This window comes from Silene latifolia, chromosome 8 (genome assembly GCF_048544455.1).
Source record: "Silene latifolia isolate original U9 population chromosome 8, ASM4854445v1, whole genome shotgun sequence".
Lineage (NCBI taxonomy): Eukaryota > Viridiplantae > Streptophyta > Magnoliopsida > Caryophyllales > Caryophyllaceae > Silene > Silene latifolia.
Window position 1 is genome coordinate 71,301,998 of NC_133533.1, and position 72,089 is coordinate 71,374,086.

At 38.5% G+C, this 72,089-nt stretch overlaps 5 protein-coding genes across 5 annotated transcripts in view; 2 read left to right on the forward strand and 3 right to left on the reverse strand.

Annotated features, from left to right (window-relative positions):
- Positions 1 to 40,174: 40,174 nt before the first annotated feature.
- On the reverse strand, positions 40,175 to 42,101 carry LOC141595348 (protein FAR1-RELATED SEQUENCE 5-like). Its single transcript, XM_074415312.1, has 2 exons — positions 42,045 to 42,101; positions 40,175 to 41,158 (listed from the first exon to the last, which is right to left on the reverse strand). The coding sequence occupies exons 1-2, from the start codon at positions 42,099 to 42,101 to the stop codon at positions 40,175 to 40,177; spliced, it is 1,041 nt and encodes a 346-aa protein (XP_074271413.1).
- LOC141596953 (uncharacterized) lies at positions 41,948 to 46,854 on the forward strand. The gene is made up of 11 exons (XM_074417235.1): positions 41,948 to 42,278; positions 42,391 to 42,429; positions 43,189 to 43,280; positions 43,396 to 43,645; positions 43,736 to 43,855; positions 43,931 to 44,006; positions 44,125 to 44,333; positions 44,486 to 44,594; positions 44,825 to 44,917; positions 45,182 to 45,342; positions 46,116 to 46,854. The coding sequence occupies exons 1-11, from the start codon at positions 42,117 to 42,119 to the stop codon at positions 46,644 to 46,646; spliced, it is 1,842 nt and encodes a 613-aa protein (XP_074273336.1). The 5' UTR covers positions 41,948 to 42,116; the 3' UTR covers positions 46,647 to 46,854.
- Positions 46,855 to 47,861: 1,007 nt separating this feature from the next.
- LOC141596954 (uncharacterized) lies at positions 47,862 to 49,621 on the forward strand. The gene is made up of 2 exons (XM_074417237.1): positions 47,862 to 49,007; positions 49,096 to 49,621. The coding sequence occupies exons 1-2, from the start codon at positions 47,961 to 47,963 to the stop codon at positions 49,417 to 49,419; spliced, it is 1,371 nt and encodes a 456-aa protein (XP_074273338.1). The 5' UTR covers positions 47,862 to 47,960; the 3' UTR covers positions 49,420 to 49,621.
- Positions 49,622 to 50,032: 411 nt separating this feature from the next.
- LOC141596955 (protein LYK5-like) lies at positions 50,033 to 52,209 on the reverse strand. The gene has a single exon (XM_074417238.1). The coding sequence runs from the start codon at positions 52,049 to 52,051 to the stop codon at positions 50,786 to 50,788; it is 1,266 nt and encodes a 421-aa protein (XP_074273339.1). The 5' UTR covers positions 52,052 to 52,209; the 3' UTR covers positions 50,033 to 50,785.
- A 16,914-nt stretch (positions 52,210 to 69,123) lies between these two features.
- Positions 69,124 to 72,089, reverse strand: part of LOC141596956 (transmembrane 9 superfamily member 1-like) — a 7,199-nt gene continuing 4,233 nt past the window's right edge. Inside the window, exons 10-12 of the mRNA XM_074417239.1 lie at positions 71,468 to 71,841; positions 70,281 to 70,554; positions 69,124 to 69,540 (exon numbers count right to left, since the gene is read on the reverse strand). Of these exons, the coding sequence (XP_074273340.1) occupies positions 69,473 to 69,540; positions 70,281 to 70,554; positions 71,468 to 71,841 (716 nt within the window). The 3' untranslated portion in view covers positions 69,124 to 69,472. The remainder of the gene's footprint in view (positions 69,541 to 70,280; positions 70,555 to 71,467; positions 71,842 to 72,089) is intronic.

Here is a 72,089-nt window from a genome sequence, read left to right on the forward strand (position 1 = left end):
TATTCACCCGAGGAACGAGCTTGGTGCGCAATTCAAGGCCCAAAAGACAAGTCCACGAGTTTATAGAAGTCAATAGCGGCTCAAGCGATCGATCGACCACTTGCCATCGATCGATCGACCAACCATCGGTTCGAAGCTCCATTTCATCGAAGACGATCGATCGACCGATTCTAGCGATCGATCGACCCAATTGCTATTCCAGGCGAATTAAAAGACTGAGGAAGCATAAGCCCAATAAGTTTTAGGTTTTGATAATAATTGTTACGTATGTTTGCTATATAACGTAACATAAACATTCAGTTTAGAGGCATCTCGATTTAGACTCAAGTTTTCATACAGTAATATTTAGTTTTGGAATTAGGGTTTGGATTATTGTTAAGAATTGGATCTTTGGTTCTTATTCCTAATCTTTCCTCTGCAATTCGGTATTCATCTGCCCTAATTTCAGTTTATTGTCTTATTTCATCATTAGTATAGAATTGCTAGCTAGACTCCCGCAACCAAATCATTGTTTATGTTAATTGTTTACTTTATCAATTCAAGCATGAATTCAGTAGTTAGTTTTATCATCGTTATTATTGTTTTTACCCTTAGCATGAGTAGCTAAATCAATTGTGCTAGGATGTAGGCGAGTTATAGCATAGGCGGCAATAGATTGAACATGGCCTGATTCGCGTGTCAGTCGATCGACTGACATTCTTGGTCGATCGACTGACCTCGTGAGGTTACCCTTCGTTTTAATTGATTTTAATGTTGTACTTAACGAATCGAATGCATGCGACCGATTAGATGCTTAATTTATGGTGACCCATTAGATCGAAAGATAGGGAAAGTTATTTGATCACCAATTAAGATGACTAAACTGTGTTGAGATCGAAAGATAGGTATAGTTTAGACCGTTAGTCACTCTTCAGGACGAGAGTCAGTATTAGTGATATTAGGGACCTATAGCGAGATCGAAAGATGCTATTTGTTAAGAATGGACCAAGAGGACCTCTTGTTTCCCGCCTCACTTGTGTTCGATTTAGACCTGTTTAGTATGCTGCCGCCGAAGCTTTAATGAACCGACCATCCTAGTACCCCTTCTTTATTTGTTTAATCCGTCTTTCTAGTTTATTATTTACTCTTAGCTGTAGACCAATTCAAATCAAACCCCCCACTTTATCGTTACCTTAGACTAGAATTAGACAACTAGAATTTACATCTGCCTCTCTGTGGTTCGACCCGACTGCCGCTAGCTATAGTTGTAGTTGGAAATTATAAATCTTATTTTTGACACCTCACGACGGGTATCACTCTCTCCGCCGCCGCCGCCGGGTCCTCGTCTTCCTCCTCCTCCTCCGCAGACTCCGGGTACCCCTCAGCTGGGTACCGGTAAAAGGAAGGGTGTGGCCAACCCTCTGGGATCGGACGGTGTCGACTCAAGTGGTACTCGTATAGAGGGAACAAAGTCAAAGCTAAGTCCCGCTCCATACGAGCCTGTCTCTCTGCAATCTCAACTAACAAACCGTCACGACGCCCTTGGTCCATGACCGAGGACGCCTCAAAGGGTGGTGGAGGTACAAAATTAGCCGGTAGGACCGGCTGTGTCTGTGTCTGGTCGGCGGATGCGGAAGTAGGAGTGGAGGTAGGGATCGGGGTAGGTGTAGGAGTGGCCGTGGAAGGCTGGCCGCTCCCAGAAGGTGTGGACCCCTCTCCGGTCTCAAGTCTACGCCGCTTCTTAGCGGCGGGTAAAGTGGTAGGTGGGCGGACCTGGAGGTGGTAGTCAGGCAGTGGTGGAAGTCGGGTGCCCCGTGCGACAGTAGGCAAAGGAGCTAGACGGGGGAGAGTGGTTCAAGGTAAGTCCACGGACAAGGAACCGTCTATCTTCCAAGTCCGGAAGTCTGTGGTCAGCCAATGCCGAGAATGCATGGCATCTAGGCTCGATACCTCTCTCCGGGAGGTACGGTAAGTCACGAGGCCATACGGGGAAAAGGAACAGGCAAGAATGGTGGCTATGCCACCGCAGACAATAGATCCAGTGACCTTCTCCCCCGGGCCTGGAAATCTTGGGCGGTCAGATAGGCAATGTTTAGGGTAAAAGGACCCTCGCAGTCAATGTTCAGGTAACCGCCTAAGATGGAGAGCTCGTTGTTGTTGATGTTGTTTGGCTCCCTACGGCCAAAAATGGTGCTCCCCATCAGTCTAAGAAAGTAACGGGCAGGGGGAAGGTGGACCTGTGCGAGCTTTCGCTCGGGAAAGGTGGTCTGAGCCAAGGTCCGCCAAAGCTGACGAATGACCTTCCTCGGGGTAGTAGTGTCGCCCGTAAAGGAAAAGTCGAGTCTGGTACCAAACTCCTCCAAAGTCATCGAAAAAGTCTGGTTGAACAACCGGAATGACACGGAAGGACTAGTAGGGGCAGCGTCGTGTGCCCCGGAGGAGAAGGTGAAGGAGCTGAGGAACTCAAGACTCAGCTCTAGAAAGGTGTGGCCACTCATAGTGATGAGTCCGGCCATCCTCGTGCCCCGTAAAAGCTCACAAACTGACTCGTAGAAGCCGAGTCTCTCAAGTGCCGGTCGGTCTAAGAATCGGGTAGGGAAAAACTCACGGCCAACTAAGTGATAAAACCTCTTACGATGTACACCGTTAACGAAAATTACCTGCGGGTACTCGGGGTGAGAGTCAAGGGAGTTGTCCCCTCAGACAGTGACCATGCCAGAAGGAGCAGAAGAAGTAGAAGTACTAGGAGCTGGCGTAGAACGGGCACGTCCACGACCTCGGCCCCGGCCTCTAGAACCTGAGGTAGAAGCCCGTCTAGTGACGGTGCGAGGAACTAGAGCCGCCAAAAGCGGTGCCACCGCAATCTTTGGTGAGTCCGCCAGTGTGCTCACCGTGGTGAAGTAGAGGATGTGGGCGGTTGTGACCACCACGGAGGAAGAAAGACTAGCGGCGGTGCTAGCGGTGGTGGTGGTGTTTATGGAAGTGGCAGCCGAAACAGGGCTAGCAGCAGTGCTAGCAGGTGTAAAAACTGTACCAGCAGCAGAGACTAAGAACACAGGGGCTGCGGTACTAACAGAAGTGGAGGCGGTGGCAACAGCAGGGGCCACCGTCTCAGGCAAGGATGGACTAGAAGTCGAGTTAGTCGAGGGCAGAGAGCTGGAATCCATCCTGAAAAAAAAAAGGCAGGGGAATTTCATAAGAAAAAGCATGAAAACAGCATGGTAATCAGCCTGAAAACAACAGAAAACTCCCTTAAACAGTCGAAATTTTCGACTTACAACACAAAAATTCCCAACGTTCCTCAAAAACTCGAATTACAGCGGGTAAGCAGCGATAGGGGAAGGGTAGCAGGCATCAATAGCAGCAATTAGGCAACAACTGAAGTAAATTAGGCATATGACAGCATGAAAACCCAGTTGACACTCGAAAATTTCGACTAAAAATCACCCTTATCGCAAATTCCGCGCAAAATTCGAACTTGGCAAGTAAATATCAATGAGGATACGGGATTAAGCATCAAGTAAGCTAAATAGGGCAAACAAGTACAGTCAAAGTCGAAAAACTCGAGTAAATAAGGGATTTCGAACCCTAATCCTAATTCACCTCATAAAAATGCGAAATTAGTGAAATTAAAATGCAAAGAGGTGTAGGAGACACTTACTTGATGAGAATGAACCTACAAATTGCAATTAATCGATAAACAACAAGCAGAAATTGCGATTTTTTGATCGAAAAACCGCAAACCCTAAAATCCCCAATAGACCGAGTAAAATAGCGAAAATTAGAGGGAAAGTAGAGGGCTTTTGACGATTAATTAGCAGGTAACAAAATGTAGGTGACGGATTTGGCAAATGGGCAAGAAATATGAGGGATTTGGGGTGTTTTTTTTTATCGCAAATATGAAGGGTGTCGAAAAATTAGGGAAAAATGAAATAACAATCAAAAAGAAAGGAGTTAAAGAAGACTCCCTGTGTGTCTTTACCCATTTCACTCGATCGAGTGGTTTAGAACTGCTCGATCGAAGACTTTTTGGATTCGTCTGCTCGATCGAGTAAAAATTTACTTGATCGAGAACTCCCCTATTCAGCTTTACTCGATCGACTAAAATGGAATCACTCGATCGAACACATTTCACTCGATCGAGTACAAAAAGTACTCGATCGAGCTCTTTTCCTCGTGTATGCTCTTGAATTCGTCATTCTTCCTTTGAATTTACGTAAAATTCCCCAAACCTGCATAGAAACACTCGCAAAAGTATCCCAAAATACCAAATACGCAAATTAACAGTCTATATTCTCTAATCTACGCTAAAAATTGTCTAAATTCTAATTGTCCTAATTAAAAGCAATAAATAAAGTTCAACGGAAAATTTAAAAATTGTTTTTACAAGTTGGTACACGGGGCATTTCCCTGCTCACTTCCCAAGGCAATTCAGTAGCCCCTTGGAGAGCTCCTGACTGGAGGACGTCATCTCAGCAACATTGATTGTCCTCTTTAACTTCCATGAGCTTGAACTTGAATCATTAGGAGGAGAATAGTTGACATCCACATATGCGCGAACTTTTCTCACCCTTGCTCCTTTCTCACCGGCTTTAACATTGTCACTCCCACCTTGACTGACATTAATTGCACAATGCCCTTTTTGACTCCGCATTATTTTCATCTGTACCTGCAGCAAGGAAAACAGACGAACTTTCCTCCTTTTTGCTCTCAACCTGTGGCGGAGGGGTCACAATAGCAGCACAATGATCCAAATTTTCATTTGGAGTATCAATAATAGGGTTAACAGAAGAGAGGGCATTGCAAGGTTGAGCTTGCATGGGAGCCCTCCGGAACTTAGACTGATGGAATATCAGCTCCTCGTCCCCAACCTGAAAAGTCAATGTCTTGCCCCCGACGTCTATTACTGCACGGGCAGTAAATAAAAATGGTCTCCCTAAAATAATAGGGGTATGGGCATCTTCGGGGATGTCAAGTACAACAAAGTCAACGGGAATAAAGAACCTCCCAATCTTAACAGGTATGTCTTCTATTACACCTAGTGGCCGTGATATGCTACGGTCGGCCATCTGAACAGTCATGTTTGTGCAATTAAACTTTGTCAAACCAAGTCTCTTAGCCAGAGACAACGGTAAAACACTCACGCTAGCGCCAAGATCGCATAACGCGTTATCAATCAAATGGGTACCAATATGACACGGAATCGAAAAACTACCCGGGTCTGACTGTTTGGGAGGTAACTTATTCTGAACTAGGGTCGTCCCTACCTCGGTCAAAGCTACCGTCTCATAATCATTAATGTGCCTCTTACGCAATAAAATTTCTTTCATGAATTTAAGGTAAGAGGGTACCTGTGTCAGCAGTTTGGCGAATGGCACAGTGACCTGCAAGCTTCTCAGGATTTTGGCAAATTTGCCGAATTGTTGATTAGCTTTAGTACTTTGCAAACTCCTCAGGAAGGGAACCGTGATGGGTATCTCGAGTCGCTTGTTTCTCTCTTCCAACGTGTCAGCCGGATCAAGCTCCAAGTCCTTCGGACGGTTCTTTCCTCTCGAACGAGGTCTTTCAGGTGATTTCTCACTCGATCGAGCACTAGCAAGCTCTCGATCAAGCTGTTCCTTATCCATACTACTCGATCGACCAAAAATCCCATTCGATCGAGTAGTTTCTTCAACAGAGTCACTCGATCGAGTAGAAATTTCACTCGATCGAGTAGTCCCTTTTTCCTGTTCACTCGATCGAGTAGAAATTCCACTCGATCGAGTACTTTCTTCAGCATTTTTACTCGATCGACCCCCAGAAACTAGTCGATCGAGCACTTTCGTTGCCGTCGGCTCCTTTTCTTCGCCAAAACACTGTTCATCAGCAATATTTTCCTTCCTCGTGTCTGATTTCAACACTTCCGGCCCCTCATATGAACGACCGCTCCTCAAATTAATTAAATTTACCGTCTCATGTGGATTTTTGTCAGCTTGTGACGGTAAATGACCCGGTTTCCTTGCGGACTGGTTCGCGGCTAACTGGGCAGCTTGAGTTTCAAGTGCCTTGATTAATGCATCTTTTTGTTGATCACTCAGCTGCCACTACTTTGTCAAAGACTGCAGCATTGTCTTCAACTCACCTAGTTCACTTACTCCACCAGAAGAGGATGCACCTTGATTAGGTGTAGGAAAGGAAGAAGGCTTCTGAAAGCCTTGTTGAGTCTTATGTGGAGGGACATACGGCTACTGCTGCTGCGGAGGATGGGTAGGATTGAGCACATTTTGACTAGTCCACCTCAAGTTGGGATGGACTGCCTCTTGGTTGTTATAATAGGAACCCCCTCCTTGCCTGTATTGTTGAAAAGCAAGGACCCTGTTCCTTCTCTTGTAAGACAGCCAACGGCAGTGTGACCGTCATTGCTCCCACATCTCTCACATGTGACGGTCTCCCCTCTAGTAAGCAGATGAACCGTCTGAGGCTCCCCAGCAGAATGCAGCTCCAACTTATCAAACCTAGCATTCATGGCTTCCAGCTGAGCCACAACCTGCTTATCGACTGCATGAACTGTTCTAATTCCATCCCTCGGGTTTCCATACTCATCACAGTGATTTGTCATCTCTTCAATAAGGGCCCATCCCTTATCATCGTCAGTGTTCTCTTGGAATCTTCCGTTAGATGACGCATCAAGTATGGCTCTGTGATCATCATATAGCCCATTGTAGAACTGGTTAGACAGAAACCACGGATCAAAACCATAGTGAGGAATAGACCTCACCAACTTCTTGAAACGGGACCACGCTTCATATAAAGTTTCATCAAGTGCTTGCTTGAAACTTGTGATCTTTGCCCTCAGCTGATTGGTGCGTTGTGGAGGGAAATATCTCTTGTAAAAAGCAAGAGCAAGGGTCGTCCAGTTGCTAAACCCTGCGGCCGTGCGGTCCAAATCAGTCAGCCACTCCCTGGCTGAGTTAGTCAAAGAAAAAGGAAACAACACCTCCTTAATCTTGTCTTGAGTTACCCCCTTTGTGGCGGGGATAGTAGAACAGTAGTCAGTAAAGACCTCCATGTGCTTCCTTGGGTCTTCACCTACCACACCTCTATAGAGATTTCTCTCCACCAGATTGATATAGGAAGGACGGATGTCTAATGTATTCCCATCCTCAGTCTGGAGATTGAAACCCTTTGGAATTGATGCTGCTTTAGGCTCCGAGTGACTAGCAATGTTCGGCATCTTTACTGGTTGGCTTACAGAACTAGAAGTATCTTCTTCAAAAGATGGATTTTCTGCAAATAGAAAATGTTGAAGCTCTGGTTCGAAAGTACTCAAGTCTTCCTTTCGTGTTCTCTTTGCAAACGAAGTCTATGCCTAAATAGTCTCTCTGGCTCAGAATCAGCTGCAACTAACTCAAACATGTCTGACCTGGGCATACACAACACTAAAAGAAAATAAATAAGAACTGCCTCAAGGAATAAAAATTCCCTGAGACGGATAAAATAAACAAAACAAAGACAGATAGGGCAATTGCCTCCCCGGCAACGGCGCCAAAATTTGACAGGATTGTCGTATACCTATCAAAAATAACTAACTAAACTAACTATATAGCTAGGAAAGTCAGGTCGATCTCCTCAGGGAGGCAAGATATCTGTAAGAGTCCGTCTATTTGGTCACAAAATGGGGGGGTGTTTAAATTGGTTTTCTAATCTAAAAGGTTTAAAGGAAGAGAAGCAGAGAAAAGAGCAATAAAGACAGAAAAAGATGATAAACTACCAATAGAGAAGGGACATGTCAGGATTTCGGTTCACTACGGTAGTCCAGTGACTCAACTGTAAACAACTTAGATAAATTACTGCGAGACGGATATGGAAAGGTCCTTCCGATCCACTTTTTATTCTAAACTTCCACTAACTTAACTTCCGTCCTCGTCAGGGTAGTCTACTGTTCATAGCAGGTCTATTTAGTCCAATCTTCCGATCCAGGATTAAATTTAACCAGATTAAAAAGGTGACTCAGAAGCGTGCACTCAACTAAGTCGGTAAATACAGTTATATTGCTATGGTGACAGAATCTCACAATTAATTCATCTAACTTATTCACTACATCGTCACATTTCTACCGTAGATCCCCTAATCCCAACATGAATTAGATTTAGCTACTCATATCGCTATTGATACTATCAAAACTAACAGCAGATAAATAACCCGCATTCAACATATTAAAACGATAATTAAATTGCATAAAAAGATAATTAGGGCAGAAATTAAATGAAGTAAAACGAAAAATTAAAGCAGATGAAAGAGAGATTATTATTAAGAAAGGAGAAAGAGATTACAACCGTGAGAATCCGGCGTAAAGAACGACAAAATTCGAGCGAAATAACCTCGAAAATAAAGTTACAGTGAAGTATGAAAACAACGCAGTCTTGGAAAAATGATAGATAATGAATTAGATGAAAGATTAGATGCTCATGACCTAGTAAAGTTGCGTTTAAATAGAAAATAAACTAAGTTCAAAAGCTAAAACAAGTTCACGGGCTAATTAAAGCCACGAAAGCCTAAACCACTCGATCAAGCAGTTTGAAACCACTCGATCGAGTAAAACTCCAGATAAGTTACTCGATCGAACATAAATGTTACTCGATCGAGTAACTCCACTTTCCAGCACTTCTTGATCGAGTAATAATCCACTCGATCGATCAACCAGGGCGACAGAAACCACTCGATCGAGCAATAAAACCTCTCGATCGAGTATTCTTCCTTCAAATCAGCCCAATTTCGTACCTGACTGCCTCGTAAACTGTGCCTTCATGCTTCCCAATGCAGGAACTCACTCCGGAAAATCCCGTCTCCTCAAAATGCATGCAAAAAGGACAAAAAATGGTACTATTCCACTACTTCCGCGTTCATTTCTACAAAACGGACAAAACGAACCAAAGTAGCCAATTCGGGGGCAAAATGCAATATAAACAGTATGAAAGTGCATAGAAATACGTGCAAAAATAGGCTAAAAAGACTATACAAATTGCACGTATCAAAAAGATGGCACGACAAAAGGATCTTACCTCGAGAATTTCATGTCGGGCAGAAGGTGTTACTGTTTAACGCCCGACTGCGATTATTTCCTTGCAAGCTGAAGTCCAGGTGGAGTGGCCCTTATACAGTGATAGCTGTCACTAAATTTGGGTCTGTTGAGCTAGAAGGTCCCGAGGGAAATAGGTTCAAGGTGAATGGGCAATATGTGAAGCATTACCACGAAGCAAATGATGCAGACAACCTTGTTGAAGTCTTTTACTTCGACGAGCTTGAGGAGCCAGTTAATTGAAGCCAAAAAGGTCGTGCGGGACCTCTTAAACCTGCGCTTTCCGGGAGGCAACCCGGACTGTTTTTGTTTTACTTTAGTTTAAACTTATTTTCTTTCTTTCTTTTAGCTGTGTGTTGAACTTCGAACGCCGAACTATGCGTTTCTCGTATTTCCTATACTTCTTATATACGTTTTGCAGGTGTTGTAGCTCGATCGAGTGGTTTTTCTACTCGATCGACTACTTTTGCTAAGAATTTCACTCGATCGAGCCTCTTCTTCCCTCGATCGATATGCTGCAAAACCGTTTCTCTCGATCGAGTAATTTATCTTCTCGATCGAGTCCTTTTGACACCCAAACTTCTCGATCGAACTACTCTGATCTGTTCGATCGAGCGTTTCCGTGGTCCAGCTGCTGTTTTTCGTCTTTTGAGTTGCTGCGTGGCTACCAATGACCTCCCATGTTCATGGTCGGTTTGGGGAGGTCCCTCCTTACGCCGTCTTGTAAGTTTTCCGACTCCCGCTATCCTTTTCTCCTTAGTTTGCATTTCTTTCCCTATTTTTGGTACAATGAGGGCATTGTATGGTTTGGTTTGGGGAGGTATGCATCCATATCTGTGTCTGCATGTTTTTTTGCATTTCTGTTTGCACGTTTATTCATTTTCGCATGAATCGTTGTTTTTAAGTCGAAAAATTACATAAAATTCAAAAAAAAATCACGTTTATTTTGAGTCGGAACGTTTGAACTTTGACGCTGCAATGAGTCTTTACCCTTGCCTTGCATATTCTTAACATTTTGTTGGCATGGTAATGTGCATAATCTACGAGTTTTTGTTTATCTCTTATCTGAACGAATAGACTTGACTCACGAATTGGCAAGCTACATTACATTCTGAGGTCAGAGCTTATTAAACTGGTGACATTCATGACCGGTTTCATGTAGGATTTGAGTAGTACTCTCTATAAGGCATGTAACATCAATTTGCATAAGCATGAATCTAGTCTTCTTAATACCTGTATGTATTCAGTCTGTGGATGGTGACACATGTTAGGAGAGGCAGTTCCCTTTATTTCATTCTACCCATGAGCCTCACATAACCAAATTGCCTTCTTTGTCCTGTTTAACTACAATCTATAATTATGCCTACCCTAGCCGAGCTAGTAATCAGTAGTTATTGGGAATGTTTCATTGCTGTTTGGTTATATATCTAATTTGAAGAAGTTGGTGGATATGTTGAAGGGAATGGAAAGAAGAAAATACGAAAATAAAAATTGTGTGGAAAAGAAAAAAATAGAAAAAGAATTGAAAAAGGAAAAAAGAAGAAAAAAAAAAGAAAAAAATTATGAAAAAAATCATGAGCTGAAGTTTAATTCGTTGTGATTTTACTCCCATGTCTTATTTGTATCTTATGGGGAGTTGACAAGTTATGGTGTATTGTGAGTTGAGTGCATACAATTTGCACTGTTTTGTATTGATATATATTGAGTATGAAGTTGGGATGTAGTTTCAAAATTTGGATCCGTTGTTGCTAGCCTGGCTATTCACTCCACATTTCCAAATTCATTTTAGCCCCTTCTTACCCATTACCTCACTTACCCAAAATTAAGTCCTCGGCATGTGTCTTAGTCATCAGTTGGTGGGAATGCTTATGTACGGTCGTAGAGATTCTATTCATGTTAAACTGCATGCATGCTCTTATAGGTTGAGTTAGGCGAGTGTCTTTAATTCTTTCTATCTTTCACTTATATACTCGCCCTGTGCCCGATTTGAGTGATGAGCGACCAGTGAGGGTCCGATATCTATGAGTCTTGCAAGGTCGACGGTTCAGTAAGTTTGAGACATTTATTTAATTCGTTTGCACTTATCACTAGCCACTTTGTTAGTTGTTGCATTAAACTGGTTTTGGTGGATGATTTTTAGTTGATAAGTTGGTCCCGTTCCACTATCTGTTCTTAGTTGCATTCATAGTTTGCTTGGGGACAAGCAAAGGTTTGGTTTGGGGAGATTTGATGCGTGTAATTTATATAAGGTTTTTACCTCATTTTTACACGCATTTCTGTACTATTTATGTAGCATCTAGCTGCAAATACCCCCGAATAGTCTACTTTGATTTGTCTTGTGTAAATTGCTGGTACGGACCAGAAAGAAGATAAATCGAGCCTAAACTAGTCTCATTTGCATGCATTTGTGGAGAATAAGGAATTGAAGCTTGGAATCTATCACTTAAAAGACGCGTGAGCTGACCTCGGAAGGTGTCAAGGAATCCTACATGCTAATATAGCTCGATCGACCACTTATTAGTCGATCGAATGCTTTATCCTTTGAAGATTCGCTCGATCGAGTTGTTTTGATACTCGATCGAGAAGGCTGATATAAGAAGTCCTCGTTCGAATAGTTTTTCTGTTCGGTCGAGAGGGATTGCTGGTTATGTCCTCGATCGAGTGGTTTCATTCCACTCGATCGAGAGGTTTCACCTTGTACGTGTGTTTTTGCCTTATTTCGTGTTGGGCTTTGTAATTAGTTTTAAAATTACGTTAAGTACTGCGTGTTACTACTTCTTCATCATCCCTGAGACTACGATACTCTCTTGATAGGCTATCGCACACCTATGCAAAGATAAATTCCCTAAACACAAGTAAATGTAGTAATAGGGGTCGAACCACAAGGAAACGGGAATTGCGTCGTGAATTGCTATGGGTAGATTTTCATCAAGGTCGACTTCGATTTGGGTTTTGTTTGTTGGTTGATAATTAATAAAAACTATGATGTAAGTTATATAATTAAAAGGAGAGTCTAAGGGGTTCGGGTCACACATGCAAGGGTAAAAATACGATCATGATAAATTCGGTACTAATAACATTGTCAATTGCTTAGGCTTAGAGACACCCATCTTACGATATTAGTGTCAACCATATACCGGGTCCTAGAGAAACTCTCGTCCATGACTAGGTCGTCCTACTATACATGCTTAGTCTAATTCAATTTCGTGCCTCTCGACTTATAGAACGAATGAACAAACTTAATCAATTGAATAAGGCCTTAAACAAAGATTAAACGTTATGGCATAAGCATGTGATAGAAGCAATTTGAACAATATTATTATTAACCTATTTTATCATGTTATGTACTTGATTTCGCATGGCTCCCCTAGCCCTTAGACTAGGAAATTTAGCTACTCATGTTGAGGTATAAATTGCAAACTAAATTATAAGAAATGTTAAACATGGTTATATGATTTATATAAATTAGATGATATAACATGTGGAAAGAACAATGCTAATGTAAAATAAAATGCTTGATTATAATAACTATGTGGTAACTAAAATAATAATGTAAATTGCAAACTTGAAATTAGAAATACCTTATCAAGGAGAACTTGTATGGAAGAACAAATAACAAATAACCAAAAGCTTGAATATCAAATGCTTGAGAATATCTTGAAGTACAAAATGTTGAAAGATTAACTATGGAATGCTTAACTAATTGTAAACTAAAATGAGAAAACTAATGAGAGAAATTATAATGCTTGAGGCTATTGTAAGTATACTTGGACGTAAAATTGGGATCTTAAACTTTGGAATACCTCTCCTATTTATAGGAGAGGAGAAAGAAACGTAAACTCGCAAGATGCATGCGGCCCCGATCGGGGTTGGGTGGCCCCGATCGGGGTCGTGTGTTTCCGGGTATTTTCTCTTAATTCCTCACTTAATTGCTTGAGGAATCCTAAGAGCGTGATTAATGACCCTCAATGCACCCGGGTAAAAGCTCCATCTATCATCTTTAGAGCTCCCAAAAAGCATCCTAAGCATGTTGGAATCTTATGCTTTCCACCTTGACTTGGACTTGAACATTGGGCTTTGACTTTGATTGTTGGCAACATTTGCATTACACATATTAATCCATCAATTTCTCCATGCAAAACCCAATCCAATGCTCCATGCTTAGTCCAACACTTGGTCTTGATTAGCTTAGTGAACTTGGTGTATAAAATGATAGGAAAAAGCCTCTAAATGCTTAGATTCCTACAAAACTGTAACAAACACAACAATACACCTAGAACACAAGATTAGCTCAAAAATATACTAATTAAAGTATGATGAACAATAGAAACCGAGCTAAAATGAGGGGTAAAAGTATGTAAATTATGCACTTATCATCTCTCTTCCTCTCTACTCTCTCATACTCTCACTTTAGAACTATTGCTTGGATTAAATCTTGTAATCGGTATCTCTTTATTTTATCTTAATCTTAATCTTTTGCTTCTCTTTAATTCTTTCTCTCTTTATTTGTGATTGTTAACTTTAATCTTCTTTTGCTTATTATCATGTTCAATCCCTCTTGTTTATGTATGATTGTTGCTATCACAATGATAATGCATAGCTAATTTCCCTTGCTAGGACATAGGGGAGCCATGATTTTAAGGGAATTGTAAATCGAATTACTAGGTTTAATGTTAGTTTAGTTTATGTTGTTAATCGCTACAATTAATTGTTTTTTCCTAATTGAGTCGACGCAGTTAGTCGTTAAACCGCAGTAAACCCTGACCTAGATCGGAAGATTGTAAAGGGTGAGACATGTAGCGAACATTAGGGCACGTAGTGAGGGCGGAAGCTAAGCTATCTGTGCTTTAGGGCGAAATAAGACCAGAAGGAGATATTCATTGCCCCATAGACCATACTTGCATTGACCTGAGACCTAGATTGCATGACTGAAGAATCATGGTGAACCGACTGTCTTAGCTGTTTTCTCTCTATTTGCTTAACCTTTATTCCTTTGTTTTTCCTCTCTTTCTTGATCTCTTGTAGATTAGAGCAAGCAATTAAAAACCCCAGAACTGTTACCTAGACGGACTTAATTAAGTTGACATTTTTCCATCTCCCTGTGGAGATCGACCCTACTTGCTGCTAACTTTTGTTAGTTGTATCTAGGTATTTATTTTCGGTACCTGACGACGGTATAAAGGGGCGGGGAGCAAGTTAGTAGGGGGCCCTGCGTCAATGTTAGACTGGAAGACATGGGACGTTAGCGGCGGGTGTCGGACGAGAGTTGTAGTAGCATCGTGACTCCAAAGAAAAAGAAGTCGAGCAAGGATGTCTCTTGGATGATTACCAAGCGTGTTCCTGGTGGGCCATTGTTTCCTTACGCAATTACTAGCTTTGGCGGGTCATATTGCCTACACCTTGTGGTCGACTCATAATGAGGTTAGTCGATCAGTGCTGACGGGTTACTACCGATTTGGTAAGACGAGGGTGTTGAGTAGTTGGCGGCTACCTTCGGGTGTCCAGTCTACTTTTGATAAAAGTGGTCTTTCGCATCTTCTAGAGTTCACGCTTGAGCACTTGAACATGCCTCTTATTTCTACTTTCGTTGAGAGGTGGCAGTCCGACACCAACAGCTTTCACATGCTATTTGGAGAGATGACCATACTTCTTCACGATGTTGCACAGATCTTAGGTATCCGGGTTGACGGTGACATTTGTTAAGTGGAGAATGATGACGGGACTTTGGTCAATCCCCTTATGCATGTTTGTGGATTCTTTGGGAAGTCAGAGGAGCAGTTGAGGTTGCCTTTAGATCCTGTGACAAACGCCACTATCTACAAGAGTGGAGATATTTTGGTAGACGTGGTGTGTTAGGTGGCGAAGGTCGGTGATGATGATGAGCATACTCAGGGGTTCGTCGCTGTGTTCTTAGAGTCGACACTTTTCGTCGAGAAATCAGGCGAGAGGATACATCCACAGTTGTTTCTCTTGGTGGCGGATACCGCGAGTATATCATCTTATGATTGGGGTGCCGGTACACAAGCTTACATGTACCGACAGTTGGGTGTGTCTTCAAGTGCTAGTGTAAAGACTATTGGTGGTTGCTTGTCGTTGTTGCAAGCATGGATCTATGAGTACTTTCCTCTTTTTAGACCCGGTCAACCCTTGGATATTCTGTCTACTTAGCCTCGGGTGTGTTGTGGGAGATCTGTTGGTTCTTTTTCTCAGGCTGCGGAGAAGTTGCTGGACTATCGGAGGCTGTTATACGGTCTTACTATTGTTTCTGTTAGGTGGGAGCCGTACAGTCCGGCTCAGTAGAAGTCGTACCATTTTCTCCGGTTGTGTACGGTTCATGGACATAGTCGAGCCGTACCTACCCGATCGGTGTTTACATCAATTTGGGTACAAGCATGTGGTTCTGAATCCTACTATGAAGAGGACGGTGCATCGTTCGGCTTCGGGAATAGGGTACGACGTAGGGATCGGGCCGGTGGCGGATCATTTATTGGACTGTTGGGACGATCACCGAGTAAAGATTTCTGATAGATCGACCCCTGTTACTTTTCCGGGGAAGTCTGCACCAGACTACAATGAGTGGTATCAAGGCGTCTCTCACCCGCTCATCTTTGATCCTGATCATCGACTAGCCCCCTTACCACGTGACGATGCTGATGTCACTGCTGAGATAATTATATGAATGTTGTTTCATTTGTTATATTTTTTTTTCCTTAAATTTCTCAATCATGTCTAATGCGTTAGTTACTTTTTTATTTTGTAGACCGCACACTCTTTGTTTGACCAGTTTGTCGAAGCTGGGAAGATTGTGGAAGACAGAGAACAACTGTCGTTTTTCTGCAACATGATGAACAAGGTACGGCCATTGATTGACGCTCGGAAGAAAAAAAAGTGCGCGGGTCCTCGTCAAACACCCAGCGATCGAGTTCAGCGTAGAGCGGATGGTAATGATAGTCTTAGTGAGGGTGATGAGTAGTAGAGTGGGTTAGGGACTATTATGTTTGTAGAGTTTTATATTGTGTGTTTTTAAACTCTTTTTATGAATAATTCCGCAACAAATTAATCGCTTCGTTAATATTTTAAATTCAAACTTAAAAATATAACCGCTATCAAATTCAAAATTAAAACCGTTATAAATTCAAAAACCGTTAGTTATAAATTCAAAAATATAGCCTTTATCAAATTCAAAATTAAAACTGTTATAAATTCAAAAATATAACCGTTATCAAATTCAAAAATATAATCGTTAAAAATTTCATTATAAATGTAATACCCTGCATTTATATATAGACTCGACTTGACCAAGTAGACGATTCACTCGGCCGAGAGGAGCCCCACTCGACGGAGTGAAGGACCGAGTGCCACTGGACAGTATTCTGGAAGCCTGTAAAGTTGGTCACTCGATCGAGTGACCATCCACTCGACCGAGTGGACCTTCCACTCGATCGAGTGGACTGGCCACTTGACCGAGTACCGGTCGCGTGCGGCTTATACGAGAAAATTGTTGGTGAGATGTAGCTTTTGGAACCTTATCATTTCAGATTTTCCACACAAAACCCTTCTCCAAAACTATTCACACTACTCTCTAAACTTCCCCATTATCTCTCTAAATTCTTCACCAACAAACTCTCTCAAAACCCCAATCCTCTAGAGGAGATTCTTGCCTCCCTTGTTCTTCCAATTGGTTGTAAGTTGATCTACACTTCTTCTTCCCTTTATTCTTGTCTTAAAAATCTTATTTAGTTAGTAGATTTCTCTATACTTGTTAGGTTGTATGAATTAAAGGGGATATTTAAGGGGGATTTAATTAGTATGGTTATTATAATAGATTTTAGTATTGATTGTAGTAATTAATATGTGTAGGGAGCTTCATTGAGGAGCATTTCTAATGAGTAGCTTGTGGATTGGTGAAGATAAGCTTTAGGTAGGGTTTTCCCTACTTAGCTATGGTGATATTAGTGTTTAATTGTGCATTTATTGTCAATAATTGCATTTGTCTCATGATAGTTGCATTATAACATGTTTTGGCAATTAAGGTTTATCATATAAGATGACTTCATGGTAATTAAGTTAAGATGAGAATGGTAAATTATCACAAGGATGATTACATTGCATTATAACATGTTAAAGAGCAATTAAATGATGAGAAATGAATTAGTGGAGAGTTGAGCATGATTATACTTGTTTTACCTTCATGGTTGCATAGTCGTGTTATTTCGACTTGTTGGTTTGTTCTTGGTTTGGTGGACATTGGAGGATGTTGGAGGATCTTTGGTTCCGATTTTGGAGACGTAAGGCGGTTGGGAAACCGTCTTCCGCTCAAGTCACCTTTGGAGCTTCCCCCTCCAAGGGGGATGTGAACATTTAGTACTTGGATTACGGAGGGACTCGTGTGGTGAGGCACGACGTCTGGCAGGGGACTCGAGTCGCACTCGGGCCCAGTACCACGGACGTGTTCCGAGTACCTTGTGTGTGTTGGTGACGTCGTGGGCGTGTGATACGGTCGTTTCTGTACCAAAAATAAATACCTAAGTACTACCAACAGAAGTCAGCGGTAAGTAGGGTCGATCTCCACAGGGAGGCGGTTTACTATCTACTTGTCTATCCTATCTGTCTAATGTCACTATTTGGGGGTTTGATTGATTTGGACTAACTAAACTACTGAAGCTAAAGGCAAGAGAAAAGGGATAAAGGAGATTAACAATAAGAGAGAGGAAATATGCTAGGAGTCGGTCCACCATGGCAGCTATACTATCGGGTATACTGAGACGATTAAACTGTTGATAAAAAGAGCTATGGTCGTCACCTTTCGGTCCTTAAACCACCCTAGAGCGTAAATAGCTTAGCTTTCGCCCTCACTACAATACCCTATTGTAATTAAGCAAGCCTTACCTTCCAATCTTTCGATCCAGGTCGGGGTTAACTAGATAAATTGGTCTCCTGCATGCATTCATTCAACCTAATAACAATTAAATTGCCTAATACAATTCTTATCGCAAGACTAATCTATTCAAGTCAATTATAACATGTTACTACCACGGCTTCCCTAATCCTAACATATTACGGAATTTAGCTAGACATGGAGATAAGGGAAACAAGAATAAAAGAAATAAGAACAATAAACATTAAATTAAAGAGAGAAGGGAAGAAAGAATTACTAAATTAAAAGATCCGAAAATGAAGAACAAAAGTAACAGTAGCAAAAGTAGCAGTGTATTAAGTGTAATTAGAGAGAGCCGAAAAAAAAGAGTGAGTAAATGATGTCCTAATCTTCCTATTTATAAGAAAAATAGGATTTATTAAACCTAATGACGGAAATAAGCTTAAAAGGCCCAGCCCATAGCAAATCCACTCGATCGAGTGATTTAAAACCACTCGATCGAGTAACTAAAGCTTAAACCACTCGATCGAGTAGAAAATCTACTCGATCGAGTAAACCATAAATTGAATCTACTCGATCGAGTAGAAAAAGGGCTCGATCGAGCAAAATTCTACTCGATCGAGTACTTTCCAGAAACAGTTTCCTGCTTTGCGCACTGAACTTCAAACGGCTGCCATTTCTTCGTTATTTGGGAAAACAGGGTGATTCCGGTGGCATTGGAAAGCTAAAAGGACAAACTTTCATCTCCAATTGGAATAACCTGAATATCTGTTGTAGAACTCTAGATATGGCTCTCCAAAGTAGGCACTATCAATTTGAAGTTCTTCCTTTGCTCGCCTAGCTATCTTTCTTCTTTGCGCATCTCAAAATAGCTACATTCCCGCTCCAAATTCACTCTTCCTCAAAATGCATGCTAAAAGGACGGTAAAAGGCTTGATTTCACTACTTTCTGGTTCATTCCTGCAAATAAGACAAAACAAACCAAAGTAGCATATTCGGGGCATTTTGTAGCATAAAACTACGATAATAGCATAGAAATACGTGCATAAAAAGGCCAAAAAGACTATATAAAATGCACGTATCAAATATCCCCAAACCAAACCTTTACTCGTCCTCGAGTAAACTAAATGCAAACTAATGGAACGGAGAAGATAACTCAGAGCTAGCTACAAATGCCCACTTAAGCCAGTTTAATGCAAGCAAACTAACACTTATAGCAGATAGTCAAATGCAAACGAGTTGTAAGATGTCTATAATAAAGTTGAACCGTCGACCTTGCAAGACCTTTAATAATGGACTCTCACGGGTCACTCTTCTCTCATGAAGCAAAGGGTGAACATATATATGTAAAAGAGAGAAAGAGGAATAGTCGCTCACCTAGACTACGACCCACATAAACATGCATGCAACTAATATGATAGACAATTCCAGCTACCGTTCACACATTCCAACCAAACAAGGTCCTGTCACAGCCGAGGGCTTACAAAAATATGGTAAAGTGAGGCAATGGGTAAGAAAAGGCAAAACATGTATGGGAATGTGGAGGTATAGGTGATCAAGCTAGTACCTAAACAAAACCATATGACAACATCCGATTCCAACTCAATTATGAAATAAGCACAATGCCCTTCATTTGGCATAAAACTTCACCAAACCAAACTGAACTCACTCCTCAAAAGATACAAATAAAGCATAGGAGCAAAACCGACTAATCAAACAACATCTTTTTTTTTTCTTTCTTTTTTTTGTGTTCTTCTTTTCTGATTTTTTCGGTTTCTTTCTCTTTTACATTTTCGAATTCCCTTTTTTTTTTCAACTTCTCTTTTTTTTTCTTTTTCATCATCCTCCTTTTCTTCATAAGTTACCAACTCCGAATCAATAGATGCAAGCCAAACTTGATACAATAGACAATATACCGTAGAACAATCTAAACTAGCTTGACAAGGCAGGCTAAATTTGGAATGTAGCTAAGGGTCAACAGGCAAATTTGGCTAATGTGGAGTTTAATGGGTAAAAATGAAAGAAAGGGAAAATGTAAGCACCTCCCTGCATGTGACACCAACCACTAACCCGAATGTATGAAGGCAAAAAGCAATTGAATTTCATATACGTGCAAATTAATGAACATGCTATGCAAGGAGTAACTACTCACAATCCTACATGAAACTGGTCACAAATGACACCAGTTTATAAGGCTCTAATTTCTTAGAAATTATAAGTAGGTTGCCAAAATTTCAGGTCAAGTCTATTCGTTCAGCTAAATTTTAACATAAACTCGTAGATATGCAAAAGACAAAGCTAAAAGATAATAGTTCATGCAAGGCTTAAGCAAAAAGACAATTGCAGTGCAATTTCATCATTGAAATCTACCGTTCCGACTCAACCTATATGCTAAATTAAACGTGAAATTTTTTGAATTTTTAACAATTTTCTGATTTTTATTGAATTTTTTGAATTTTAACGAAAATAAACAACAATGCAAACATAAATTAAATGTGATAACTGAAATGCAATAAAAACAATATGCAGACACAGATATGGATGCATAACCTCCCCAAACCAAACTGTACAATGCCCCCATTGTACCAAAACAAGGAAAGGAAATGCAAACTGAAAGAGAAAGAGAGTGAGTGCGGAAAACTTACAAGATACGCGAATAAAGGGGCCTCCCCAAACCAGCCAGCAACGTGGGAGGTCACTAATAGCTCCGAAACATTGTCTCAAGAAGCTAATCCAAGCAATGGGCGTCCAAAACAGCTTGATCGAGAGGAAAAGGGGTCGATCGAGTGGAATAGTGGTCGATCGAGTAAAAAAAAAACAAAAAAAAAAAAACAGCCCGCAACTAACTAAGCAAGCATACTGATAGTTTATGGTATAAAAACCATTTATTACAACTGAAATAAAATAAAAATGCAAAGTAAAATCGCCGGGTTGCCTCCCGGGTAGCGCTAGCTTCAGACAGGTCCCAGCTCGACCTTTTTTTCTTCGAGCCTCTCTAAACAGTCATAATCAAAACAGCTCAAAGCGCGCAGCATTAAATCGTACATCTGCGCATGTGCTACACAGAAATGTAAGTAGCACCAAAGTGGAATATAGAAATAGGAAATAAATTTAAACAACCGTTTAAGTCTAACAAATTTCCTATGTGAGCTCCTAAATTTATCCACAAAATAAAGGAGCGCGGGAGCAATAGACGATATATTAGGGTCCCGATTTAGATTAGCAATTTTAAGATGACATGTACGGTGAAAGACATTCAATTTATACGTCCACATGGGAGAGGGTATAGCATTAAAAGAAATAGCGCGAGTCAAACGAGGTAATATACTATTTAAACAAACAATAATAAAATTATCGTTTACTACCTCAGGTTGGTTGCTCTCAACAATGGAATCACTGACAAAAGAATGTAATACCTCATCCGTGCTAGGAGCAAATACCGACTCAGCTGTCCTTTCGTCGCCCTCAGTGGAATCCGTCCCGTAAATCTCAGCCTCAAGTGCATCTAACTCGGCTTTGAATAAGGGGGATTCACCGTAACCGTTATCATAGTCAAAATCGTCATCTAAATCAAACCCACATGACGAATCATAGCTCCCAATGGCCAACTCACTCGATCGGGTATAATTATTACTCGATCGAGTACTTTCCTCTTGATTTTCACTCGATCGAGTGATTTGAACTACTCGATCGACTGATTCTTCTGAAAAATCACTCGATCGAGTAATATAAGTCACTCGATCGAGTGGTATTTCCTGGACAGGGCTGAAATCTTCGCGTAAGGCATTGAAATATGATAGAAACTCGTCATCCGAGTCATAGAGGTCATCCTCAGCATTGGGCAACACGGTTTCCTCAGGGGAAAAACCGCTCTCAGCAAGGTATACCTCTTCTTCTTGCATCTCAGCTACTAACTGAGCAATGTCAGACTCCAGCTCAATGATTCGAGCATCCCTACGTCTATCACTCTCTTGCCTCATGGATAAATTTGACACTAATGTCTTCATTAAAGACCTCAGTTCCGCAACCTCTTCTTCTTGTATATCAGCTGCTAACTGAGCAATGTCAGTTTCGAGCTTAGCAAGTCGCGAAAAAGTGCGTCTATCATGATCTTGCTTCTCTTGCAATTGAGATGCAAGTGTCTCCAATAGAGATTTCAGCTCCGCAATTTCTTCTTCTTGTATATCAGGAGGATCTTGTTGCGGTGGCCATTGATAGGGTGGATGTGGCGGCACATCTACAGTTGCTTGACTAGCTCGACTGCGCTGCTTGAACGCATAAACTTCGTCATTCTCTGCCAAACAAAGAACTGTATCATGCCCAGCAGCACCACATCTACCGCAGTAAATCACCGGTTGTCCCATATAATAGGACATTGGTGATGGGTCAAAGGTACTCAAGCCTTCCCTTTGACGATCCTTCACCTAGAACTGTCTAGGTAGTACCTGTAAGGCCTATCAAAACAGCACTAAAGGAAAAAGATTAAAACGGCCTCAAGGGAAAAATCCCTTGAGGCTAAAAACAGATAAAATGAAACAAATAAATAAATAGCTGCCTCCCCGGCAACGGCGCCAAAATTTGATACGGTCGTTTCTGTACCAAAAATAAATACCTAAGTACTACCAACAGAAGTCAGCGGTAAGTAGGGTCGATCTCCACAGGGAGGCGGTTTACTATCTACTTGTCTATCCTATCTGTCTAATGTCACTATTTGGGGGTTTGATTGATTTGGACTAACTAAACTACTGAAGCTAAAGGCAAGAGAAAAAGGATAAAGGAGATTAACAATAAGAGAGAGGAAATATGCTAGGAGTCGGTCCACCGTGGCAGCTATACTATCGGGTATACTGAGACGATTAAACTGTTGATAAAAAGAGCTATGGTCGTCACCTTTCGGTCCTTAAACCGCCCTAGAGCGTAAATAGCTTAGCTTTCGCCCTAGCTACAATACCCTATTGTAATTAAGCAAGCCTTCCCTTCCAATCTTTCGATCCAGGTCGGGGTTAACTAGATAAATTGGTCTCCTGCATGCATTCATTCAACCTAATAACAATTAAATTGCCTAATACAATTCTTATCGCAAGACTAATCTATTCAAGTCAATTATAACATGTTACTACCACGGCTTCCCTAATCCTAACATATTACGGAATTTAGCTAGACATGGAGATAAGGGAAACAAGAATAAAAGAAATAAGAACAATAAACATTAAATTAAAGAGAGAAGGGAAGAAAGAATTACTAAATTAAAAGATCCGGAAATGAAGAACAAAAGTAACAGTAGCAAAAGTAGCAGTGTATTAAGTGTAATTAGAGAGAGCCGAAAAAAAATAGAGAGTAAATGACGTCCTAATCTTCCTATTTATAAGAAAAATAGGATTTATTAAACCTAATGACGGAAATAAGCTTAAAAGGCCCAGCCCATAGCAAATCCACTTGATCGAGTGATTTAAAACCACTCGATCGAGTAACTAAAGCTTAAACCACTCGATCGAGTAGAAAATCTACTCGATCGAGTAAACCATAAATTGAATCTACTCGATCGAGTAGAAAAAGGGCTCGATCGAGCAAAATTCTACTCGATCGAGTACTTTCCAGAAACAGATTCCTGCTTTGCGCACTGAACTTCAAACGGCTGCCATTTCTTCGTTACTTGGGCAAACAGGGTGATTACGGTGGAATTGGAAAGCTAAAAGGACAAACTTTCATCTCCAATTGGAATCACCTGAATATCTGTTGTAGAACTCTAGATATGGCTCTCCAAAGTAGGCACTATCAATTTGAAGTTCTTCCTTTGCTCGCCTAGCTATCTTTCTTCTTTGCGCATCTCAAAATAGCTACATTCCCGCTCCAAATTCACTCTTCCTCCAAATGCATGCTAAAAGGACGGTAAAAGGCTTGATTTCACTACTTTTTGGTTCATTCCTGCAAATAAGACAAAACAAACCAAAGTAGCATATTCGGGGCATTTCGTAGCATAAAACTACGATAATAGCATAGAAATACGTGCATAAAAAGGCCAAAAAGACTATATAAAATGCACGTATCAGCGTGTCCCGATCACCGGTTCGTGGGAATGTGTGTTGGAGGATGATTTCCCATCTCTCATTGTACCTTCTTGGCTTCATCTTGCATTGTCATATGTTAAGGTATGCTTCATGTCGTATGCATTGAACATTTATATCATTAAGCTAATACTTGGGTTTTAAATGATCTGTGGTGAACCATGTGGTGATTTTTGCCCATATGGGGGCAGTGTTGACAGGTTAGCATGATTCATTCGAGGGCTTGGGGAGCGGTCTTCACTTCTCGTCACCAATTGTGTTTATCTTAGCTTTTTTACTATTAAACTCCTACTTTTCGATATGATTGTATAACTATCGGGATGATATTTGCATCTCTCAACTTGTAAACATTTAATTATAACTTATCTATCGCTTTAAGTTGAGTTGGGAACTTCTTTACATGATTGTTCGCACTACAAAACTTGGGAAACCAAGTCTTGTGATGCCTCCATGTGTTGGGAATGCCTAAAAGAAAGGATCCCGACTTATGGGGATGTTACAATAAATACCGCTTGCTCTATCCATTCCAATCACAACAACCCATCTCATTCATTATTATAAATCTTTATTTCTCAATCCAATCCATTCACAACAACCGAAACAATACCAAAATAGTTACAAATGCTCAAAAAATCAGAGTGTACCAACGAAAGATTGACTCCATCGTTTTGGATTTTCCAAAGTTAGTGCATCATCTTGAATTAGTCATCCTAAGTGCTTCTGTATATTACTTGCTTGAAAATGATCAAATTGACAGGCTTTGTAGCATCTTAGCCGGGAACTCAGAAGATGTACTAACTCCTCCAGTTAATTATGATGTTGTGTCTCTAGCAACATTAACAGAAAAGATGTGGGAGTATTGCAATTTGCTAAGTTGATGTCATTAAATATGTTGATCGTATACTAACAGTGCTCAATTATGCAACACTTTCTGATTTAGGTGCTGGTAGAGTATTCAACCTCGGAAACGAGAAACTCGACAGCATTGATATCTATGATCAATATGTTGCTAGTCAATCTCAAAAATTGAGGCTGGAGACGATCTAGAAGATCTGGAATCGTCATCTTTATCAGCGGAAGATAATAAGTTGGATTTAACATTCCAACTTAATTAAGTTAAACTATGTTTTAATTAAGTTGTATTTTAAATTCAGTAAACTATGTTTTAATTAAGTTGTTTTTTAATTTTGTTAACTATGTTTAAATTAAGTTGTATTTTTAATTCCGTCAACTATGTTTTAATTAAATTGTATTTTTAATTCTGTTAACTATGTTTTAATTAAGTTGTATTTTTAATTCCGTTAAATATGTTTTAATTAATTAATTAAGTTGTCACCATAATTAAAGAGTCGTTTAAAAGACCTTAGTTAAACAGCTGAATCTGTCATCCTCCGCCATTACATAATGATAGATATCTGTAAAGATAGAAAAGTGACGATAATCCGATACAAATGACGATAATAGCTAATAAAATAAAAATTACAAAAATCCAATACAAGTTATGATAATCTAATAAAATAAAAGATAACAACAAATACTTAACGTCGTGGCTCGAAATTGCTCCACGTAGAGAGTTGATGTTGATACATGCCACTATAATGAGTTGCGGTACCATCGTGTCGTAAAAAAAGGGGTATAGGTGGCATCGGTGAAAGCGGACGAACACGGATCCTAATAAAGTGGTTACCCACGTGCAAAACCCATAAAACACCATATGGGGCACGTACACCAACCGGGGCTCGTAAGGACAAGAAAGTGTTACTTGTACCCCGATGTCGTACACCTTACTCGTCAAAAAATGAAGAAACAACACATATCACCCAATTATACATTGTAGCAAAACCATATAGATCAAACATGTCCATCCAATGGTCCTCACCTCACAGTACCTGCTGCATAAACGTAATTCTAGCAACTTCCCGATCATATTTGTCTGTACCATAAACATGGTCACTATACGTGTCGGAGCTCTGGATTTCTCTAAGTAACTCTAATCTAGCCATTGTGAAGTGATTTTAGTCACCCCGTAAAGCATGTGAGATAACTCAGTAACCGCAATGACCGTCTCCGATAGGATCAAACCACGCTTTAAGATACTCTCTAAACCACGGTGGCAAAAAATCAAGCCTACGAAAGTTACTCCAATGACCTATAACATAGTTTACCTCTAGAGGTGCGCAGTACGATATGTCGAAATTCCCCGTAATGGATGTGCTAGTGGAAGTGGTGGGAACCGTACCAGGTGGTAGTAGACAGAGTAACAGAGGGAGCTTCGGGAGACGGGTCTAAAGAAGAAGGGTCTCGTGAAACGCTGATCTACCTCTACCTCTACTATTCCGCCTTCGTGCATGCTTAACGGCGGATGAGTCTCTACGAGTTGCATTCTTCGGACGACCTCTCGGGTTCTCATTCATCGCTGGCTCATTTACTTCCTTCTCCTCGGGATGTAGCTGGGAGTACATGGTGGATATCGTACTCGAATCACAATTCTGATTTTCATCAAATAACTCCTCGAGTCGATCTCCGTCAGTAGCCGGCATTGCCTCATTACCATCGTACTCCAACTTCCTCCAAAATTCATGTAAGACATCAAGTGGGACTCGAGAACAAGCTCTAGCTAGACAATGAAGTGAACAAGTACATAACAAACCATGTGACGAAGTCAAGACATAACCTTAATCAACTGTCAAGCGGTCTTCCGTCATCTTGGCGCCTCTTTTAAATTCTTCTTGCAATTGAATGAGAGCATTCTTAGAGAGTTTACAAGCTAATAAGAAGAATAACCGATGAAGCCCCGTCAACCGTTTCGATCTAGATAACTTTAACAAGTGCCGAATCTCCACATGTTGCGTTTTCATCAACGAATGAAAACGGACCCAGATGCTATCAAGTGCCAGTTTCGTGCTATTCAACCATTTCTTCAAATTTGCATGTGCCAACTCAACCCGGGATGTAGATATGCTTCTGTTGAACCATATAGTTTATATGTTTATGTTTTGATGATGTCAAGGTGTTTTACATTCTATATACTTGTTACGTGTAATCGTTTGTTAAGTATTTTAGAACTAATCTATTACGAGCAACAAAGAAGATTGTGACAATTGCGTGAGAAGTTCAAGCCTTCGTTCAAGATCAAACAATTCAAGATTCATTCAAGAACTATGTGAAGACGAAGCTCGTCTAAAGTTTAATCAAGCTTGGATGATGACGTCGCCTATACTCGAAGATTTCCTTGAAGATTAGAATAGTATAGGTGATTATCTCGTAATGGTAATCAAGAATGAGTTTCTTGAATTAGTAAAGTTATAGCTTTACAGCTATAACATTACTAGTAAAAGAGCTCAATGTTATAGCTCTTCTACTATAACATTGAAATGCTGAGTTTTTGTACACGACTTATAATTGTTTCGAAAATTGTTTTTTAATTGTTTAAAGTTTGTTTTAAATGTTTTGTTGAAAGCTTTTGTATGATAAAGCCCGGTTTAGTGAGAAGTGCGGTTTTATAGTAAACGTTAATTGGTAGTCATGATGGATCAACTTATGAGTTGGACTTTGCTACTAATTAGGGTTTCTAGATAGCCTCTCTTAAAACCTAAATTCTAATCATATGTTAAGACTAAGGTTTGCACGATTCACGAAGCTTATGGGCCGTGGTATCTCGTGTTGCCTAGGGTATATTAGGTAAAGATTTTATTCTATAATAATATCTTTACATATCTTATATATCTTACTTAATATATTTATATATGATTAAAGATATTCTTGTTTTAGGAAATCTTTTCATAATCTTAGAATTTATAGTAAAGATAATAATTGGAAAGATTATATTCTATCTCTTTGAATATTCTTTATTATCTTTTGAAGGATTTTAGGAAAGAGATAATAAGAAGATATGATTTGTGTCTATATCTTATTATTTCGGCTATTAGGGTTTCACAAAACCGTGTAGCCTACTCTTTCTCCTCCTATAAATACTTTGCTATTTACAACATCTAAAAGAGAGACCTTAAGCATAAAAATTGATTTTAATTTTTACAAAGCAAAACCGTGTGTTTTAAGCAGAAAAACCGATTTGCTATTTTGAAAGGTCGTGTGTCATAAAACTCGCATACTCGTTCTTCATTTATCGTTATAAGATAATAGTGCGTAGTTGATTTCTTAACTTGTTCATTAACGTGAACCTTTGTTAGAATCATTAGTGCTTTCTTATTAGCGTAAGTTAGTCACTCGAGTATTTAACAGTACTCATTGAGTTACAGCTAGAGTTAGTTGTACGAGTTGGGTTAGTAAATTTGTAATCCATAGAAAGGTACTAAATTTATTAATCGAGAATAGTGGACGTCGGTTTCGACTTGTGAAACTGAACCACTTCAAAAACCGTGTGTCTCTTCGTTCTTTCGTTTGTTTCGTTTATTCTGTTTACTTTCATTAGTTGATTAGTTAAAGTTTAATCAATAAACTTTAAATAATCAATTATATACCCATAATCGAAAAAGCTTTAAAAAGTTTTAAATCCTCAATTCACCCCCCCCCCTCTTGAGTATTTTGGATCAATAGACTCTTCAATTGGTATCAGAGCCTCGTGCTCTTGATTGCCTAACCGCAAAGAGGCTGATCTATCTTGTTTTTCATTTATCTTATCGTTTTATATTCCGCTGCCTATCACGTGATAAATGGATTCCAAATATCTCAAGTGTCCCGTCTTTTATGGGAAGAATTACGGATTGTGGAAAAACATGATGACTCACTATGTGAAAGGACACGATTGGGAGTGCTGGAGGATTATTCAAAACGGACCGCACAAAATTCTTGTGGCATCCGAGGAAGGCACTACCTATGAAAAGAAAGAAGAGGACTATGTCGAGGCCGACTACAAGAAGGCCGAAAAGAACTCCAAAGCAATAAGTCTTCTGCAAAACGGAATGACTTCAACCGAGTTTGATCGGTTTTCTTCTTGTTCCACGGCCAAGGAGATATGAGATGGGCTCGAATTAGCTTATGAGGGTACTTCCATTTTTAGGAAGCACCGAATAGATTTGCTTATGCAAAAATATGAGCTATTCATTATGGAGCCCAATGAGTCCTTAGATAGCATGTCTGCAAGGTTTTCAAGCATCATAAACGAACTGAAAAACCTAGGTAGGAAATTCAGTACTGAGGACATTGCTAGAAAGGTTCTTAGGAGCCTTACTAAGAAGTGGCGTGCTAAGGTCACTGAAATGGAGGAATCATGAGATCTTGAAACCCTTTCCTATCAAGAACTCATAGGTGCTCTCATGGCCCATGAAATTACTCTTAACAAGGATGACGCTGAACCAAGTCGCAATAAGAGTATGGCCTTAAAGAGTGAAGAAGTTGACTCTGAACTAGAGGATGAAACTGTCTTGTTTGCACGACGCTTTAAAAATAATATATTTCGAAATAAACAAACAAAATCATCCTATAACAACAATAACAACAAGTCATTCAACAAAAAGGTTAATGACTCAAAATCGTCTTTCGCAAATAGAGGTTGCTTCAAGTGTGGAGAATCTGGTCATATGATCAAAGATTGTCCAACATGGGAGAAGATAAAGGACAAGACGAAACGTGAGAAGACAAAGAGAGAATTCAAGCAAGTTATGATGGTTTCGTGTTGGGGAGACCTTGACTCAGAAGATGACGAGGAATCTGAAGACGACGAAGTAGCAAACCTGTGTCTCAGCAGTGTTAGTCTTGACCTAATCTCTGACAGTGATGATGAAAGCACAACTTCTCATTCAAACTATTGCTTTCTCGGAGAATCAGACGAAGACGACGATGAAGAGGTAAGTTATCTTGAGCTTAAAAAACGTGTTAGGAAATTGTCTAAAAGTGCCTTAATTGAATTCTTTGAACAATCTCTTGATAAGTGTCACGAACAGGATTTGGAATTAAAAGATCTAAAGGAACAGATTCTCGAAATCGCGGAAGAGAATCATACTCTCAAGACTAAAGCTAAGAAGTTGAAATCTAAAGTTATAGCTGAGAAAGCTACAACATTAGATTCTACTATGGCTGAAAAGAAGGAATTAGAGTCTAAAGTTATAGCTAATGAAGCTATAACTTCCGACCTAAAACTTAACATCAAGCACCTTCAAGCCAAAGTTATAGCTAATGAAGCTATAACCTTAGAACTTAGAAAAGTCAAGGAACTTCTGGAAACTAAGGTCACATCTAATGAAGAAGTGATCTTAGAGCAGAAGAAAGAGATAGATTCTCTTTTAAAGCAATTAAAGGAATCTAAAACTGATATGATCAATGTTAAGAAACAACACACCAATGTTGTGTTTATCCTTAACAAACGATTCCAAGACTTTCGTGACAACTTTAAAAAGGACAATGATGTAGATCACACGAAATGTCAAGAGGAACTTAAAACCCTAAAAGACCTTCTTCTACACGCTAGAAAGGTCCATGACAAGTGGGAAGGTAGCACAAAAGTCCTAAACTTCCTAACCGAACAATCTGATAATAATATGAAGATGGGGTTAGGACATGAGTGCTACAAGTAGTAGAGATCACTCTAAATGCAAATCAACACCTTCGGATTTTGATTTTAGAAAAAGGAAGTATGCTGATCTTCCTGAATATTTGATTTGCAATTACTGTGGTCATACGGGTCACATCCAAATCAATTGTGTCAAAAAGGCTCAAGATTTACGGAAAAATGCCGACCATGCCAAAACTGCTGACACAGTTGACGAGGATAAGGATACCCCCACTAACGAACCTAACGAAGAAAGGAACAATAAATTTCGTTGGTTCTATGACATGGCCTTTGACTACTCTAAGAAACCTAGTACCTCACAAAACCCTTGTCAATCTCAACCTAGTAAACTTACTTACAAGGGAAATAGTCACGAAAGACCTAGAGAAATTCCTAGACCTAGAGAAAACCCTAACCCTAGAACTCCTCCCAAGTCAAATAAACTAAGGGTTAGAAAAACGGTCATTAGACAAGTCTGGATTCGAAAGGATCTAGTTTATAGAGTAACTAATCATAAGGGACCCAACTTAGCTTGGGTACCTAAAAACTGTATCTAATCTTTTATGCAGGAAGAAGTGAAAGAAAACAATCAATGGTATCTTGATAGTGGATGTTCAAGACACATGACCGGAGATAAGAATCTGTTTCTTTCACTCAAGCCCTTCAACGGAGGAAAAGTAACGTTCGGGGACAGTAAAAAGGGTAAAGTAATCGGAGTTGTCAAAATCGGAATCTCCAAGTCTCACGCAATCAGTGATGTTTATCTCGTGGATGGACTAAAACATAACCTGCTAAGCATATCTCAACTATGTGACAAAGGTAACAAAGTAGTTTTTCATACTGATAGTTATCGCATTATTATTGAAGGAACTAGCAATGTTATTCTTGAAGGCCACAGAAAAAGGAATGTTTACATGGTAGATTTAAATGTTGTGCCTACTAACTCCTTTTCGTGCATGAAAGTTACACTTGATGATCCTTGTCTTTGGCATAAACGCTTTGGTCACATTAGCTCACTAACCTTGAATAAACTCAAGAAATGGGACTTGGTGGAAGGGTTACCTAAAATCAAGTTCGACCAAGAAAAGATGTGTGACACGTGTGCAAGGTGCAAACAAGTTAGATCATCGTTTAAACCGAAAAGAGTAGTAAGCACAAATCAAGCCTTGGAATTAGTACACATGGATTTATGTGGACCTATGAAGGTAAGGAGTAGAGGAGGATCCAGGTACGTCTTTGTTCTTGTAGACGACTACTCAAGGTATGTATGGCCTATCTTTCTTCACTCAAAAGATGAAACTTTTGAAGAATTTGATTGTCTTATGAAACGTGTTCAAAACAAATATATGACTAATCTCGTATCTATCCGTACGGATCATGGCACCGAATTTGACAACCAAACTTTTATAAAATATTGTAGAGTTAATGGTGTAGGGCATAACTTTTCTGCACCAAGAACTCCTTACAAAACGGTGTCGTTGAACGTATGAATAGAACCTTAGAAGATATGGCACGTACAATGCTCTTATGTAGTGGTTTACCTCGTAACTTTTGGGCTGAAGCCATTAGTACTTCTTGCTACATCCATAATCGTGCTATGATCCGACCTATCCTTAAGAAAACCCCCTATGAACTCCTCAGAGGTCGAAAACCTAATATCTCCCATCTTCGCTGTTTTGGGAGTAAATGTTTTGTACATAATAACAGTAAAAACAGTTTAAGTAAATTCGACCCTAGGAGTGATGAGGCGATTTTTATAGGATATTCAGATCATAGCAAGGCTTACAAGGTCTTCAATAAGAGAACTCTTTGTATTGAAGAAAGTGTCCACGTTATTTTTTATGAAGATAACGTGTTCGATAAGCCTTTACAGGATGAGGAAGAAGACTTGGATGAACCCGACTTTCGTCTTTCAAGAGACGATCCCCCGGAATTGGAATTGGAGGACAATGAAATTGAGAGAACGAATGATGAAATTGATCGTTCCTCAAAAGATAAAAAGGAGAAAGGCAAAGTTATAGTTGATGATACTATAACATTGACTCAAGACAAGAACTCTTAAACCAATGTTATAGATGATGGTACTGTAACATTGAATCCAAATCAAGGTGTAGAGTCTGAGGTTATAATCGGCTCAAACACAACACCCGGATTGGATTCAGGGGGAACTTCCTCTAATTTCGAACCAAATGAAGTCGGGTCAAGCTCAAATAATGATCAAGAACCAAGTACTTCAACTAAATAGAAATACAAGAATTCACACCCCATAGATAATATTCTTGGAAATATTAAGAAGGGTGTTCAAACAAGACGTTCCTTAAACAACTTCTGTTCCTTCTACTCTTTTCTATCCATGATCGGACCAAAGAATATCAATGAAGCTCTCGCTGAATCATATTGGATTATAGCTATGCAAGAAGAGCTTCAACAGTTCGAAAGAAATAAGGTTTGGCATTTAGTTCCTAGACCAAAAGATCGTTCAGTCATTGGAACTAGGTGGGTCTTCAGGAACAAATTAGATGATGCCGGAGTCATTGTCAGAAACAAAGCAAGATTGGTGGTCCAAGGATATAATCAACAAGAAGGAATAGATTATGACGAGACTTTTGCACTTGTTGCTCGTCTTGAAGCTATTAGACTTCTGATAGCATTCGCCGCACACAAGGGAATGAAACTCTTCCAGATGGATGTCAAGACAGCATTCTTGAATGGTTATTTACAAGAGGAAGTCTTCGTTGAACAACCCCCTGGTTTTAAGAACATCAAATTTGAGGATCACGTGTTCAAATTGGATAAAGCCCTATATGGATTAAAGCAAGCACCTAGGGCTTGGTACGATCGATTATCTAAGTTTCTACTTGACAGTGGATTCAGTAGAGGATCCGTCGACAAAACCCTATTTCTAAAAACTGAGGGTTCTGACCTTTTGGTTGTTCAAATATACGTCGATGATATTATCTTTGGATCGACCAACCGAAGCCTATGCAAATATTTTTCTGAGTTGATGACTTCCGAGTTCGAAATGAGTATGATGGGAGAATTGAAATTCTTCCTAGGTCTGCAAATACAACAAACTGATGAAGGCATTAAAATCCATCAACAGAATTATGTCAACGAATTGATTCGGAAATTTGGAATGGAAAATTCACACGCTATGCCTACTTCAATGGTCGAGAACAAGAAATTGACATTGGATGAAAATGGTAAATCAGTTGATGAAACTACTTACCGTGGGATGATTGGGTCACTGTTATATTTGACCGCAAGTAGACCCGATATTATGTTTAGCGTATGCGTTTGTGAGAGATATCAATCGTCTCCCAAAGAATCGCATATGACGGCCGTAAAACGAATTTTACGTTACTTGATTGGAACGGTCAACTTATACCTATGGTATCCAATGGAGTGTAATTTTGATCTAGTCGGTTATTCAGATGCCGACTACGCAGGATGTTCTCTAGACAGAAAAAGCACGTCGGGTGTCGCCACCTTTGTCAGACCGTGTATCATTACGTGGGGTTCGAAGAAACAAAATTCGGTCGCTCTCTCTTCAATCAAGCCGAATATATTGCCGCAAGACTGGTATGTACTCAACTTTTATGGCTTAAGCAACAATTACGTGATTATGGTGTTGACGTAGGATGTATTCCTATTTTATGTGATAATACTAGTGCGATAATAATTTCTAAAAACCCCGCACAACATTCACGTACCAAACATATTGAAATAAGACACCATTTTATACGAGACCATGTTGAGAAGGGGAATATAAAACTTGAATTTTGTAGTACTGAAAAACAATGGGCAGACATTTTGACAAAATCATTAGCTAGAGAACGATTTGAGACTTTACGGTTGGAAATTGGTATAATCAGTGGTACCTAAGCTTCTATATTTGTTCAATCCTTTTATGACTGACTAGATAAGTTAAGATTGTATGACTGTGTCCGTATATTGCGTTGCATGAATAATTTCGTTGTAGGGATATTTTTATCATAAGATTCTATTTGTTATTTGGAATTTAATTGTTATACAAACTAATTCCTTATTACAATAAATATAACACACCAATTCTTTTATTTTTTCCAAATCACAAAGAATCTTTCCTTTTGCAAATTCATGTACACGGCTCACACAATAAATTTCCTATACAAATACAAATTCCTTATACTTATCCTTTCCCTATCAAATCTATCCCTTAAATTCCTATACCTACCATAATTCATACTCCTAATTATATACTTACCATATTTACTCTCCACTTGTTAACTCTAGCCTACACCTATATCTACCCCTTGCGTGTTAACCGTCCACCCAACCCCACTTGCATACTTTTCTTTCTCTCAAATTTTTACCATCATCACCATTCATATCCTTTACACAAACCATCACCATCACCTCCTTTTTCAACAATCACCATCATCATGAATTCATCTCATGCAAAAAATACCCGATCCTCAACCCGTCACCACCAAAACCGCCCCTTTCCTAACCAAACATCACCTCTACCACCACATGATCCTCATTCCATTAATTGTCCTTCACCACAACCAAACCAAAATTCGCCCCTGTTTCGTAGTCGGGACGAATCAGTGTCCGAAGGCAAAAGACGTCGTCTTTTCAAGGGTAAAAATAAAGTAGTTGTTGGTGATAGTGAAGCTGTGGAGGAACCCGAGGTGATAGTTCGGAATGGTGTTGCTCATATCTTGCTTAGGGATGCTTCAAAAGTCGCGACCAAGGAAGGGTTAAATCGTGTTCGGCTTACTCATGATGAAAGCATCCTAGTTAATCGAGTTTTGAGGTATTCCATTCATGGTGGTAGGTACTATCCGAAATCTTGGTTGGTTAGTGTTCCCGCTCTTGCTTTCTTTGCTAATTTTCTTGATTTTCAAGGGTGGAGTCACATTAGTCAGTTTTCGGGTCCTGTTTACCCAGTTGAGGTGGTTCAATTCTTTGATAGTGTCTCAATTAAGAAAGGAGTCTTGCATGCGGTTGTTAATGGCATGGATGTGACGGTCTCTATTTCGGATTTTTGCTCTACTTTTTCGGTTCCCGATGAAGGAATTGAATTAAATCCGAGTCTTGAGTGGTCTAATGTTGTGAGTGAAAAGGAGTGTTAGTAAAGAAGTATTTTGAGGAGATGACGGAGGGAGGTAATATCGTGGTTCGTCCTCTCTCGGCAAAAATCAAGTTCCTCTTGAACTTTTTGTGGAACACAGTGGTGCCGAGGAGAGGAGGCCGTGATAAGGTGTCGAGTTATGAAGCTATAATGGTTTATTCTTGGTTGGAAGGTCAGAAGGTGAATTTGGGTAGTGTTGTCATGCACCGTATAATTCAGACAAGTCTTACGGTAACTAAGGAGAAGTTGAGCACCACAATCGATTTGTCATATGGTATGTGTGTTGGAGTTAGTGTCCTCCACAATAGTGCGTTAACATAATAAATCTCATTAATGGAATATCATCAGATATTTAATTATTTGATCCTCGTCAGTTGATTAACGTAAATCAATAACGGTTGGCTGACTAGAGTTTGACGTTATTGTCGTGAGACTCGCGGTGATCAATCGACCCTTTCGGTCACACCTAAAGGAACGAACCCCAATTGATTACTAATTAATTGTATGAGATACAATTTGTTTAGTCCCTTGATTTATAGACTAAGAGGTTAGTCAATTATTTTTAGAGAGATTTCGAGTTGCGAACTCGAGGAGCGGCAGTTATTATTTAATTATGCGATAATTGAATAATAAGTTTTGGGAGACGGGTTTTAGTTAATTAACTATTAATTTACTAAAATTGTACTAATTGATTAATGTGATTAATATTAGTACGTAAATAATATGTAGTGGTACACGTATATTTACGGAGTGAATTGGACGAATTAATTATGGAAGTATTTAAACATGATACGATGTTTAAAATAAAAATTACACGGATTTGTGCGACAAATATAAGTACCAACATGGACCCGTAAATGGTCAAGTGGACCGTGTAAAATAAGAGTAGTGGATGATTTCTCACATAATCATTTCATCTTATTTTGTATACTACCATAATTTATCTTATACAAGATTTTGCATGTGATGTAAGATAAAAATGTAAGACAAAATTGTCCACTAAGACACTCCTCCACCCGCCACTTTTTCCCTACTACTTCACTCCATCAATTGTTCACATTTTACTCTACCTTACTTATTTACTCTTCCGACATGCATGTGAACATTTCATCCTTCTCTCTAAAATAATAACTATCAATATTTACTAAGTTGTTAGTATACACAAATAATATTACTAAGATTAGTTAGTATTATTATTAATAATAATCAAGGGATCATTATTAACAAGTTCTAGTTCATAGTTGTTATTAATTTTTGGGTAAGTTCTTGGGTGCAACAAGAAGGAGATCTTCTATTTTGAAGATTTGCAAGAAGGATCTTCCATTGGTATAAGCTCAAGAACAAGCTAGTTAGGTGAACTAGTTTGTGCCCTTTTTACCACAAATTCAATGTAAGGAAATTGTTCTTTCCTTTTATGCTTTCATATTAGCATGCATGTTACATAGATCACCTAAATGATAATTTATGAGATAAATTAATTTTATTAGAGAGTCTAATATGGATCTATGATCTTTCAATGTGGATATCTCGATTGTTGGAAATAAAACGAGTAGTGGGGCCTGACAGTTACGGTGTTAGTGCGCGGGACTGTATGTGTGACAAGTTGATCAAGCTAATGGGTCTTGTTGTTGATGGACCCGAGTTGCTTCTTGCAAAAGATGTTGAGAAAGCCCCGGTGGATTCGGGTTTGGGAGCTATCGAGTCAAAGTTGGAGGGGTTTATGAGTGGCCTAATGGAGAAATTCGAGGAGCATTCGACTAATTTGGCTACGGTGTTGTCACGGGTTCGACCATCTCGGTCTTTAGACTCGGGCTTGGATGCTACTCGGGTGTACTCTTGGATGGAGGAAGTGGACAAGAGGTTAGCGGGTTTTGAGAGGGAGTTGAAGGCAATTCGTGGGGAAGTGTTCCCACACGGTGATCGTCTCACCTTCCTTACGAGTCAGGGTGTAGCTTTGGTGATGCACGGGAAAGCCATGGCGGGTGATCAAGCTCTTACGTTGGAGGCCACAAAAGCTCTTTCCTTGAAAGTGCTTAACTTTGAGAGGAGCATTGGTACACTTTCTCAGCTGGTTCGAAGCTCGTTTGACCGTCTTGATGCCTTAGAGCATCGTACTAGGCCCGACTACGTAAATCTGTATAAGACCCGTAACATTTGATCTCCCTGCCTTACCATAATTAGCCCTTACCTTAATTAGCTTTCTTTTTATTTCTTTTAATGGGTGTTAAGCAAACTTCTTATTCGGCCCATTTTGGCAATGCGCTTGTGGTTATGGCCCAAGTGTTTCATTAGACATGTGTTCATTCGGCCCAATTTGGCTTTAAACATGTTTAATTCTTAGTTTGTATGCTAATTATCTTTTGGATGCTTATAGTTTTTGCGTGTTATTACTATTTCCTATGACGTTTTATCTCTTGTCTCATCTTATATTATTCTAGTCATTTTTGATTTGTTCTTAGCTTTTCGATGATGTCAAGAGGGGGAAAGAACGTCTATAGTAAGCATCTACCTAAGCTTGCTCCTTGTCAAGACCAATTGTCTCTTAAAGTCCTTAAGTTTCGGTTTTTTGAAAAATTGTATTGATCTTGCGTTACTCTTTATTATCAAGATAACGGTATTATATTGAGGGGGAACTTTTTACTTAGTCACAAATTTAGGAGACTTGCCATCATCAAAAAGGAGGAATTTGCTGAACCATATAGTTTATATGTTTATGTTTTGATGATGTCAAGGTGTTTTACATTCTATATACTTGTTGCGTGTAATCGTTTGTTAAGTATTTTAGAACTAATCTATTACGAGCAACAAAGAAGATTGTGACAATTGCGTGAGAAGTTCAAGCCTTCGTTCAAGATCAAACAATTCAAGATTCATTCAAGAACTATGTGAAGACGAAGCTCGTCTAAATTTTAATCAAGCTTGGATGATGACGTAGCCTATACTCGAAGATCTCCTTGAAGATTAAAATAGTATAGGTGATTATCTCGTAATGGTAATCAAGAATGAGTTTCTTGAATTAGTAAAGTTATAGCTTTACAGCTATAACATTACTAGTAAAAGAGTTCAATGTTATAGCTTTTCTACTATAACATTGAAATGCTGAGTTTTTGTACACGACTTATAATTGTTTCGAAAATTGTTTTTTAATTGTTTAAAGTTTGTTTTAAATGTTTTATTGAAAGTTTTTATATGATAAAGCCCGGTTTAGTGAGAAGTGTGGTTTTATAGTAAACGTTAATTGGTAGTCATGATGGATCAACTTATGAGTTGGACTTTGCTACTAATTAGGGTTTCTAGATAGCCTCTCTTAAAACCTAAATTCTAATCATATGTTAAGACTAAGGTTTGCACGATTCACGAAGCTTATGGGCCGTGGTATCTCGTGTTGCCTAGGGTATATTAGGTAAAGATTTTATTCTATAATAATATCTTTACATATCTTATATATCTTACTTAATATATTTATTTATGATTAAAGATATTCTTGTTTTAGGAAATCTTATCATAATCTTAGAATTTATAGTAAAGATAATAATTGGAAAGATTATATTCTATCTCTTTGAATATTCTTTATTATCTTTTGAGGGCTTTTAGGAAAGAGATAATAAGAAGATATGATTTGTGTCTATATCTTATTATTTCGGCTATTAGGGTTTCACAAAACCGTGTAGCCTACTCTTTCTCCTCCTATAAATACTTTGCTATTTACAACATCTAAAAAAGAGACCTTAAGCATAAAAATTGATTTTAATTTTTACAAAGCAAAACCGTGTGTTTTAAGCAGAAAAACCGATTTGCTATTTTGAAAGGTCGTGTGTCATAAAACTCGCATACTCGTTCTTCATTTATCGTTATAAGATAATAGTGCTTAGTTGATTTCTTAACTTGTTCATTAACGTGAACCTTTCTTAGAATCATTAGTGCATTCTTATTAGCGTAAGTTAGTCACTCGAGTATTTAACGGTACTCATTGAGTTACAGCTAGAGTTAGTTGTACGAGTTGGGTTAGTAAATTTGTAATCCGTAGAAAGGTACTAAATTTATTAATAGAGAATAGTGGACGTAGGTTTCGACTTGTGAAACTGAACCACTTCAAAAACCGTGTGTCTCTTCGTTCTTTCGTTTGTTTCGTTTATTCTGTTTACTTTCATTAGTTGATTAGTTGATTAGTTAAAGTTTAATCAATAAACTTTAAATAATCAATTATATACCCATAATCGAAAAAGCTTTAAAAAGTTTTAAATCCTCAATTCACCCCCCCCCCCCCCTCCCCTCTTGAGTATTTTGGATCAATAGACTCCAACCCGGGATGTAGATATGCTTCCAAAATGTGTTAGTTTGTTTGTTCTGTACTTGACCAATTTTTCAACTTGCGGGATCCAAGTACTTTGAATATAAGCAGCTACTGGTGGCCATTGCTTTGTCAATTTCTCCCACGCCACATCAAACTCAACTCAGTCCCCGCCTCCACAACCGCTCCAAACAACCTTGAAGAAATGTACTTAGCCCAATGATTTTCACGATTGGTGAAATAAAGTGATCTCGTCTCCACGGCAGCATATATATGTCAAAGACATAACAAATGGGAGGAATTCGGAAAAACATTGGGAATCGCCTTCGCCGACCCGATTTCGAAATCTGTAACAATGACATTAGGCTGAACGTCGTCATTGAGAAGGGCCTTCAGATGCCGTAAGACCCAAGCATATCCCTCCTCAAACTCGTACTTCACAAAAGCATATAGGACCACAAAGCTCTTCCCAACGGGTGTGACCTCAACCATCTCAATAAGCGAAAGACCGTAGTTGTTGGTCTTGTACGTGGAATCCATGATGACTACATAATAGTATGATCGGAACATCTTAACGGCTTCCGGATGAGCCATGAACATGTGAGTCACCTGATTAGTCGACTGATCGGTAACCCAAAAGTGCACGTAATTATGCTGAACCGCAAGTGCTAACATTTGTTGTGTCGGGTTTCTTCCTTCTCTTTCCTCGGACCTCACTTTCTGAGCCCGGTTGTAGATTTGTCGTCTTGCGGGTCGTGATTTTTCTAAATTCCGCTTATGTAATCCTGCAATAATCATTGCTGGTAGTACATGAGCTCTAACTTGGGCATCGATATACGCCAACTCCTCATCATTAAGCTTAGCGTAATATCTATAACCGTCGCTATACTTCACCAAAGCATGATTATGAACTCTGACTCGACCCATGTAAAGTAACCATTGTGGAGGGGCGGCTTGTACTTCAACAATTTTCATTTTGAATTTGCAATCACACCACTGGAAAGTAGTGTTAGCCCTCATTAACGCTTCCCCATCATCATTGTTAGGACGTCTTCCACCTCTACGAAATACAAAGTAATCCACACGAAGATCCATGTTCCGACCCCATCTGTTGTTGCTTGCTCTGTTAATGCCAAAAGCGAGTCTAAGTGCGGTCTGATATGCCCAATTGAACCCTTCTTTACTTGAAGTGAATACTCTGTTGGTAATGAAATGTTCTGAGTAATCAACATCGTTGCTACCGAAATCCTCGTAATAATCCTGCACGAATTTCGAAACGTAACGTATTAAACAAACGGAATTTAAAATAAAATTAAAAATTAAAAACGATATTTAACACGAAAATAGTTATTTAACACGGAAATTACGTGAGACGGAAATTAATATATTTAACGACATTTGTAATACGGAATTTATCATAATTAATTAATTATTATATTTAACGACATTTGTAAGACGGAAATTAGTTTTTTTTTTCTTTACAAAAAGTTACATGAAATAGGCAAGACGAAAAACTTTTTCGTCTAAACCTAGGTATGGACGAAAAACTTTTTCGTCTGTTTGAAAAAAAAAACTCATCTTGACGAATTTTTTCATCCAGGCCCATTTCGATATTTTTTTTTCTAAAAAAAAAAAATAATTTACGTCTAAGATAAATTTTGGGCTCGAGAATCGAGAATCGCTAATCCGTTCTACTCTAATCCGAATAACAAATCATAAAATAGATGCGTAATTAAAACGTAAACATACCCGGCAAATCCGTTACTAGCTTGATCGTTGTTACCGTCATTCTCCGACTGATTTACAACGTTATAATCGAAAATTACGTAAACTCAATTACGATTTTTTTTCGAAAAACCGTTTGTTTTTGTTTTAGAAAGATTTTAAAGAGAGAGACACGGATGGAGTTATGGAGACAATGTTAAAAAGTTGTGTTAATAAACAATACTCGACGATAATTAGTAAATGTGTCGACGAAATTTAACAGAGACGTCTTTGAAATTATTCGTGGCCGATCGATAGTAGCAGCATAGCACCCAAATTCAACGCAACCCAAAACTCGATATGGACTCAATTCATCTCCAATAGCTCACCTTCAAGGCTTCAACAAAACAAGCATTTGGGTGCAGTCAGTCACTGCGTATACTGAAGGCATCTCTACAATCTCTTTCGTCATACAAACAAAACCTTCAAATCCCTCCATTGTTACTACCATCAAATGGAAGACATCGAAGATTTATTGGTAGGAAATGGAGGAGTTGCTCCTGGGTTTCGGCTACCTGTAACTTCAGTTGGTATAAACCCTAAGAAAAAACCCCTTCAATCTAAGCAATCTTTTCTTCAAGACCCTCTTCAATCCATCAAAATTCCCGGTACCCAGGTCTTGTTTTCTCTTTTCATCCCCAAAGTTTCTTGCTTTTTCTGCAAATTTATCAGCTTGTTTTGTCAATTGGGATTATTCATTCATGTGATTTGTGATATTTGTTTTGCAGATTATTTATATTAAAACTTTTGGGTGCTCGCATAATCAGGTATTTAAGCCATCCCTGTAGATGAATTTGTTCATATTGTATTTGGATATATGTTTATGTAGTTCTTAGTTTGGAATCAATAAAATTATTGAGTAAAGTTTTCTGAGTGTTTATGTCCATTGTTATTGGACTGATTAGAGTTCTTCTGCATTTGCTGGAAACTTGTATGATTATGCCTTCAAATACGAAGCTAAGGATTGTTATTGCGTCTATTGGATATTGAAATTCACAGGATGCTGATGTTTTTGAAAATTTTTATGGATGTTTGCATATTATTTCGATACCTATATATTCTTATCAATTAGTTACATGTGAGATGGTCTCATATTAATGTAATGTGAGTCCATGCTGTCCAACCCGATTCAAATAGATCCCCATGCCTCGCCATAAACCCATTATCCGACAAAAAATATAACCACCATGTATCTACTTGATAATAAGTGTCTGGCTGTGATATGCGTGTGATTGCTGTACTTTTCGTGTTGATGATGGTTGGCTTAGAAATATGGAGTGGCATTGATGTGAAGTGTGAATTTGTTATCTGCTGAAGGTCAGAGTGGCTCATTGATTCCACCAGTTACAGATTGGATAGAAAGTGTTGCAATTTGAGTTTGATCAGCTCATAACTTCGATAATTATAATGGTCACTTGAATGTGTTTGTGACTAGAGCTTCTGTGATTATGGAGATCATTTTTCATCTCTATCTGTATGTTAGCAATATATCTTCCACGGCTAATAGTATAATCTTTGTGTGTCAGAGTGACAGTGAATACATGGCGGGTCAGCTTTCTGCTTATGGATATACCTTGTCTGACAATTCCGATGAGGCAGATTTATGGCTGATTAACACGTAAGTTTTTTTTTTCCACATGCAATTTACCTTTTAGGCTAAATAGAAAATTTGTTAGTAGCTGGTGTCGTATATACGGTTGTTATATTGATGCTATAAAGTCAAATTGTTGCAGCTGCACAGTTAAAGCACCTAGTCAGTCTGCAATGGATACTCTTTTATCGAAGGGTAAAAGTGCAAATAAACCATTGGTTGTAGCAGGGTGTGTACCACAAGGAAGCCGCAATCTGAAAGAGCTTGATGGAGTTAGTATAGTTGGAGTCCAGCAAATTGACCGTGTTGTTGAAGTTGTTGAAGAGACCTTAAAAGGTCATGAGGTGCGACTTCTGAATCGAAAAACATTGCCAGCACTTGATCTCCCTAAGGTATGTGTCTAATTCATGTCTACATTGTTAAGTTTTGCTGTGTGTATTGCATGAATAACTGAGGATAGTTCAGTGCATTCTCATGTGCAGGTAAGAAAGAACAAGTTCGTCGAGATACTTCCAATCAATGTTGGTTGCTTAGGTGCTTGTACCTATTGTAAAACAAAGCATGCACGTGGTCATCTAGGAAGTTATACGGTGGATAGTCTTGTAAGTATTTTAGACTCTGGGTAATATTGATATGGTTTAAAGTTTGTGTGGTTTTGACATTCTCCAATGCTTCAGGTTCAACGTGTGAAAACCGTCATCGGTGAGGGAGTTAGAGAGATATGGTTGAGTAGTGAAGATACTGGTGCATATGGTACTTTCTAGTTCTTTTTTGTGTCCTTTAAAGCGAAAGAAACTCCGATTTTTAGGACGCGATTCACTTCTGCATTACTTTATAGCTTTCATTTACTGAATTGCGGAGACTTCCACAGGGCGTGACATTGGAACTAATCTTCCTATTCTTCTGAATGCAATCGTTGCTGAGCTCCCCTCCAATGGGAGCTGTATGCTTCGTGTTGGAATGACGAATCCCCCTTACATTCTTGAACATCTAAAAGAGATAGCTCAAGTATTGTCCCATCCATGTGTATACTCCTTTCTGCATGTCCCCGTGCAATCTGGGAGTAATGCTGTCCTAAGTGTATGTGCTTTTCAGTCAACAATTGCTTACATTGATTTCAGATCTTGTCATTTCCTTTCTAGTTTTATTCTTACCCTCTATCTTCAAGTAAAGACAGCTGACCTTTTAGCTTATATTCATTGTGTGGCTTCTTAATATTGATTGATGATCAGGCTATGAATAGAGAATATACTGTAGAAGAGTTCAGGACTGTGGCAGATACTTTGACGGAACTAGTTCCTGGAATGCAGATTGCAACTGACATTATCTGTGGTTTTCCTGGTAACTATGAACTTCCTTTTAACTAAATTTGTGAAGATGTTTGTCTTTCTGAACAGTTAGAGGCTATGATGTGAAGCTAATCCTTGCAATGTTTTGGAAAGATTCTTTCACATGTCAGTGTGGTGCAATGAGGAAAGACATGAAGTCTACAATATAAATCGGATATACCCCCACAATACCATTTATGATTACTCTCTGAAGCTAACTGTCGCTCTGAATCGTTTCTTCAGGTGAAACTGATGATGATTTTGCCCAGACCGTTAAGCTTATCAAGGATTACAAGCTTGCTCAAGTTCATATTTCACAATTCTATCCCCGCCCCGGTATAGTTACTTCAGTCCCTCTCTTTCTTATCAATATATTATTTCTGTATTGTCACATTGTTTCTCAAAGTTCCAGTTATAATTGGTAATATTCTAAGAATCCCTGCTATAATGTGCATGACAACGGACAAACCTATTTTTGTACGTCCCCCCTTTTTTTAAAGTGCTATCTCGAAGTGTCCTACGACCTCCTTAATCGGCCATGGTCAGGAGCCTTTGAAGCATTTGAATTATGGTATTATTTATACACTTTCACGATGCTAGGTACTCCTGCTGCAAGGATGAAGAAGGTTCCAAGTGCAGTCGTTAAGAAACGGAGTCGTGAACTAACTACTGTTTTTGAATCATTCACTCCATATAATGGAATGGAAGGGCAGATTGAGAGAATATGGATAACTGATGTCGCTTCAGATGGGATTCACTTGGTAAGATGATTGCACATATCGCTTTCTTTTGCATACCTAATATCTTTTGTTTCTTTCGTACATGCGTGGTAGAAACATTCCTAAATTCTGCAGTTTAATCTAAATTGTCTCTTTGTTTTCTGGTAGTCTTTGTGGCGTTTTTTGTGCAACTGTGCTACTCTTTTACCGAGAAGGAAAGAGGAGTATTTGTTCAGTTATTTACCTTAGTTGCATATGCTTTAGCCTTTAGATGCTGTAGTCAGTTGCAAATCTTGTTACTAGTATCTGACATGGGAGCATGTTTGGATGTGAGACTTGTCTATTTCCGATAAACTGGTCATGTTATTGACTGAGAAATTTTTTTCCCCATCCATGGTAGTCTAGTGTTCGACACATGTACTTGAGAGAAAATGAAGGATTGGAATAACATGTAATTGCCGAAAGTTAGTTTTGTTGATTATTCCACTCTGTTTTCCCTATTAATATTGTGTTACCTTGGTTCTTCACTTTGAGAGTTTGAGTCTTTGACTGTGTATGCTGTCATATTCCGACAAGTCACGACACTTTGACACTACCATATTTGACACTTCATTTAGGACCAAAGAAGTGGAACATTTTCACAAATTAGCTGTGTCTTGGTGGCTGACCCTTGCAGTTGTGTTGGAACATTTTCACGACACTTTGACACTACCATATTCCACTCTGTTTTCCCTATTAATTTGTGAACATTTTCACAAATTAGCACATGATTCTTATATGGTCGTTTCTTACGAACTGAGACTTGGTGCTGTCAGGTGGGACATACTAAAGGATACATACAAGTCCTGGTAGATACTCCAGAAACCCTTCTAGGTGCTTCAGCTAAAGTAAGAATCACTTCTGTGGGAAGATGGTCGGTTTTTGGGGAAGTCATCGAGGTTCTTAATCCCTATAAGCCTGAAACAACGTCAGACAGGAGTAATGCGAAATACGATAAATGCTCTCCTCATAGTTCAACTCCCGAACCATGTGCATGCTCAAACGAGTCAGGCTCATGCTGTTCTGCTACACAATGCAGTGAAACCTCAGAAGGAATCCCGGCCCAAATGAGTGGCAAGACATCCGAAGACGATCATCATGGACTGCGTAAGCGGACCCATCACGTAATGAAGGGTTCAGAGAGGGAGAGCAACCTTCCTCAACAACCTAACCTTAATTTGGCGAAACCAAACACAAGGCAATGGAATTTTGTTGATAAAGCTATTGTTGCCTGCATGTTCGTGAGCTTTTTGACAGCTACTTGCTTACTTTTACGAATTTGGTCTCGGAGGGTGGTGTCGAGTTAACAGAGCTGTTTTTTCTTTTTTGCATTTTTTTTCCTTCTCTCTGGCAGTTTAGAGTGCTCATAATTAGACATGTTGACACAAGTTTGATTGTATTGTTAGAGCCATTTTTCAAGTTTACTGAGAAAACTGAAAACTTTCATTTTGTAACTTTTGCCTTTGACGCAATGCATGATAATAATGCAGCATTGCTACAGCAGAAGGTTTGTAGTATGGTGAAGGTGGCATGCTGGTATAATGTATAGTTTGAGAGGAATAAGTGCAGAATTCATTTGGTGCTTAACAAGCCTGAAAATGTTGTGCAAGAAATCAAGAAGTTGGTACATGCTCGAGTGAAACTAATGATATGTGGATCAATTTCGAACACTGACAGAAACTGGTTGCATAAGCTAGATATTCTTTGTCAAGGCAATGAAAAATAGGATTATGGAATGTTTGTGATGGAAAATCAAAACTGATGCAAGATGTTTGAAGAGTACTGTTTTTAATACAAGCTTACATGTTACAAAAAATTTTTTATCAAAAATGAAATTATTGATCCAAACTTGAAAATGAATAAAATATGGCCAAAACCTACTCGGTTTTTAACCTTGATCATAACACGGCATAAATCTGAATTGACTAAATCCAACATGAACCTGACTAGAGTTAATCGCACTGATAATTGGACCTAATTAACAGTGATGATTTTTCATTAAAAATGGGGGAAAAAAACTAATAAATTAGTCTTCCGTAAAATAGTCTCGTATTTTAACCCGATCCGACACTCAAACTCGAGACCCAAGCTAAACTCGACCCAATATAACTCAACCCCAATCCTTATTATTTCACACTGATTATTATCAATAAAAAAACCTGATAATAGTTAACCCAGAAATAACTCTAATCCGAAATAACCCGGCTCAATGTCCGCAATTCCGAAATTGTCGCGACCCGAACCCGATCCGGTTGGGCTATTTACCGGGGAATCTACTACTATTATTGACGTTAGAGTACGGGAAAAAAAGGAAAAAATTGACGTTTAAAAATTTTAGCCCATAAAAGCCCAAAACCTGAAACAGCAGTCTCATCTTCTCTCTTTACCTTTTTTTTTTAAAAAATTGTTTACCATCCTGCTGGACAAACACACAAAGAGACACGTGAGCACAACGTGTCAGTTAATAAAACCCAACACAGCCACGCGTCACTTGTCAAACAGTCTCTAAAAACTGCCACCCGACAACCCGCTTAAACCTCCAACCGCTTCATCACAACAACACTCCATTCTCAAAAATAAACTGAACAAAATTACCATCATCATCTTTTATAAATCAAAAAATGATGAATTTGATAGCATTAAGTTTAATAGCAACTTCATTTGCAGTTTCCGGTTTATTCTCACCAAACCCGGTTAGCAACGAACGTGGAGAGCAAGTCATCGTCAAAGACGGACATAGGGCTGTGGTTGTTGAATACGCCGACGTCTCCGGTGATGGAAACACTAAGGTATCCATCTCTCCACCGCACCAGCAACCTGGCCCACCGCCAGAGGAATTGTCTCATGCGGCGGCTGCTGTGGCTGGAGTCTCCCAGCATACAGCCGGCCCGAGGGAGCTTATTTGTGATGCGTTTGGGAAGTGTAAGCATAAGGTGGCTGGCGTGTTGGGGAGAGCCAGGGAGAAGGCGGCGGAGGCTGAGGAGGCGGTCGAGGAAGGGGTGGATACGGTGAAGGAGATGGCATCGAGAGCCGGGGAGAAAGTTGGAGAAAAGGTTGAAGATGTGAAAGGCAAGGTTAGGGAGGCAGGGGAAAGGGTTGGGGAGAAGGTCGGAGAAGTGAAAGGTAAGGTTAGGGAGACGGGTGAGAAAGTTGGAGAGAAGGTCGGAGATGTGAAAGGTAAGGTTAAGGAGACTGGGGAGAAAATGAAGGAGAAAACGGAGGATTTAGTGGAGGAGACGAAAGAGAAGGTGATTGAGAAGGGTAGGGAGGGAAAGAGGGAATTATCGGATATTGTGAAACGAGGGAAGGGGATGGTTAGGAATGTAATAGGGTATGTTTTTTCAGGGTTCGATTCGTTAGGGAGTTTAATGAATTTGATGGGGGTTGCGATGGCGTATGGGATGGGGGTTTGGGTGAGTTTTATTATGAGTTACGTGTTGGCGGGGGTATTGCCGAGACAACAGTTTGCGTTGGTGCAAAGTAAGGTGTATCCGGTGTATTTCAAGGCTATGGTGGGTAGTATTGGTTTGGGTTTGTTAGGGCATTTGTTGGGACATCGCGGTAAGGTCTTTAAAAGTAAACCTGAGATTTTTCAAGGGTATAATCTTATGACTTCTTTGCTTATGGTTTTGGCTAATCTCCTGTTCTTGGAGCCTCGCGCCACCAAGGTAATCAACCAGTCTCGTCAATTACGGACAACTATGTTTTTCTTACTTGCTTGTTGCCTAATGTTGGGATTGTACTTCGTGTATGCAGGTTATGTTTGGAAGGATGAAGCTGGAAAAAGAGGAAGGAAGAGGAATAGACGGACGAGGCACTCCTGCAAGAGTGATAGACACAGTGGTTACTGATGCAGTTCCAACAACTACTGCTACTGCTACTGCCACCCACACAACAGTTGCAGCCACTGAGCCTGCCACCACCAGGTCAGAGCAAGACAGGGTTAAGAACAAGTTGGCTAAACTTGACTACAGGTTGAAGAAGCTCAACTCATACTCGTCCCTCCTAAATATAATGACACTGATGGGGCTGACTTGGCATCTTGTGTACCTCGCCCAGCGTCTTGGTGTTACCACTTGAATCCCGGTTCCAACAGTCTAGCTAATGTTAGTTGTCGTACAGTACAGTATCGACTCCTTAGTGTAGATGTACAGGAAACAGTTGCTGGCCTTTGGTAATTTGGTTTGTAATTTCTGGTTTTGAATGTACCCATGTAATGCCCATTTAGTCTTCTCAACAATTAATGTTACTAATGTACAATTTTCTGCAGTGGCTTAGATTACATTGTGTCAATATTCATCTCCCAACCCTGAAAATTTGCTAAAATATTACTCCTTATTTCCATACTTGTACAGTAGAAGTACATAGAAATATTAGAGTTTCAACAAATCTCACTATATAAACACGAACCCTGAACTGTTCTGATCACCTGCTAGTATTTTCACAATAAGCTTGCTCCTACTATGTACTTCCTACTCTTTGAAGTATGTAATCAATCTTGGACAAATTTAAAGAAAGACTACACTTTGTAGTTGATGCACATTTTGTTGGAAGCTTCAATTCTCACAAACGATTTCAACATTTATTAATGAGCAATTGCTTTAAATCTAATCTGTCTCGGCTAAAATGAACAGAAAAGTTCATCTCGGAACCAACAAACAACACTTTCTGGTGCTAAAGGGATAATCCAAGATGACATTTGCAAGTATTCTCAAATCTCACCAATGAATTGTTATTTACAATTTCTTGAATATTACTCGTATTAAAGTACAATATCTGCAATTGGCTTTAGATTACATATTGTCAATAATCATCATCAACCCTGAAAAAGTTGCTAAAATAGTTTCCAACAGAAGTAAAAAAAAAATGGTAAGCGGAGACGAGTTTCCAACTCTCACAAATAATACAATTACCCACATCTCAATTCCTCTTGCACAAGTTCTCAATTCTTTAGTGTTATCTCAGTTCCGGATCTTAGGCCGAAGATATAGAAGCCCAAAGGGTTACTATATCTTACGAGTACTATACAATTAACGCCACCAGAGACGGTTAAATATTAATTTATATATATGCTGACATGTATGTGAACGTGAAAATATGACCAGGGGTTACCTTTCGCACTTCCGCAGTGTACGTAGATACGCCTCTGTTTTAAACTTTGAAGCTTCAATATTCACAAACTTAGCCCAACCTTTATTAATGAGCAATCGCTCTCAATCTTATCAGTCTCGGACAAGTTTAACCATAGACTAGGCTTTCAAGTTGATGCAATGCCTTTGTTTGACGCTTCAATTCTAACACACTACGCACAACATTTAATAACAATTGCTTTCGATCTAATCAATCTGGAGCAAGTTATAACCATAGACTACACTTTCAAGCCGATGCAACATAGTCTGAAGCGATATATACCTCGTACTGGCTGCAAAATGGACCAAAAAGTCATTCATCTGGGAGCCAACGAAACAGTAATATCATCAGGAAACCCCATACTCTGAGCCCAAGTCTTAGACTCCAAAAACAACTTAGAAATCCACCCAGCAACCCGACCCATATCAGGCCGCTTCCTCGGATCCTCCTGAACACACTCCAACCCCACCCTAGCCAAACCCTCCGCCACCTCAACCGGATACGAATCCCTCAACCGTCTATCCACCCACTGCCTTAACTTCCCCGTCCCACCCTCCACCGCCTCCTTAGCAACCTCAATCAAGGAAACCTTCTGAAACGCACCCGTCCTCTTATCAATATCCACCTTAATCGGTTCCTTCCCCGACAACAACTCCAACAACACCACCCCAAACGCATACACATCCGACTCCAACGTTGGCACCCCCGTCACCTGAAATTCAGGCGCCATATACCCTCTCGTCCCCTCAAACTTCCCTACTCCGCTCCCAACCCGTTTCAACACCGTAATATTCTCACTGTCATCCCCCACGGTGGTAATCGTCTCCGGCACTTCGCCACACAATTGCGCAGTGCCGAAATGACAAATCTTCGCTACCAAAGTTGTCTCGTCGCAGATAATAACCGAACTACTTTTCAAATGATTATGCACAAACCCCGACCTGACCCCAACCGCAACACAATTATGCATATAATCCAACGCATCAGCAACATTGGCGGCAACAGAAATCCTCGATAACCAATTCGACAACACGGTAAAATTCGGATTCCTCGGGTTTCGCAAACAATCACTCAAACTTGCCCCATTTACAAATTCATAAACAAGATAAACATAATTCCCGGACACCGTGGCACCGTACAGTTTAACGATGTTAGCGTGATGCGATTTACAGAGGAGGGAGAGTTTGAGCCGTAGATCTGGAAGGTCAATCGGACGGCGGAGCTTGCGTTGCGTGACGAGAGACGGTTTCGTGTTGGACACGCAAACCCAGGAGGTGGAAGAAGAGGAAGAGGAGAGTGGCTTGAGGAGGAAGTTATTGGTGTAGGCTCGGATTTGGGAGAAGTCGTAGATGTGTGGGTTTTCAGGGAGAGAGTCTTTTAGGCTTGAGAGTGAGGTTCGGCTTGATATTGAGGAAGATTTTGATTGGGATGAGTACGATTGGTGGTTGTTGGAGGTTGTTGAGGTGGTTGAATGGTTGTTGCTGTGGTTCGATTGGGTGGTTCGGCTGGTGGTGGTGGTGAAGTGACCCATGGGTTTGGTGTTTGGTTTGGGTTTCTGGCTTCGGAAGAGAGAGAAACACATGTCACATGGAGGTGGGTTGGGTTGGGGTCGGCTGAGTTTAGGGGAGTTTATCGATGGAATGTTTTTGTTTTGTAAAATATCTGAGTCAATCTTCCGTACTGTGTTCCTCTTCGTCTTCGTGTTCTGAGTTCTGACAAACTTTGACCGGATAAGATGGTAAGCAAGAGCGGTCAAAAACTGACCCGAATCCAATTTGATTCGTGATAATGAGATAAGACAGTTTGCGAGCAATTGAAAATCGACTTAATCAATAATCGACTTGCATGACCTCGAACTCCGCTACAAAAACCTCGCGAGCAGGTAGATGTTTATTTAGTACTCAGTAGTATAATTTGCTTTTTGTTTTTTTTTACAATTTTCTTTAAATGAGGTTACTTTTTAGTACGGGGAAGTGGCAAATAAGCCCCAAACGTTTGCCACTATGTGCAAATTAGCCCCATAACATTTTATACGTGCAAATTAACCCCATTAGTTATATCCGATGTGCAATTCGCCCCAATTAGAGATTTCCGAGTAAATTTCTCGCCGTAAAATATTGACGTGCCACCGGAAAGATGACTAGAATAGATTAAATTAAATTATAATTTTTTTTAAAACAAAAACATGATTCTAAATATTGGCAGATTTCAATTTAGTGCTTCTTATCTTCTTCATCGCCATTGTTAATTTTTAGTTCTTACGTCTGTTTATTGCTTCCCATCTTCTTTCGCCTTTAGATAATAAATTAACCCCATTATTTTTATTTCTTACGTCTGTTTATTGCTTCCTATCTTCTTCATCGCCATTGTTAATTTACGAGCTCAAACTGTGTAAAAATGGCGGTATATAAGTGTACTGTGCATAAACTCAATTTTCCCCAAATTTCAATTTTTTTTTCCAGTTTTCGTGATACTTGTTAAACTTTAATTACAAAAATGGTGGATGATATATGAGAATTAGTGTACGCTACAACAAACAACAAAATTGTGATGAAAAAAAATAGAAAAAATGGATCGGATGGAAAGAGCTTAAAATATATTGTATGAGAGTGGGAGAGAGAGGGAGGAAGTAACGAGTGATAAAAGTGACAGTGATAATTGTTTTTTTTTTTTAAAAAAAAAATTTATTATTTATTTAATCTATCCTAGTTGGCTTTCCGGTGCCATGTCAATATTTTTCGGCGAGAAATTTACTCGGATATCTCTAATTGGGGCAAATTGCACATCGGGTATAACTAATGGAGTTAATTTGCACGTATAAAATGTTATGGGGCTAATTTGCATGTAGTGGCAAACGTTTGGGGCTTATTTGCCACTTCCCCGCTATTTAGTATAATGGGGTTTTAAGACCTCAATTCAATAAAATAGAGGGATATTTTACATGGTATCCCATGTTTTTTAGCTTTTTAATGGGTACTCCTCTTTTTCCATTAAAGATTTTTGACCGCGTATAATTCGTGATTACGAGTTCGAGACACGACAATTCCTTTTTTTTCTTTCAAATTGATTGTCTTTCCATTTTGGGATATATCACTACAATGAATACGGTGTAACATGTTATAACTAAACTATCAACATGATAAAGTAGGAGAGTTGGTTCTAACTTCATATTCAAACCAAATGACCAGAGTTCAAATCCTACTATAAGGTTGAGCTCGAGCTCCAGCTCCAGCTCTAGCTGAGCACCTCATGCTTGCGCTCAGCTCGGCAGCTCATCCTAAGGCCAGCAAAGCATTGTACACGGACAAAGGAAGAATGTGACTAAAATAGTCAACATTGAATAGTCTCAATTCTCAACTTTTACTTTTCAATTTCGCTTTGTAGTGTATAGTAGTAATTCAAATTGATTAGTTTAGACAGGGAGTATTCATTTTGGGTAATATGTGTGGTCCAATCTAGACTTGTTTTCCTCTTTATATATTTTCATCTTTTTTTTATTTCAAACTTGAAAAGTTAAGAACGTTTAACACCTAAGAGGGAGAGGGGGTGAATTAGGTGTAACTTTTAAAAATTTTATCCTTAACTTGGTTAATTCATTAACTTAAGCAAAGAATATTGAATGACAAGACTTGAGAAACTTAATTAAATGTAAGTTACAAGAAATGCAATGATTCATGTCACACAAGATATAGGTCGATGTTACGTAACTTGATTAGGTACATGCGAGAAATAGCAAAGTGGAAGAACGTAAAAGTAAATGAACAAACAAACGACATTTTAAAAAATTGGTTCAGCCTCTACTCCGAGGCCTACGTCCAACCGTTATTTTATTGCTTGTTTAGAAATTTACTCAAATTTACTAAACCCCTTACAATGAAAATAACTCGTCAACCTACTTCGGTTGCACTCAAACTTAAAGCTACTCCGCTTCAAGAGTTTATGGGTTCTATCTCAAGGTGTTACAGAATCTTGAATCTCAAGAGTTCACTAAATGAACATGGAGATCACAATTAAGATTTAACACGAGAATCATGGAACAAACTCATTATGTCACAGTACAGCGAACTGATACTTGGAGGTTTTACAGTTTTTTCGAAAACAATTTGAAGACTTTAAAATCAGAAAAACGTTTTGCAAACACTTGAAGAACAAAGCTTTAAATGCACAAATGATTTGCAAAATTTTACAATAAATGTTTTGGAAGTCTTAAGAAATAAATGTGACTAAGACACTCTATTTATAGTGGATTTAGTCTTAGGTAAGTACAACTTGGAAAGATTAAATCCATTATAAAAATAGTAGCCTTGAGTGATGGTAAGTGTTAGACTATAGGCTTGGGGCTTAAGAAATCAGAAAACTTAAGCTTCTACACTCAACATGTGACATTTTACCAAAATGGCAAAAAGTTTTTCTTACTTTAGAAGTTTGACAAGTCTTTCTTACCATTTTAGTAAAAGGTGTTTGCACAAATCTAGAGGCTTAGTCAAGTGGATTTGTGACTCCAAAATTTCAGATTGTTTTTCAAGCTTTTGAAAATTCAAATGTTTAAGGTTTGAAATTTACAAAGTTTAAACACTTAAAACATTTTGGTCGAAAATCTTCCTCCGTACGGTAGTACCAAAAACCACAGTACAACGTACAATTGCATGGTTTTACCATAACTTGACTTAAATGAGAATGTTGCACTTACTCTTACATTTTTCGACTAAGGCATAAATTTTGGTTGGACCATTGTTATCATGAGGTCGAAGAACCTTCATAACTTATTTGAAGTATTTGAAGGCAAGAGAAGTGTCATACCAAGATTTTCTGTATCCCTTCCACTGTGGAAGCAACAGATTAGCATACTGTGGCATAGCTTGAGAGTCTCATCCGGAAGATCGAGAGAATTGAGATGGTTAAGGACGTCATTTTTGAACGATTCACCAAAAGGAGCAATGACCAGGTCCATGCAAGTATTGAGTGGAACCTTCTCCTCAAGAATCTCATCTTCATTCACACTAGACATCTCTTGATGATACCGAGCCTTTTTGGTTGCCTTGTTTTTGGAACCGGATCCCTTCTCTTAGAGTAGCCTTGTGCTTTGGTGGGGTGGCTTCCGGTGATTCATCATCATCATCACCGAAGATCTCAACCATCTTTCGCTTAGACCGGGTTCTTGATGCGGATTGTGAGAATAATGGGTCAAGCCCATCGTCAAACACACTCTCGGCATCACCATGATCCTCAACATCAACTACTTCTTCAACATGTATGGTCTTCTTTGGGTCTTCATAGTTTTTCTCAATGTCATGATTGATTTCCTTTTCAACAGTGGGAGTGCTTGTTGCATCCGTCACATCATCTTCCAATTGTTCATTCACTTAGTCTTTCAAAAGCACATCACCATCATTCTTTTCCTTATCAGTTTTATTTTCATCTTCATTTGTTTCTGCACTAATATCAACATTTTTCTCTTTCTCGTTCTTATTAGCTTTACCACCTTTCTCCCTCTTTTCTTTCGAACCTTTCTTTCTTCCTTTTGATTTTTTCGGACTTTCTTTTGAATCTCCCTCATTTTCTTTTGATTTTTCTTCATTTCCCTCTAATTTTCCCTCACAATCCTTTGATTTCTCATCTTCTCCCTCTGATTTTTCATTACTCTCTTTTGATTTTTCACCTTCAAGTTCCCCCTCTTTCATTTCACTTGGTTGATCTTCCTTTTCACTTGTTTTAACAACATCACTTGCTTTGTCAATTTCTTCATTCTTTTTGATTTCTTTAGAACCGGACTCTTCTTCATCGGTGTCAAAATCCACCACTTCATCCAAATGGAGCGAGATTGGAGGTCTCCTGTCACGACCTCCTCTGCCCCGACCACCACCTCTGTTGGCGGTTGTCTTCTTCGTGCAACGGTAGGTTTGGCAGTGGTAGAGATGGTCACATCAGTCTTGGCAGCGGGTTTGGAGGACATTTTCTTTTTGGCAATGTATTTTGGATTGAATGAGTTTCTAAGTTGGAGGACTTCTTTGGAAAATCATTGTTGTGAGGACATTTTGAAAAAGGAAGGGTTTTGACGGTTGGGGAATTCGAAAAGAAAAAGGGGGTTTTAGTGGGTAATAGGATGTTTTAGCATTGAAACATGGAGAATAAATGTGGGTTGGTGTGGTTAACAAGGAAGGTGGGTGGTTGAGTGTTGAGAGGTTAAGGCTAGTATGTAGGTTTTTTAGGTGATTTAACATAAAGTGGTTTAGTGGCTCGAGGTTATTGACTCAAATGCATAAGGGATTTTGAGATTTAATTTTTCTCGACCCATTTGTACATATTAGACGAATTAGCTTAATTTGTGAACATATCATTCCATCTTCTAGTCAATCATTGAAGAAAAACAATTTATTTTAGCTACATGTCACCTAGTAAACCAATTTCCGACCGAAATCTTACGAATTGTTCTCTTTCCAACGATTTTGTAAAAATGTCCGCAATTTGATTTTCTGTTTTACAAAAGTTTAGACATATATTACCCTTTTCAACTTGATCACGTAAAAAATGATGTCGTATGTCGATGTGTTTAGTTCGTGAGTGTTGTATAGGATTCTTTGATATATTGATTGCACTATTATTGTCACAAATATAGGGGTAGTCTCGAAAATAAGGCCATAATCATGCAATTGTTGACGTACCCAAAGAATTTGTGCACAACATAGAGCGGCACTCACATATTCACTTTCGGCCGTGGACAATGCAACGGTGTTTTGCTTCTTAGAAGCCCATGAAATGAGACACAGTCCTAAGAAAGTAGCAATGCCCGAAGTACTTTTCCTATCCAATGTATCACCGGCATAGTCCGCATCCGAAAATCCTACAAGATCAAGTTCATAGTGAGTTGGGTACCAAAGATATAGCCCTTGTGTTCCAATCAAATACCTAAAAATCCGTTTAACGGCTTTGAAATGTGATTCCTTAGGATTTGCTTGGAAACGGGCACAAGCACACACACTAAATTGTATGTCGGGTCGACTAGCGGTTAAATAAAGTAAGAACCGATCATACCTTGATAAACATTTTCACTAATGCTCTTACCATGTTCGTCCTTATCAAGCTTGATTTTGGGCACCATTGGTGTAGGCATAGAATTAGAATCAGTCAACCCGAACTTACTTAACATTTCTTTTAAGTACTTTTATTGATGAATCATTGTTCTGTTCTCATTTTGTTTGATTTGAAGACCAAGAAAAAATCCAAGTTCTCCCATCATACTCATTTCAAATTCGGAAGTCATTAAGTCAGAAAAGTACTTATAAAGAACATTGTTAGTTGCTCCAAAAATAATGTCATCGACATATACTTGCACAAGCAACAGTTTATCTCCTTGTGACTTGATAAATAAAGTTTTATCCACGGACCCACGTAAGAAACCATTTTCCAATAGAAACTTTGAAAGCCTATCATACCAGGCCCTAGGAGCCTGTTTTAAACCATAAAGTGTTTTATCAAGTTTAAAAACGTGGTTGGAAAATTCGTTGTTTACAAAGCCCGGAGGTTGTTCAACAAACACTTCTTCATCAAGGTATCCATTTAAAAATGCGGTTTTGACATCTATTTGAAAAAGCTTTATACCTTGAAAAGACGCAAAAGCTACAAGAATTCGTATGGCCTCAAGCCTAGCTACCGGTGCAAAGGTTTCATCGTAGTCAATTCCTTCTTGTTGGTTAAAACCTTGCACCACTAGTCTAGCTTTATTCCTTACGATTTCTCCAACATCATCTAACTTGTTGCGAAAGACCCACCGTGTACCAATTACAGTACGTTGGGAGGGCCTGGGGACAAGATGTCATACCTTGTTCCTTTCGAATTGCTCCAATTCCTCTTACATTGCTATCATCCAGTATTCATCAGTCAAGGCTACTGTGACATGGTATGGTTCAATTTGTGAGATGAAAGCATTGTGTGCACAGAAATTTTGGAGAGATAATGATCTGGTTTTTATTCCAGAGGTTAGGTCACAGGTTAAGTTTGATAAAGGATGTGAGCTTTGGTGGTTTCATTTTTTGGGAATAAGTGGGTTAAAGGATTCGGTTTGTTCGTCTGCAACAGTAGAGGGGACTGTTACATGAGGATTGTTTGAAGGAGGTGATTGTGGTTCGTTTATGATTAGATTGGGCTGTTCTTCACCATCCTTATTCCCCCTGGATGAGGTAGCATCATCTTGTGTAGGAGGACGATTAGTTCCCCCTGAATTTTGGACATCCTTCTCATGCAACAGTGGCTCCAACTGTTGCTCAGCCTATTCCACCACTTGATCCATATCATGTCGTGCCATACCAATCTCAAAATCATCATCATATTCATCATCCTCATCATCAACCTGTGTGTTTGACACAGAAAGACTAGATTCGTCAAATATTACATGAACACTTTCTTCCATTTTCATAGTCCTTTTGTTATAAACCTTATAGGCTTTACTATGATCGGAATAACCAACAAAAACTCCTTCATCACTACGAGGATCAAATTTGTCAAGGTTGTCTTTTCCATTATTGTGCACAAAGCATTTACTACCAAAGCATTTTAAATGTGAAAGATTAGATTTTCTTCCTCGTAGTAGTTCATAGGGAGTTTTCTCAATAATTTTTCTAATCATGACACGGTTGTAAATATAACAAGATGTGTTTACGGCTTCGGTCCAAAAATTCTTAGGAATTTTAGAGCTAATGAGCATGGTCCTAGCCATATTTTCAAGAGTTCGATTTATTCGTTCCACAACCTCATTTTGTTGTGGGGTTCTTGCGGCCGAAAAGTTATGACTAACACCATTCTCATTACAATAAGACTCAAATGACAAGTTCTCAAACTCGGTTCCATGGTCGGATCTCAATGAGAGAAGTTTATAACCAAATTTGTTTTGAACCTTTTTGACCCAAATTAAGAACTCATCAAATGTTTGATCCTTAGAACTTAAGAAGAGAAGTCAAACAAATCTTGTGAAGTCATCTACAATGACACAAATATAACGACTTCCACCTCTACTCACAATGCGCATGGGACCACATAAATCAATATGAATGAGTTCAAGAGGTAAGGAAGTGCTAACAACCTTTTTGGATTTAAAAGAGCATTTAACTTGTTTTCCTTTAACACAATCATCACAAAGTGATTTAAATTCAAACTTAATGTTAGGAATGCCGTCAACTAGATCAAGTCTCTTGAGGGTGTTAAGTGTCTTAGCATTTACATGACCAAGTCGTTTGTGCCAAAGCCAAGGGTCGTTATTTTGAACACTCATGCATGATAGTGATTGACCCGACAATGAATATATATAAGTTAGTCATGTAGACATCTTTGACACGTTTACCTTCAAGTATGAGTTCTCTAGTTTTTCCATTGATGATTCTACATTCACTTGCAAGAAATTCAACAATATTACCTCGATCACATAGTTGTGAAATACTCAAGAGATTGTGTTTCAAACCTTTGACAAGTAACACTTTGTCCACGCATAATGACTTTGACTTACCAACTTTTCCAATACCAATGATTTCACCTTTCTTGTTGTCGCCAAAAGTCACCATGCCACCATCGTAGGCTTTTAGCGAGAGGAATTGGTTTTCATCTCGTCATGTGATGAGAGCATCCACTGTCTAAGTACCAATTGCTGCTGCCCCTCACTAATGCCTATAAGAAATCAAACATTTAGTTTAGGAACCCAAACAAGTTTGGGTTCCTTCTTGACAACGACCTTTTTGACTTCCTCTTTCTTGATCCACACTTGTTTAGCATTTTTAGTGTTTCTTTCTAAGTCACGGACTCTTTTTTCACAACCATTAAACTCATGATCTGTTTTGCCACAATAGTTACATATGATGTACTCAGGAAGACCATCATACTTTCTTCTTCGGAAGTCAGTTTGGCTTGGGTCATGGTTTCGAGTGCAACAGTGTGTGCTACTGTTGCATATGAAACCAAGTCTAGCTTTCTTTGCAAATTTTTCATATTCTTGTGATTGTTTCAAAAGAAACTCTAAAACATTCTGACTTTCTTCCCATTTTAAGTAGAACATCTTAGCCTCATCTAGCTCTTTAGTCAATGCTTCGATTTTAGCAAGATGATTAAGATTCAATTTACCTAAATTGTCGAAAGGTTGTTTTGCAAGTCTTGCTTCATCACTAAGTAACATCCCAATTTGTTCCAATTGTTTATTATCCCTTTGACACAATTTGAGGTCAGCTAGAAGAGTGTCACGTTCCTTATTCACGGAAGACACTAATTCAGTAAGAGTATCTATTTTTTTCTCGACTCAGATGCCACAGTAGAGACCTCTGTGGCATGAGTCTGTTCAGCCCTTTTTAACATCTCAATTTGAGCAAAAAGGTCATCATTTGTTTTTTGAGCTCTTTCTAAGGCACTTTTGACATGACTAGACTCATCATTTAACATTTCAGCAATCTTAACAAGATCATCTTTTTCGTTGTTACGAGTAGCTAAGTCAATCAAAAGTTGGTCACGTTCTTGAGTTAGTGACGACACATTTACTTTGTTAGAACTGGATGCAATAGTGCAGAGATCTGTTGCACCCGTTTCATCGACCTTGTTGGCTAAAAACAGATTTTGTTTTCGAAGCTTTTTAATTTCTTTCTCAAGACTCAACATGGAACTAGGTTGATCATTCTCATTTAGACTTTCTTTTAAGATGACATTTTCCTCAGCTATATCCTCAATTTCGATTTGAATAGCTTCCAACTTATTAGTTTGGACACGACATTTATCAATAAATTGGTCTAGGAGGAGACAAACTTTGTCTTTAGGGAAAGATCGAACCTTTTTCTTGAGCTTAATTACCTCATGATCTGAATCAGAGTCTGAATCTGCGGAGTGAGCCATAAGACACTTGATGTCTTCTTTCTTTGAGGATTTGGAAGTATTTTTTGAGGAACTAGACAAAATGCTAAGTTTGGCGTCTAATTCATCCTCAAGGACATCGTCCTCTTCAGAATCAGACATGCCCCAAATAACAGTCATTACTTTGTTTTTGTACTCACGTTTAGCGGAATCACGTTTTTCTTTGGATTTGATATCGTTCCACTTTGGGCATTTTTTGATTTGGTGACCTTTGTCACCACATTTAAAGCAACCAACAGTAGAATTAGACCTTCTCATAGAAAAACGACTTTTGCTAGAATTATTGCTATACCTTTGAGAGTTTCGACCATTAATCATGCCAAAAATGTTTTTAGTAAACATTGCAAACTCGTCATCTTCATCCTCCTCATCACTTGAGAGAGCATTAAGAGCGAGTCCTTTCCCTTTAGAGCTTTCACTAGAACGTTTCATGAGAGTTAACTCCTGAGCCATAAGTGAGCCCATAAGTTCATCAAGGGTAAGTAATGAAAGATCCTTAGCTTCCTCAATAGCCGTAACCTTCGGTTGCCACTTTTCAGTTAAGCTACGAAAAATTTTACGGATTAGATCCTCGGATTGAAAACTTCTACCTAAAATCTTAAGGTCATTGACAATACATGAAAAACGTGAGGACAAACTATTAATTGACTCGTCTCTTTCCATATTGAACATCTCATATTGTTGCATGAGAAGATCAATGGTATTTTTTTACTTGTGACGTTCCCTCATAAGCAAGACTTAGGGTGTCCCAACTCTCTTTGGCCGAAGCACATCCAGATATACGATTAATCTCTTGAAAACCGATCCCATATTGAAGAATGGACATGGCCTTAGAGTTTTTCTCGATTTTCTTATAGTCGGCCTCAACATACTTATCCTCACTTTTCAAGGAACTAGTGCCATCAGCATTAGTCACTTCGATTTTGAGGGGACCCTTTTGAATGATTAACCAACATTCATAGTCCGCACTTTTGACATAGTGCTTCATGCGATGTTTCCACCAGCCATAGTTTTCTCCCTTGAAAATGGGATACTTAGTGTTTTGAATCGTCCATAACTATAGGATCAACTCTTTGGATTTAACCAATATCAAGAGTACGAGGTTCTGATACCAATTGAAGAGTTAAGAACGATTAACACCTAAGAGGGGGAGGGGGTGAATTAGGTGTACCTTTTAAAATTTTTATCCTTAACTTGGTTAATTAATTAACTTAAGCAAAGAATATTGAAGTATAAGACTTGAGAAACTTAATTAAATGTAAGTTCACAAGAAGGTACAACAGTTCTATGTCACAGTAGAGGTGAATGTGACACAGAACTTGATTAGGTACATGCGAGAAATAGCAAAGTGGAAGAACGTAAAAGTAAATGAACAAACAAACGACATTTTAAAAAATTGGTTCAGCCTCTACTCCGAGGCCTACGTCCAACCGTTATTTTATTACTTGTTTAGAAATTTACTCAAACTTACTAAACCCCTTACAATGAAAATAACTCGCCAACCTACTTCGGTTGCACTCAAACTTAAAGCTACTCCGCTTCAAGAGTTTATGGGTTCTATCTCAAGGTGTTACAAAATCTTGAATCTCAAGAGTTCACTAAATGAACATGGAGATCACAATTAAGATCTAATACGAGAATCATGGAACAAACTCATTATGTCATAGTACAGCGAACTGATACTTGGAGGTTTTACAGTTTTTTCGAAAACAATTTGAAGACTTTAAAATCAGAAAAACGTTTTGCAAACACTTGAAGAACAAAGCTTTAAATGCACAAATGATTTGCAAAATTTTACAATAAATGTTTTGGAAGTTGTTCCGGGTGTAATTCCGGAGCAGGATTTGTGACCACGTAAGCTTGTTGAATGATGTCTTTACTTGACTCTTCCTTTCGCTCTTTCCTGTTTAAGATGAACAAACTGAGGGCTCGGCTTGGTACCGAGCGTACTCACTCCGACGCTCAAGTCAGTAAACTTAAAGGGATTAAGTTGTGTGTTACTTGGCAAAGTATATTGTAGAGAGATAAGGGAGTTTATAACAGATTAATAGTGAGTTTATGGATGAATTGTGGATCGTTTTCTCAATGAGGATTGAGGAGTATTTATAGACTTTCACCTTTTGTCACGTAGTGGCCAAGTGGCCAAGTGGCTAGCGGTGGAAAGAGCATTCTACCCTCGGCCGAGGGACCCATGGCGCAGCCGGTGGCCTGGTTGACTCCATCGAGGGGACTTGGATGTGAGTACGCGGTAATGTCTCCCGGCTGGCTAGTTGCCTAGCCGAGACCCAGTGAATGAGCCGTCTTGCTTGTCAGTTAGGCTGTCTAATACGTTGACTTGCTGTGGATGTCTTTGACCTTGCTCAATATGTTGACTCGGTCAGCGGGTGCAGAATATGCCCCATCAGAAGTCTTAAGAAATAAATGTGACTAAGACACTCTATTTATAGTGGATTTAGTCTTAGGTAAGTACAACTTGGAAAGATTAAATCCATTATAAAAATAGTAGCCTTGAGTTATGATAAGTGTTAAACTATAGGCTTGGGGCTTAAGAAATCAGAAAACTTAAGCTTCTACACTCAACATGTGACATTTTACCAAAATGGCAAAAAGCTTTTCTTATTTTAGAAGTTTGACAAGTCTTTCTTACCAATTTAGTAAAAGGTGTTTGCACAAATTTAGAGGCTTAGTCAAGTGGATTTGTGACTCCAAAATTTCAGATTGTTTTTCAAGCTTTTGAAAACTCAAATGTTTAAGGTTTGAAATTTGCAAAGTTTTAACACTTAAAACATTTTGGTTGAAAATCTTCCTCCGTACGGTAGTACCAGAAACCACAGTACAACGTACTGTTGCATGGTTTGCCATAACTTGACTTAAATGAGAATGTTGCACTTACTCTTACATTTTTCGACTAAGACTTAGAAAACACAAATTCTTGTTTGTGACGGCACATATCCGTCACTCTTGACTGACGGATACCATTTTACCTCACAAAGTACCCACTTTTTCTCTCTCTGCAACACTATTCATGTGGTCCCCTTTCTCCACTAACCCATTTTGTTACCATTTTATCTCACAAAATATCCGCCACAAATGGTAACCCGTCACAAGGAAGACCAACTGCTTAGAAAATATCATTGTCTTGACTTTTTTATTATCTTGATCATCTTGAATCATTGTTGAAAGTCCATTTGATTGCTTCAATCACTAATCATTTCAACTAAGAGCAAACAATCAAATAACAAAGGGACTTGGCATTATCAACACAATGTGTTCTAACAAAACTTCTCAAATCTTGACCTATAACTAACGTGATTAATTTGATCATAAACAAGTAAAGTACTTCGTACTACATATCCGTAGCTTGGTAATAAAAAACCGCATTTTATTAGGCCTTATATATGATCAATGTTTAATGTTTAATGTACAGTAATATTTTATTTTTAATTTAGAGAGTGAACATTGCAATCTCTTCAACTAAATTATATAATCAGGAGATTATGCTTATGAATAAAAACTTCTCCAATATTATGTGCGCCAATAAGAATAAAAAATATAGGCTATTAGAACTGAAAGACGCGAACTTAATTTGCTCCATGGTGCCATACTGCCATGGTGGGTAGATGGTAGTGGTATGATACACTTGTTTGTGAGATGCTAAAGAGAAGTCAAAAGGCGACGTAAGTTAAAACCATAACTTTACTAATCTTTTAATTAACACAAGACCATCAAATAATGAAAAATCATCTTTTTTTTATATATATATATATAAATAATGAGAAATAGTTGACGAGTTATTTTTTTTTTTTGGTGGATTAACCAAATGATGACAGTGGGAGATAGTAACCGATATTCTCAGTGTATGATATAAGCCAATTAAATTGAATATGAAGTACTAATTAAATATGAAGTACTATGTTTAAGTCATTTTAGCGTCTAGGCCGAGTCAATTTGATTAGTTATATTCAGATTGGAAGTGTTTTTGGAGTTGAAGAATAACTTTAACTAAATGAACTGGGACATTGTCGTGACTCGTGATCATCGTCATAAAGTCGAGTTACGCCTACTTTTGAAGTGGTTTGACATGGTGTTCTCACTGAAATACCACCTGAATTTAGGTATTTCTGCGCTTATATTTGGGCTACTGGGCAGTCCGAATTCTCTCAATTACTCTCTTTTCTCCATTATCTTTCAACGGTCTGGATTTTATTCCGGAACGATCCAACGGTTAAGTGTTTTGATGGGGTGAATAGAGTATAATAATTTTATAATGGTGTATTAAGAGTGGGTGAGTGACTAGTTTTGAAACCCGTGAATCTTATATAAGTTTCCCTCTTTTGGTTAATACTACCTATATAAACATGAATTATTTGGAAACTTGCAATGATAAAATAGGATGTAAATTATGAAAACTAAACCCAATTGTAAAATATCGAAGACGTTTTCATCCCAAAAGACGATATTTACCACGTACTATGACTACTGTCAACTCCCTTTATATGGTTAAAATTATCAAATTTTGAGAGTGTAGACACCGAAATTTTATATTTTTGGTATCTATTTATTTTACAATATCTTTAGTATTTTAGAGATAATTATCAGAATAATGTGATAATATCTTAGAATATTCTAGAATATGCCGTCTTGCCCTCCAAGTCACACTACTATAAATACAACCCCATCTTTAGGGTTTAGAGGGGAGCAGATGGATTAAGTCAAATAAACGACTCCGTCTTCCTACTACCAAATTGTAGGTAGGATGAAATAAGTCACAAAAAAAGACCCCATCACCTCCCTACGGGATTAAGTCGATAAGACCCTCGTAGTACTATCAAAACCCTAGAGATGGAATCAAGAGAGTTACGGAAATTGTAACCTTCAATCTTTCAGTTATAAAATTGCACGGTCTACATTGATAAAATTTATTGAATATATATTTTATTTTCAGAATATCCACGATTATGTATTATATTATGACATTTAAAATTTTTGATTATAAGTCATATTTTTAATTTAAGAGAATGTAAAAATTGGTAAACGAAATGTGTCGCAGACTATTTTTAACCCGTATTCTAACTATTATTCGACCCCTATTCACTTTTACTCGTATTTTATCCTGACATGGTTAATCTGTTTAACGTAATCTAAATTAACCCGACTTGCATAATCCAAATGCAACCATAATGAATTGATTAAGCTCGTTTACAGGCGACTTGCTGTGAGTCAATATAAAAAAAAATCAGAAATAACCATATAATAATACACGTGGAATCCAAATTGTTCGATCTATAGCCCCTGTATCTAAATTGTTCGATGTACAAACCTCACACTATACATAAAATACAAATTGCATGAATATGGTTCAAATAGTAATTTTATATTACTTAGAATAGATTAAAAGTAATGTTAATTAATACATGGCTTAGTCAACATTACTTTTAATCTATTCTAAGTAATATAAAATTAATATAAACCCAATTATTTGACCCATAACCTCCCATATTCATAAGTCATGTAACTCATAACCCTCCAATCTCCATGTACCCGCATTCTTCGTAAATTTTGCTGCCTTAAAGTGTAAAACATATAACCCTACCACTGCCAAAATCCTGCCGCCTTATATTTCACCTGCTTCTCATTACACTTCCGTCTCACCTCAACACCATAGCCTCTTAAAGATTATTGGTGCGCCAGTTGAACTCTCTCTCTCTCTCTCTCTCTCTCTCTCTCTCTCTCTCTCTCTCTCTCTCTCTCTCTCTCTCTCTCTCTCTCTCTCTCTCTCTCTCTCTCTCTCCCTCTCATCCTTCATAAATTTTTCTTGTATTCTTCGATTTCAATTGTAAAAAAAACGTAGGTGAATTTTTTTGGCCATATTTTTCAAGTTCAATAATTTTTTTATCAAAACAATTCTGATTTTTTTCTTATTTAACGAATTAACAAATAATTTTTTTCTTTCTAACCATTAATTTGAAATCTCGAAAATTTCTAAAAACTTACTTTATTTTTAAGTTTTAAATTTTTTTTTTCAGTTTCAGTAATTTTAACGAATAAATATAATTTTTTAAAACTTTATTTTCTCATTTCTATCTCATTGCATTCACATTATTTCACTAAGGTTTGAATAAATATGGTATTTAATGTTTTCTTATTATGTCTTACTAATTTGATTATAAAGAAAAATTAGGTTGTTTCTGAGTTGTATTTATTAATCCAGTTAATTAATGAGTTTATCTTAATAAGATCAAGTCTGAATTATATTTTTTTAAAAAAAAATTCTTACTAATTTGTGTTCTTTAATCTATTTGTATTTAAATGACTTATATTTTTTCGATTTTTCGAATTTTTTTCATCAAAGTACGATGAACTCAGTTGTGCACTCTTGAAAAGGAGAAAAAAAGAAATGGAAAACAAAATGAAGTATAGGAGAAAGGGTAATTAAATAGTTACAATGATCATGGAGGTTCCTACCTAAAAAAAAAGTGTGTTCAATTCCATCAACCAATGGGAAGCCAAGAAAAAACCTAGCTTTTATACTAGGTAGATTTGGGAAAATGCACGCGGTGCCCTTGAAGTTTCAAATTTTGCCCGAAATACCCAATTTTTTGTTCCGGAAAAGTTTAAGAGGCTATAACTCGTGTCTACGTGTTCAGAAAGTGATAATTTTTTTTTTTCAAATCGATTATCTTTCCGAGAACTACGATTTGAAAAAAAAAATTGTCGTATTTGGATCCCGTGGCTAGGAGTTTTTGTACGTCACAGTTAGAGCTGATCATGGGCCGGGCCTATGCGGGTTTGGGCCAGGCCGGGATGGAAAAAATGGCCCACATGTGCGGGTTGGGCCGGACCGGGCCAAATAAGAGGGCCTATTTAGCGAGCCCAAGCCCCGCCCTTATGGGCTAAATCGGGCTTTTGGGCCTAAATGGGCTTTTCAGGCCCTAAAATTTACGACTTACCGAACGAGATAAGTAGTGTAATACCTTCAACTAGTACTTTAAAAGTGCACTTAGTATAAAAAATCGTATAAAGTATGATGAAGTACATATGAATTAATATTCAAAAATGGAATAAAAGACAATCATCGACACATTATAATGCTTAATCATATCTAGTAGATATGATTTATGATACGTAAACATCGCTTTTAAATCTCAATAAATATATGCATGAGTTTATAAGGAATTATATATACAATTTACGCTATTTACACCGATTTTATAACAAAAATATTCCTTAATAATAAATATGGGCCGGGCCGGGCCAAAATTTGGGCCAAACGCTTGGCCCAAACCCGGCCCAAAAGTACATTGGGCTTTTTGGGCCGGCCCATGGGCTTTTTTGGGCCAAAATAAAAGGCCCAAGCCCTTCAAAAAAAAGCGGGCTGGGCCGGGTCGGGCCAATGGGCTTGGGCCATTTGATCACCTCTAGTCACAGTTTTTTTTACCGAACAAACTTTGAGTGACCATATCTCTTGGTCACGAATTCCAAACTCGACAATTTTTTTTTTCAAGTCGTAGTTCTCGAAAAGATAATCAATTTGAAAAAAAAACCGTCACTTTTTGAGCTCGTAAACACAAGTTATAGCCTCTTAAAGTTTTCCCGATCAAAAAATTGGGTATTTAGGGCAAAACATGAAAGTTCAAGGGCACCGCGTGCATTTTCCGATAATATTTGGTTGGGATAGGGAGATAACACAATGATTAGAAGTGAACCACGTGAGTCCAACTATCCAAGTGGTAAATTTGTTTAACAAAAGCCAACTATAGACTTGTAAACTCTCGGTTGAAAGTTGAAACATCAAACATGGCCTTATCGATCACTCCTACAACCGCAATAAAGTTGCCAGCAGATCTAACAATTCAGACCTACGAAAAGGGGAAGAATTCACCAATGTTGAGATTTCGATACATGAGCAAAAGTTGCGTAAAATTTGACATATTTAAGGATTCGAAAAAATTGAACATTTCCAATGAAGCTGTTACGTCCTTACTAATCAATTCGAGCGTTTATCATTGCGGCAGCACAACATGACCCAAGATCTATAGGTTGACATACCTTCGGGGTCATTTTGTTGACAATGTAATTAGAGTTAACTCAATTGAACACAGTTTGACACTGGATGGCTGGATCATTAATCACATTTGATGTTTCTGTATATCCTTCGTACAAACAGGTTGGAACCCAGGTGACCAACAGCTCCTGAAAATGTGACCCGGACATTTTATTAGCAGAATGAACAGATCTTAATAATTAGGTAAATAACATTATGTAAACGGATGGTTAAGTAAATTGTCCATTCTTAAGATTTGATGAGCTAAGGGTAAGATTATTGGTAGTCTTGAGACAAGACTTAGGTAAGTCGTAAGACAAGACTCACTCAAGACAACCAAAGGTATCAGTTGAGAAGGAGTTAGCAGCCTAGCACCCTAAACCAAAGGTATCAGTTGAGAAAAAGTTGAGCTGATATAATTTCAACTAAAGATCTAGATATAAAGTGAGAATGCGACATTTTTAAAATTCAGGAGAGCACGTTGATGTCCTTGCGGTCCTACCCAGCTTGAGAATGGACAATTTCATGGTGCAGAACTCCGTTTTATCCCACTAATACTGTCTCATTTCACTAGAGACCATTTATGATTTTGTACTGAAATATCATTATTAGTTTATTACCCCTTGACTTGAAGAATTTACGAGTAGAATTACCATACTACCCTTACCAGTTACCATTATGTTACTAAACTAAGGATGGTATAAATTCACCTTTTAATTTCACTAGATATAGAGAGAGACCACTTATTCTGGGATGAACCAAAGAAAACAGAAACAATATACATGGGATGGAGGGAGTAATACAAAGATGGATCTCAGCTCAAATTTTCATGTAAGAAGGGGAAAAGGGATATCAGAAACGGAGGTGCAAACACTTGAGAAAGACATACCGCAAAGAATTCCCAAGCCGAGACAAAACATCATCGTGTAACCAAAATAAAAGCTGGTTTGGAAGAAGCCTGACATCTTGGTCTTCATATGATAGTAATAAATAGAGTACAAGTAGACGTAGATGCCCGTGGACGCCGCAGAGAAGAATGATGTCCATTGCCAATGATAGTTCTCAGCGTTCAACAAGAAATATGTCCCCACGATTGTCACGCAAATAGTCACTATGATGAGAATAAGAAACACGAGCAACATGAAGCCATAAACATAGTACACCTGCAGAACAAGAGGATGTATGAGAAGGTACATAATCAAGACTAAACTTTATTTTACAGCTGCCAAAAAAAAAAAAAAAAAAAAAACAAAGAGACTAAACATAACCGAGTCCATTCATTTCCAACAAAACGAATAGGTATCACCACTTTAGTTAAAAGTAAAATATACTAGACTTGTTTTACTACTCCACGTAATAATACAAAGGCAACAATATTACCCTTATCTGCATGTTAAGGGCATAGAGAAACCGTTCCAGATGTTCCAAAATGAAAATTGCTTCAATAAGTACATCTAATGATTTCTAAACCAGGATTAAAAGAAGTGCAACCAGTTGAGCGAGTCATTTTTTTTACTACATAAAAACATTGGATGTTTTGTCCTAATATTTTTATTCATGTAATTTAGGCTGCCTTACAAATGTAAAAGAACTTTGGTTTCCAAAAAATAGATTTCCAGCAAGCATAACGACTTTCGTAATGTGCATAATTCTTAAATGTAAGAAAATGTGGCAAGACTCCCGTACTTTGACTACTTCCAACCTTGCCCCGCCGTAGGCAGAAATCGGCATTATTTAAGGCAGTGGGTTCGTAGTTTACTCCAATAATACAGTAAAAAACATAAGCATAATACAATGATATAACTGTACAACACTCTTTTAAATCTTAAAAACTTAGAAAAATTGAGCTAATCGGCCGTTAATCCAGCTCCAAATCAGGTCAGGGCATCAGGATTGGTCCACTTTAATAACCTCTACACTAGAAAACGCACTGTCTTTGTAAGATGAAACTTAACAGACATATTTGGTTATCTCATTCAAATTTGAAGCAGTTTGTGTTGAACAATAGGTAGGAGTTAAGGCTAAGAGAGGACAAAAATAGCAAAGCAGAAAGTAAAAGGCGAAGAGAATATTTACCTTATAATTCCAAAAGGACGTGAAGACAAAATACATTTCAATGAATATACTTCCAAAGGGGAGCAATCCACCCATAAGAGAAATCACTGTGGGTGTTAGATACCATTTCTTCTCTGGAATAGGTCGAGGAATAGTCTTCACACGACAAGGATTGTTTGGTGCACCATTCCAGTTTCTCCCAACTACTGTCCCGAGGAGTGCAAGAGGGAAGGAGATAAAAGCCCAAATAACAAGAACAACTACCATTGTCCCAAAAGGAATAGCTGCTAGAGACCCATAAAATATGGCAATAGTGTTTAAAATGAATCCAATCCCGAAGCACAAAAAGGGGAAGAGCGAAGCAGTAAGGATTGTTGACTTTATCCAGTTTTTACCTGAAACATAAATGGAGAAGCGTAATCAATAGTGATATCACTATAAACGAAAAATAGGCAAAAACAATGATAAATTCAGCACTAGGGAGGCAAGCCGCTCTGCGGACTTCCTCTACCAAGTCGTAGCAGAAGAAAAGAAAGATAAAAAAAAAATACAGAAAGTAACAAAACAAGGTAAAAATAAAAGGGTTTTTTGTCAGAAACTACCTTTTATTTAGGGCCATTTGTGAACAACCACCTTTCATTTT

Bases quoted from the DNA above. Each gene is read 5' to 3' on its own strand.
- LOC141595348 (XM_074415312.1), bottom strand. From the start codon at position 42,101: ATGGAGGGATTTGAAGGTTTTGTTTGTATGACGAAAGAGATTGTAGAG. The intron at 41,159-42,044 runs GTATACGCAGTG...AAATTCGTGCAG, and splicing joins AGATTGTAGAGATGCCTTCA to GATTATTACGAGGATTTCGG.
- LOC141596955 (XM_074417238.1), bottom strand. From the start codon at position 52,051: ATGTGTTTCTCTCTCTTCCGAAGCCAGAAACCCAAACCAAACACCAAA.
- LOC141596954 (XM_074417237.1), top strand. From the start codon at position 47,961: ATGATGAATTTGATAGCATTAAGTTTAATAGCAACTTCATTTGCAGTT. The intron at 49,008-49,095 runs GTAATCAACCAG...TCGTGTATGCAG, and splicing joins TGGAGCCTCGCGCCACCAAG to GTTATGTTTGGAAGGATGAA.
- LOC141596953 (XM_074417235.1), top strand. From the start codon at position 42,117: ATGGAAGACATCGAAGATTTATTGGTAGGAAATGGAGGAGTTGCTCCT. The intron at 42,279-42,390 runs GTCTTGTTTTCT...TTTGTTTTGCAG, and splicing joins TCAAAATTCCCGGTACCCAG to ATTATTTATATTAAAACTTT. The intron at 44,334-44,485 runs GTATGTGCTTTT...ATTGATGATCAG, and splicing joins GGAGTAATGCTGTCCTAAGT to GCTATGAATAGAGAATATAC.